This window comes from Bubalus kerabau, chromosome 5 (genome assembly GCF_029407905.1).
Source record: "Bubalus kerabau isolate K-KA32 ecotype Philippines breed swamp buffalo chromosome 5, PCC_UOA_SB_1v2, whole genome shotgun sequence".
Classification (NCBI taxonomy): Eukaryota; Metazoa; Chordata; class Mammalia; order Artiodactyla; family Bovidae; genus Bubalus; species Bubalus kerabau.
Genome location: NC_073628.1, coordinates 131,991,055 through 132,063,143, shown reverse-complemented (window position 1 = coordinate 132,063,143; position 72,089 = coordinate 131,991,055). Strand labels below are relative to the sequence as shown.

The 72,089-nt window shown below is 42.6% G+C and overlaps 1 long non-coding RNA gene across 1 annotated transcript; it reads right to left on the bottom strand.

Moving 5' to 3' along the window:
- Positions 1 to 23,951: 23,951 nt before the first annotated feature.
- Positions 23,952 to 59,050, bottom strand: LOC129653444 (uncharacterized). The gene is made up of 3 exons (XR_008715132.1): positions 59,005 to 59,050; positions 58,657 to 58,815; positions 23,952 to 24,111 (listed from the first exon to the last, which is right to left on the bottom strand). It is a non-coding gene; the product is annotated as an uncharacterized LOC129653444 (long non-coding RNA).
- Between the last annotated feature and the right edge of the window lie 13,039 nt (positions 59,051 to 72,089).

Here is a 72,089-nt window from a genome sequence, read left to right as displayed (position 1 = left end):
ACAGGAATATAATACCAGCAGACTTTTAACTAAAAACTTCCTTAACTGGGTGAAGGAAACAGATGTTCAAGTCTAGGATCTGTCTCCTTTGGCCAGGGACAGAAGTGCCAAATTACATACTTACTTATTTATTTGGCTGTGTCCGGACTTTGTTGAAGCACATGGTCTTTCCTAGCTGTGGCTTGAGTGCTTGGTTGCTCAGTGGCATGTGGGATCTTAATTTCCTGACCAGGGATCGAAACTGTGTCCCCTGCACTGCAAGGTTTAACCACTGGAGAACCATGGAAGTCCTTGCTATCATTATTACTAATAAAAATCTAAGCTAAAGAGAGAGAAAAGAGAAATCTGAAGGTAGCACTTAAAGAGAAAGAAAGCAAAAGGAGAAGCCTCATTCAATAAAGAGCAGTTGCAGTGAGAACAGATGAGAAAATTATCTGGACAGACAGGAGATTCTAGTGAAAGAATGTGAGCTGAGTCATTACCTTAAATTGTAGGGTTGTTTCTGATGAGAACCAAGTTTCACGCAGTGGACCTCAAAGTCACTTTGCCTAAGAATCGCGTGGGAAGACTGTTAAAATGCATGATCCCAGGACCTTTTCTCTGAAAATGTTATTCCATTTTAAACCAACAGAACTAGTTGGTTTTGGAATCTATTTTCATCAAGCCTCCTAGACCGTCCTGGTGCAGACAGTCCCCGGACCACACTCTGAGAAGTCTGGGCTAGACCACGCCTCTGGTCAGTTGACCTGGGGCAGAAGAGCAGGTGATTGGAGATGAGAAGACCAAGGATGTGAGCTGATTCACTCGAATGGTTGCTGACCTCACTCAGGATAGAGACCAGACACGGTGGAGAAAGGCCAGTGAGCCGGAGGGCAGAGTCATCGCGGGATGGTGGAGGGGTGCAGTGAGGGGTGGGGAGCAAAGGGTTCTTGGGGCCAGAGAGGAGCTGGGGGGAGGGCAGGGGTTCACCTGATGCCCAAGCCTTACAGGAGCAGGAAAGTTTCAAGAAGGTGAGAAAGCCAGGGGCTGGTGTCGGCCTTCAAAAGCAAGTTAGTCACTAAGGGAACGCATAAAGGAATATTCCTAACATAACAGAATCAAAGGCTGCCATTGAAGAAGGCCGCTGGGAAAGTCATGTACCGGGAAGAAACTGGTTTTGGTTGAAGAGTAGGATATGGGCTTCCCTGATGGCTCAGATGGTAAAGAATCTGACTGCAATGCAGGAAGCCTGGGGTTGATCCCTGGGTGGGGAAGATCCCCTGGAGAAGGGAATGGCAACCCACTCCAGTATTCTTGCCTAGAGAATCCCACAGACAGAGGAGCTTAGTGGGTTGCAAAGAGTCGGACAGGACTGAAGCGACTTAGTAAGCATGCACATAAACATATAACTCAATCATTTTTGCTGTAGAGAAGAAATTAACACAACATTGTACATCAACTATACTTCAGTAAAAAAAAAACAAAAACAAAAACAGTCTAAAAGAGAGAGAGAGAACTACAGTGCATGGAGTTGAATGAGCATTTTAGGAGAAACAGCTGAAACAGAGAGGCTGACTATGTCAGAAGGGAAATGGATGCAATAATCCAGATGAACAAAGGACATGGTGGAATTAAGAGAGCAGCTGGAGGAATCAGCTGTGAGTTGGAGGAGGGAAGCCTCTTCCTCTAAGACCAGCAGGTGGGTGGGACTCGATGCTCAGAAGTTTTTCAGTGGAGGAGCATCAAGTTCAGGCACTGAAGCACCCCGACCTCTGTCTTGTCTGTGATTTAGGAAGCATGTCCACATTCAGGGCTTGAGAAAGAAAAGCTGTGGGGGAGGAAGGGGACTGTTTCTGCAGGACAACTGGAGAGTTTGGACATGCAGACAAGTTGCTGGATGGCAATCTTACATTTTAAAAGACCATCATCCCCAATTTAATTTTCTCTCCTATTAATGTCATTAGGACTGTCAGTGAATAAAACAGAACCTAGACATCAGCTCAGGCAGTGGAAACTTGGGATAAAATTATGCTAAAGCGTGGAGATATTTTTATTCACTTATCAACTAGCACAGGGGTTATTTTAGGGAGAAATCTTTGTTGGGAAAATTGATTTTTAAAATTCCCCTGGGATTTGGAGACCTGGCATGTCCTCCATGTGGGTGGAACTGCTCTACTGCATACAAGGAGAGGAGCATTCCTTTGTTTCCTGTAAAGGGAGGAAGAAAACGAGGGGACAAAAAGTGCAAGAAGACAGCAAGCTAAGGAAAGACTGCATTCTTTTTTGTGTGAAATTTCTCAACTTTTTAAATGATTGGTTCAGCAGGTTTGGTTTGGTTTTCAGGTATGCTCATGAAGGGCTGTGTTTCCAAGCTGGGCTGATGCATGCTGAATCTAGCCGGGCTGTGAACCAAGGATCCCAGAGCCGCCCAGGGCTGGAAGGTTCCGGGACTGCTCTGCAGGCTCACATGAGCTTCTCTCGAAGGGCACATTGGCCGGCAAACACATGCACATTTCTGGTCATCCTCTTACATTAATTAAAGTAATAGCAGAAAAGAGAAGTCATATGGGTAAAATAAAATGTAAACCAGATTTCATTTGCCATGGCACATAACCATTTCGCTCACAGAAGTTATTATTGGGACTCGACCCTACTGGCATGATGTCTCTATAATGTTCAGCTCTGTGTTTTTTCTTTCAAACCTATGTGGCTCTTTCTGTCAGGGACTGGCTGTACGCTGTCCAACAAGAGAACATTGGTTGTAATCGTTGAACATTCATCTACTGTACCAGGCATTCCTTTCAGATGTGTGTCGCTTCGAGGCTACATACGACAAAACAGTAAATATATTGGTGTCAGAATGGGAGAGTTACGATCATCATTCCAGGAACAATTTCATTCATTTGAGAAAAATAGTGCTGCCCCACTGGCGCCATTTCCACCTTTAGACTCCGGGAGGCCTAGGATATTATCGTGCAGATTCGCTCTAGTGTAATTTCATCCTCCTTACAAGCTGTGAGGAAGCAGGGAAGGGTGTTGGCTTTATTGTTTCAGAGACAGGGCAGGTGCCATGACCAGGGCCACATTCAGTCATTCAGAATTTCTCAACCCAGGTATTCTGCAAATAGGAGTGTGCTGAGAAATCTGGATTTCCGCAGCCTTCAGGCATCAGGAAATACTACAACTCAGCTCTTCATTTTACACACACGCACACACAAGCAGAGAACAGCTGCTGCTATGTACCAAAAATTACCATTTGTCACTGTGCTTTGACGGGCTTCCCAGGGGGCTCAGTGGCAAAAAAAAAAAAAAATTTTTTTTTAATCCACCTGCCAATGCAGGACTCATAGGAGGCGCAAGTTCAGTCCCTAAATCAGGAAGGTCCCCTGGGGGAAGAAATGGCAACCCACTCCAGTACTCTTGCCTGGAGAATCCCATGGACAGAGGAGCCTGGTGGGCTACAGAGCCGGACACATCTGAGTGACTGAGCACACGTGCACACACACTGTGCTTTGACAGGAAAATGTGAAAGGGAGTTAGAGTCTGACTCTGAGGGTAGAAGTGTCCAAACAACTGCACTGCCTCCTCAAGAAAACCGTGGGCTTTTTTTCTGATAAATGCATTTATCAGGAAAGGACTTGAACTTTACCCACATGTCTTTTCTTCGTTGAATGCCTCTCCTGTTTATTCAGCTAGTTAGCTGTACAGTGTGCCAGACACTTTCTGGGCCAAGATACTTCAGATCTCAGTGGGCACTGGTGGGGAAAATACCAATCAATTTGTTTCCAAGTCCATTAGCATCTATTTAGTCAAAAAAGAGGCTCACTTATAATGCCTGACCTGGCTCTAAACCTTGCAAGTCACACGTGGCAGATGGTGCCTATAGAACACATGTCCATGTCCTTCCAAAATGCACATGCTGAAAACTTGATGTCCAGTGAGATGGCAGGAATAGGGCCTTTTCAGAGGAATAGGCACTTTCGGAGAGAGTGGTAGGGGTGGAGTCTTTGGACAACGATTAGGTCATGAGGGCAGAGCCCTTATCAAAGAAGTCTAAGGAAGGTCCTCTGTCCACGTAAGGCTACAGACAAAAGATGAACAGCCAGGAAACAGGCCTTCACAAGACACTGAATCTGCCAGCATCTTGATTTCGGACTTCTCAGCCTCCACAACTATGAGAAATACACTTCTGTTGACCACAAGCTCCCCAGTCTATGGTGCTTTGTTAGCAGCCTGAAATTAGTGAACACGGATTCCTCCATGCCAGTGTATCAGACCTCGCCATTGTCTCTGTCACTTCTCTTATCCAGTGTGCTTAGCTCAGTTATGTGCGACTCTCTGCCACCCTATGGACTGTAGCCCTCCAGGCTCCTCTGTCCATGGAATTTTCCAGGCAAGAATACCGGAGGGGGTCGCTATTTCCTCCTCCAGGGGATCTTCCTGACCCAGGGATCAAACCTCCTGCATTGGCAGGTGGATTCTTTACCAGGAGTGCCACCTGGGGAGCGCCTCTCTTACCCAGAGGTGAGTCTATTTCCCTACACTCTTGAATCTGGGCTCTATTTGTGACTTGCTAAGACCAATAGAATTTGACCCATGTGGTGCTGCCAAATTCCGGAGCCCAGGTCTTCAAGGGCCTTATCATGTCCAGCCTGAGTCTCTAGGAGTGCTCCCCTAGGCCACCACAGCATGGAGAATTCCAGGACAGGGAATGACTTGCAAGAAGGGTCCCAACTGTGCCAGCTGAGAACAGAAAACAGATGGAACCAAGCGAAGGAGCCCAGCGGAGACCAGCTAACCCGCAGAGCTGTAGAAACCATTGTCAGCGCTCGAAGTCACTGTTTGCGGGGGGAGAGGGCAGAGGGGTGTTTGTTACACAGCAGTAGATAACCGAGAACTCCAGGGAGATGCCTGGGTATGTGCAGAGCTGCCAGTTATTTTCTCAGTCATGCACTTGGAAGACATAAATAAGTCAATGACATTTTGAGATTCTTTCTACCTCTCCTTGGGTTCTTAGATTTACTAACCTTTTCTGAGACCCACTTTCAGAGGTGCAAGTATTTTACTTTCGGCAACAGTTTACTTATGCATTCTTTTTCCAAATGAGAAAAATATATAGATGATTTAGAATTGTGCTAGTTGGTAATGAAAAGCTATCGGGAAAATGCACACAATTTCTGAGGCAGTGGAATGAACTCCTCCCACTGTTTTTTCTGTTTTTACGTCGCCTCGTCTCTTCTTCCAGGAGAAAGGGTGCAAATAATGATGCATTCACTTTCCTTTAGATACACTTGAGCTCATTTTAGAATCATTTTACTTTGCATGTCTTTAATGCAGAAGAATATTTAAAGAATAGTTTTCAAGAACAGAATAAGATAAAGCAAGTTTTTAGGGGAAATCTTTTACTTCTAAGTGTATAGCTGAAGGCAGCCTTATTCCTGGGTTTTGTTAAGTTTCATAGGTTTAATTGCCTGGAGCAGGTCTTCTAAAGTTAAGTTTACTAAAATATGGGCCTTTGGGACCATATTTTCTGGAAACAAATGCTTTTCAAACATCTCATTTTATAATTTAGTTGTATCCGGGCTCTGCAGAATGTGAATATTTTAAGAATTAAGCCATTGATCTGAAAATAAACTGATATCAAATATACAGTTCCTGCAAGTCCCCCAAATTAAGGTAATTTTTTGCACATTTAAATGTTACGACCATTCCTAACTTCCCCCAACCCCCACCTCATGAGCCTTTTAGCTCTTAAAACCGTCTGGAAACCAAACTGTACTTTAAAAATTATTTTTATGGAGGAAAAATGAAAACACATTTCACTTTTCTTTCTGTGAGATGGGGTACCTTCACATGGCTCCCGTGGTTTGCCAGAGGCCAGGAATGGACTGGTCACACACCAGGTGCCGACAGCCAGACAACCTTTGTTTTCTAACCCAGAACTCCTCTTCAAAATGATCCAAACGCCTGCTCCAACGGCAGCTCCGGTTCAACTCTGCTCTCGCCAACAGCCTCGGCTGCACTTTTTTTACTTTATTCCCACACGGGTTTCATTTTAACTCTTTCCGAGCAAGCCCAGACCTGTTTCTCTCATCAAGAACAGGGTGGGAGCAGGGGTGGCGGGTCCTTGTCAGAATAAATTACAATTTTTGGCAAGCATCTGTGTCTCTTACCCACTTAGGAACTAGAATATTGCCTTGTAAAGCAGTGCAGGCTTCTATTATGACTTAATTATGAGGCCAAAATAAGGACACTGTTTTATAGGCGCTTTTAAAGTATATTCATAAGATTTCCATCTTGGAACGAATCAAGAGAGATGAAATTTTTCCTAGCCACCCGTGGGCTGGCTCTGATGACAGCGGCTTAGCAGACTGGTCTGGGACGCCAGTCTCGAGGTCCTGGGGGAAGCTACACCTTACGCTGTCGTTGTCCACTTTCTCCTCCCGTGAATGAAAGGTTCGCGCAGCTCGCGCCTGAGCCAGGAAATCGCAGTTCCCTTTCTTACGACACCACTGCATCTGAGTCCCTGGAGAGGGCTTCTTGATGATTAATCCCTGATGCTGGAGGAACTACACGGCTGCCCAGCCAGGCGAGGCCCTTCTCGAACTCCCTCCAAATCTTTCTCTCACGACACACAGGTAGGCTCTCTCTCACCTGCTCCCGGGGTCACCTGGAATCTCTGGCCCCTACCACAGTATCTTCCCCGAGTGGAATGTCTCTCGCCGGCTCCCGGCACTGTGCTATATTGCGCTGGAAAATGGAGCAGACTGTATAGTCCCGAAGAAATGACATTTGGGCGAGAACAAGGGCTGCCTGACACGTGTCTGCGGGTCAAGACAGGATCCTCCACTCCATCTCAGATCTCAGCAATGATTTCTTCAGGATCAATCATCTTCTGGGAGAACTGGCTGATGCCAGCAGAACTCAAGCGGGAAGGATATGAACTGGAAAATGTATTTCATATTTTAAAACAGTAAATCTTGATTGGCCTGCCAATAGGTGTTGAGTACATTTTGTACCCCTTAAAGACGTTTATTGAGGAGATGGAACATCTAAGTGGCTTGGTGTGAATATGGGGTTCCTGGATGAGGGCTGGATCAATGGAACGTGGGTGGTCTCCATTGCTAAGTTGTGTTTGACCCCTTGCGACCCCATGGACTATAGCCCGCCAGGCTCCTCTGTCCAAGGGGTTTCCCAGGCAAGAAGACTGGAGTGGGTTGCCGTTTCCTCTTCCAGGAGATCTTCCTGAACCAGGGATCGAACCTGGGTCTCATCCATTGCAGGTGGATTCTTTACTGTCTGAGCCCCCGGGGCAGCCCTCCATAGAATGAGCCTCTTTAATCAGCTGCTCCATCTTTCAGGCCCTGCCACCAGGAGGCCTAATCAGTCCAGACCAGATCCTGCCCAGGACTTTACCCCAGCTGCCTTCCCGAGTCCAGGATCACACCAGGAGCTAACTCGTGTTTGTGCTCCAAACAAGATGATGTCTCATCATCTGCCGCAGAGAGCAATAGTGGGCTTTCTGCACATATATTTGCCCTGGCTCTCAAGTTATTTGGAACTGGTTGGGAGGGGCAAGGTGAACTTAAAACTGACCCTCAGGTAAGAATTTTACATTTCATTTGTAATTAACCCTGTTCTTTTATCAGAGTGCTGATATCAAAGTCTCTTGGCTATTTCTATACACACATCTTTCTACATATATGTATACATTGTATGTAATCGTGTAAACACACAGCAAAATGTCTGGAGAATGCTCATCAGTTGGGGTTAGAACAGCAGTCAAGACAGACTAGCTTTTTGGGAAGTAGGCTCAGAAACTTGTAGTAACCTACGATGGAAAAGAACCTAAAAATCTGAAAATCTTTGCTATATACCTGGAACTAACACAACATTGCAAAATTGTAAATCAGCCATATTTCAATAAAAATATTTTTTAAAAAGAGTATCCTGGAACCTCATGGTCAGAAACAAGGACCATATTGTTTTAAAGAAGCCTGTCTAGAGCTTCAGACGGAAAGCCAGCTCTTCCAAATGACCCGTTGGCACACTGGCAAGCACGGCAGGGTTTCACTCCAGTGGGGGCCCTGGAGGCGACAACTCACAGACCTCAGCGGATGTCAGCGCAGGGGCAGCGGGCGGGGTGGGCGGTGGGGCGTGCACGGTTGTGGCACTTTGGTTTTACAAGATGAGAAGTTCTGGGGATGGTGGTGATGGTTCCACAAGGCGCTGGATATACCCGAGGCTGTAGAGGGTATGTGATGTGTGTTCATTTCTCTTCATACAGATTCTTAAAATGAAAAAGTAAACAAAGAACTCTGCCTATTCTGTTTGAGACCCACTCAGAATGCCCGAGAGCCTGGTTTTCTAAGGTAATTTAGCCAGAACATATTGTATTTGGCCCTCTACACCTTAGCGCCAAGCACGGACTCTGGTTGACAATGAGAAACATCATCATTGGTCTGGGGTGCCGGCTGAGAGGTTCTCCAATGTCACTGACCGGACTCAGTCCCCCCAGACCACGCTGGCTGGCCGCGTGAGAAATAACAGAGCCAGATGGGAACTCAGCTCCTCGACCTCCACGTTCTGCGTTGCCTCTTCCACAATTGCATTTTGTTTTTCCATTCACCCAGCATTTATGCCATTCTTTGGAAACCAAGGTTAGGCTTGCCTTCTCTCTTCTGAAAAAAATGTAATTCCATTTTTGTTTGTGTGTGCCAGAACCCAAGACCACTTAGAAATTCTTCCTTTTCAGCTCTCATTATTTACAGAGTAACGGCACTTTGCAATAAGTGACGTACAGAGCGGATGTTTCCATGTGGCAACCATATAAGACCCAAAGTCACAGAAGCAAAAAGCTCCAGGCCACAGTGAGGAAAGCAAGGTTGTATCTAATTTTGCATCTGTTTCTCCATCTCTCTCTGATGCTGGGCAATTTAACTTCTCTGCATCCCTTTTTGTAATCTGTACACTGTGGAGGTGGTTATCATAAAAAAGATACGATTTTCCGCTCACATATCAATGCCATAGACTTCTGGCTGACAAATGGCATTGCACCAAAATGCCTAAAGCAAAACCTCTTTAACTATGGGAGAAATGGACAAAAGTGTAATTTTAACAGAAAAGCTACCCCTCATGGAGTGGGAGCTGGTTAACTGCAGTGGGGACAGGGGTTGATTTCAGATGTTCTCCAGGATTCTTCCCATCAGGGGAGCTGTCTCTCTGATTATGAGGTCAGTGTTGCTCTGTCTGCACGTAACAAGCCCATCCACCTTGGCGTGTCTGGTGCCACAGAAAGTGCAAGGCGGAACTCCCAGACTCTGCTTGATTCAACACTCCTCTTAGACAACGCCATGCCCTGAGCAGCAGCATCTGGGACTTCAGATGGTTTTACAGATTTGATTGCTGATGAGTAGAGTTCAAGGTTTTGAAGCACTGAACATATTTTTTTCTGATCTTTCCAGAGGTGTTGTTTGTATGCTTGACTTAGCCTAAACACATCATGGGTGTTTTCTTTATTAGCTTTCTTTTAGTATTTATTTCCTTGCCATTTTCAGTGCTTTAGACTGCCTCCTACTTCCTGGCATCACTGAGCTTAAAGCTAGATTGAAAGTTATAGCAGAAGTTAAAACAGTTTGGAAATGTGGTTAAGCGGTGCTGTGTGACTGCTTTGAGCCAAAGTGCTAAAATTGCCAGTGAATCAGAAAGTAGAAGACAGAGCATTTGCCCAAAGCATAATTTCACCAACATGAATAATTTTTCGGAGCTTAGGAGGCTGTTAAACCTTTTCTTTGTACATATTTCTAAGCTCTGCTGAGATCTCGCACTGAATTCACAGATGTTTATAATATCTTGATGAGTCAAGCAATGTTCAGTTTTAGCATCAAACTGTAAGGCCCCTCCAGCTCAGATTTTTTTAAATTTTATTATCTTTACTAACAGGTCTGGCAGGCAGCTTTAAGGCCATAATGTGGAACAGGGTCAGACAGATGTTTGAACTAGTGGCTTATGACCTAAGTCTCAAGATTTAGGCATGTGCTAAATATAATTACCCAAAGAATACATTCACAATTTTTTATTTAAGTTTTTATTTAAACAAACAGTGACTGAGTCACCGGTCTCCACCAGTGCCTGCCAATGTGGATCCCTGGACTCAAGTGGAAAAGTCTTAAACAGGCTCCACGTTTGTGCTGCTAGTTTAGTTTATAGTTTTATACTGTAAAATTTCTTATTTCATCTCTCATGGACTAGTGCCACTGTCCTTAGACTCAAAAATCCTAGGGACAACCAGCAGATGATGCGGTCAGGATTACTTCAATGTGGTCAGGAAACTCAAGGCTTTTCTGCCGTTCTGAGTCTCAGTACCTCCTTTGAAGATGAAGAATCAGGACCAAGCCTTCCCCTTCTCCACCTGAGGATACAAAGAGACCCCAGCCCCCTTTGTAATTCGGAGGACCACTCTTTGGATGGTCCCCCACATCTCAGAGAGAAAAGAGAGAGATGGTCTTTTGCCTGTGTCATCCTGAGACATTCAGGTGGTTACCCTAGAAAAGATACCAGAGAGTGTCTTCAACCAGAAAGGACAGAGGCTAGAAAACAGAAATTGTACAGTGACACCATATCCTTGGTTACAATGACAAGAGCTGCAATTAGTAGTTAATGTGATTTCCAAATGGGCATTTTCAGAATCCTTTTGTTTCTTGAAGTTTTGTGGGGACCATTGGAACACCTTACTTATAAAACTTATATGCAGAGTACATCATGTGAAATGCTGGGCTGGATGAAGCACAAGTTGGAATCAAGATTACCCGGAGAAATACTAATGACCTCAGATATGCAGTTGACACCACCCTACTGACAGAAAGTGAATAGGGACTAAAGAGCCTCTTGATGAATGCGAAAGAGGAGAGTGAAAAATCTGGTTCAAAATTCAACATTTAAAACACAAATCCATCACTTTGTCTATCACTTCATGGCAAATAGGTGGGGAAACAATGGAAACAGTGAAAGACTTTATTTTCTTGGGCTCCAAAACCATTGCAGATGGTGACTGCAGCCATGAAATTAAAAGACACTTGCTCTTTGGAAGAAAAGCTATGACCAAACTAAACAGCATATTAAAAAGCAGAGACATTACTTTGCCGGCAAAGGTCGTCTAGTCAAAGCTGTGGTTTTTCCAGTAGTCATGTAGAGATGTGAGAGTTTGACCATAAAGAAAGCTGAGTGCCAAAGAATTGATGCTTTTGAACTGTGGTGCTGGAGAAGACTCTTAAGAGCCCCTTGCACAGCATGGAGATCCAACCAGTCCATCCTAAAGGAAATTGGCCCTGAATATTCATTGGAAGGATTGATGCTGAAGCTGAAGCTCCAATACTTTGGCCACCTGATGCGAAGAACTGATTCATTGGAAAAGACCCTGATGCTGGGAAAGATAGAAGGAGGAAAAGAAGGGGATGACAGAGGATGAGATGGTTGGATGGCATCACCAACTCGATGGACATGAGTTTGAATAAACTCTGGTAGTTGGTGATGGACAGGGAAGCCTGGCTTGCTGCAGTCCATGGGGTCGCAAAGAGTTGGACATGACTGAGCGACTGAATAGAACTGACTGGAACAGAAGTTATACCTAGTACCCGTCTGACTATTTTTTTAAAAAAACTCCATCTTTTAAAGCCCTTTACAGAACTTTAAAAAAGGAAAGAATACAACAAAGCACTTCCCTGGTGGCTCAGTGGTAGAGAATCAGCCTGCTGGTGCAGAGACAGGGGTTCGATCCCTGATCCGGGAAGATCCCCTGCGCTGAGGGAGAGCTAAGCCCGTGAGCCACAACTACTGAGCCCATGCTCTAGAGTCTGGGGACAGCAACTACCGAGCCCACGTGCCTCACCTACTGAAGCCATGTTCCGCCACGAGAGAAGCCCCTGCAATGAGAAACCCACACACTGTAGCTAGAGAGTACCCCGAGTAACAACGGAGACATAGCGTTGCCAAATAAAAAGATAAATAAATTTTTTTTTAAAAAAAGGACGAATACAACAAAAAGCTGGTGAGTGGTCTTGAAATCATGAAATCATATCTTTATTGGAACCCTGCTTAGTTTTCCTGGCATTTAGGGCTGAGCAGGTTGAGGGAATTCAGGACAAATAACCGGGGCTGCAAGAGGATCTGAACCTCAATTAAACATTGGGGGAGAAGTGAATTTTTTTTTTCAGATCCTGAACTCATTTCAGCAGCCCTGGCTCAATCTCTAAGGTTACACTTCCATGCTACAAAGAGAAAACATGCCAGAGTGTTCTCATATAATTACAACCACATCTGCAGCTTCCATTGGTCCCTATCGCATTGCCATGGGTTATAGTTAAACATTTCATGCCATGAAGGCTCACTGTCAATTTTTCAGCCAGTAAACAGAAGAAAATACAAAAACGCCACAATCCATTCCTTCCTTGCATAGCTTGTGATCTAAATACAGGCCCTGATAGCTTTTGTCCAAAATAATCAGGACAGAAATAGTCTGAGTCCAATTAGAGTTGCTCAGCAGATTTAATACACAATTAAAATATATTCTACATGTGTCTCCATTTTTATTATCTTTGTTTTATTAATTTTTTAAATAAATCAGTGGAAGAAAGTTCTTGAGTAATTTTTTTCTGTTGTTACAGGGAGGCCTGGAGTGCTGCAGTTCATGGAGCCGCAAAGAGTTGGACACAACTTCGTGACCGAATAATTTTTTTCTGAAGGCAGGATATAGGTCAATTTAGGTAAAATCATGGCACAGGTCGGGGCTTCCCAGGTGGAAGTGAAGTGAAGTGAAAGTCACTCAGTTGTGTCCGACTCTTTGTGAATTTTCCAGGTCAGAATACTGGAGTGGGTAGCCTTTCCCGTCTCCAGGGGATCTTCCTAACCCAGGAATTGAACCCAGTTCTCCCACATTGCAGGTGGATTCTTTACCAGCTGAGCCACCAGGGAAGCCCAAGAATGGTGGAGTGGGTAGCCTATGCCTTCTCCAGAGGATCTTCCCGACCCAGGAATCAAACTAGGGTCTCCTGCATTGCAGGCAGATTCTCTACCAACTGAGCCACCAGGGACGCCTCAGATGGCGCTAGTAGTAAAGAGCCCGCCTGCCAGTGCAGGAGACATAAGAGACGTGGGTAGACCCCTGGGTCGGGAAGATCCCCTGGAGAAGGACGTGGCAACCCACTCCAGTATTCTGGCCCGGAAAATTCCAGGGACAGAGGAGCCTGGTGGGCTACAGTCCATGGGGTCACAAAGAGTCAGACATGACTGAGCAAATAACACACGCGCACGCGTGCACACACACACACACACACACACAATAATATGAAGGGAAATAATTTAGAAATGCTGTGTGATGACTAATAGCAATAAATATACTTGGCCTTATCCTAACTTATCAAATCCTCATTCTCCTATCATTTTATTTGAAATAAGAGCTAATAGAGTATTATTAGCTGCTTGTCCATATCAACAATGAACTGTTAAGTTACAAATTAGACCTGCTTAAGCCTCAACCTTTAAACTCACATAATCTGATTTCTGTGGTCAGTAAAGATGAATAATTCATCTTATATGCCTCAAATATAAAACATTAGTTAACATATCACCTGCTCTTCTGATTATGCATTCTTCTAGGACTACCAGTAATTTTGATTTACTGGCAGGAACCATATGTTTTGTTTTCGTGACATTTAGCAGGCACATGCCATTAATCAGGCTTTTGTTTTCCCCAAATCTGAAAATTCATTCCCAAAGAGTTTCATAGAAACTCTTAATGACTGAAAATCATGGTTCTGCTGCTACATAAGGTTCAGAATAATAAATACTATACTTAGGGGGATTAATTATTAAATCCAGCTAGGAATCATAGCCTTTCTAAGGCAAATAATAATAATCATTACACATAACACTGTGTAACATCTATGATGGGTACCAAAGTTGGCAGTGTTAATGCATGTCAGAATTGTAAAGGAGATTCTACACATCGTAAGAAAATAACTCTGAGAATTTCTCCAAGAGAAGTAACTGCTGGTCTATGAGCATTACATAAGCATGGAATGTTTACAGCTGGGAATCTGTGTATCCTTCATGGTCTATCCTAAATGACTGCATAGAAAGTCAGAAGAGTTAAATGGCTCTTCCAACCCTAAAATGGATTCTACCGCCTTGTAGGTGGGCATCGAAAGGATGGGATGAGATAATACAGTAATACAGCCTTGGGGGTTAGATGATGTTGAGCTTAAATTCTGGCTCAAGGTACAGCTACCTATGAGCTTTGTGATCTTGGGCCAATTACTTTCTCGTCTTCTTATTGACATAACGAGGGAAATACTACCTATTTTAGGTTTACAACTAGGAAAAGCCTCACAGGAGGTGATATTTTTTGCCGAGACCTGCGTAATATAAAGGGTCGGCATTTCTAAGAGGTACACAAAATCTCAAGCTCATAAAGGAAAAATAAATAATTTCTTCATACACGCTGGGAAACCATTACCTGTTTTGCAAGGAAAATAACAGACCCAGAGATAAATTCTTTAATTCAGAGCTTGCATAAACTAGTAAGAAAGAGAGCAACCAAATGAATTTAAAATGGGGTATAAAAAAGCCATTTAGGAAAAAATAACTATGGTCAGTGAGCAGAAGTAAAAAATGTCCAACTTCTCTCTTAATATCAAATATTAGCAATTAAAAATCTAGGGGATATGATTTTTCACTATTCAGAAATTTAAAAGCATAACAAACAAGTGCTGTCCAGTTCTAGAGGTGTGTGCTCAGTTGCTCAGTTGTTCAGTTGTACTCTTTGCAACCCCCTGGACTGTAGACCGCCAGGCTCCTCTGTCCATGAGATTTTTCAGGCAAGAATCCTGGAGCAGGTTGTCATTTCCTCCTCTAGAGGCTCGCCCCAACCCAGGGTTGGAACCTGTGTCTCCTGCGTCTCCTGCATTGCAGGAGGATTCTTTATCCCCGAGCACCTGGGAAGCCCCCATGACTATAGCAGGGGTCAGCAAATGACCAGCCCGGTGTAAATCTGGACTTCTGCCTGTTTTTTAAATTGTTTCACTGGAACACGGTCTTCCCTGGTGGCTCAGACACGAAAGAATCCGCCTGCAATACGGGAGACACGGGCTCAATCACTGGGTCGGGAAGATCCCCTGGAGAAGGGCATGGGTACCCACTCCAGTATTCTTGCCTGGAGAATCCCAAGGACTGAGGAGCGAGGCAGGCCACAGTCCATGAGGGTCACGAAAAGTTGGACACAACCAAAGCGACCTAGCATGCACGCACACATGGCTGTTTCTGCGCTGCGAATGCAGAGGTGACTAGTCGCAACACAAACCGTAGGACCACAAACTTAAAATACTCACTAGCCTGGCTCTCTACAGAAAAAAAAGAACTTCTCACATACAGGAAAGCTACTCAATTTTATAGTATTAATTGATAAACAACTTCCTTAATGAATTTTCTCAATTTTTAAAGATGATTTTTCCCTTTCCTTGGGTTTTCTAGGTTAAAAAATCACATCACATGCAAGCAATGATGCTATTGCCTCCTCTTTCCTTTATTTAATGTTTCCATTCTTTCTCTGTTCTAACTGCATTGGACTGAATTTCCAGAGAACCGCCAATTAATTCTGGTGGTAGCAGGCATCCTGGCTTTAATAGAGATTTCTTCTAATACTTCATTAAAAATTGTTACTTTGGATTTTAGCTTGAGATAGGTAAACATTTTTACCATGGCAAGGAAACATCAATCCATTCTTATTTTAAGAAGTTTTTATACCAATCGAGCTTGGCCATTCACCTTTATCAAGGAAACTTTCAATACTTATGATCTTAAAAATCTTAACCCATTCCTATAGTACACTGGGGCTTCCCTGGTGGTTCACAGTAAAGAATCTGCTTGCAATACCAGAGACCTGGGTTCCATTCCTGGGTTGGGAAGATCCCCTAAAGAAGAGCATGGCAACCCACTCTAGTATCCGCGCTTGGGAAATCCATGGAGAAAGGAGCTTTGTGGGCTGCAGTCCATGGGGTTGCAAAGAGTCACACACGACTGAAGTGACCGAGCACTCATGCACGCACGCATGCAGAGCACATTAATAAATGCCCTCCTGTGGTGGCCCTGGAGACCACCCATCCACATCTTCGGGTCCGGCTGAAGGCAGCAGCCTCTCTGTGGCCACTCTTGCCCAGTCATACACAAATCTGGTGACTGAACAGGGCAAGGCATCAGCTCCTTGAGATTTATAAGCCCCACCCCCAGCCTTCTCCTTCCTGCATTTATTAGGGATGTTGATCCCTAATAAATATTTTACATCCCCAAGCCCCGTCTCTGCACAGGCAGCCAGAGACCCCAGCTGCTCATCGCAGGGAGTTCTTGAAGGGCTCCCTCTGAAGTCGTTGTCCCCTCACCTGCAGTCCACATCACTGTGTCTCTGGATTCTTCTCTGTTCTCCTGCACACTGTGCTCAGCCCCACACACTGCTTCCTGCTCTTCTACACCGAGTTGTGTCCTGCAGTCTCCCGCCCGAAGATCTTGCACTCGTGCCCCCCTCTGTCTGGACCGCTCTCATCCAGCCATTCCTGGACTCCAGCCTTCAGCTCATTCAGGGCGAGGCTCAGCTGCCTCCCCATCTTCTGACCACTGGATATCCGGTGGTTCACGCCTGCCCCTCCCTCCTCAACCCGGCTCATCATTCATTCTCTTTCAGTTCAGTTCAGTTGCTCAGTTATGTCCGACTCTTTGAGACCCCGTGGACCACAGCACGCCAGGCCTCCCCGTCCATCACCAACTCCTGGAGTCCACCCAAACTCATGTCGATTGAGTCGGTGATGCCATCCAACCATCTCATTCTCTGTCGTCCGCTTCTCCTCCTGCCCTCAGTCTTTCCCAGCATCAGGGTCTTTTCCAATGAGTCAGCTCTTCGCATCAGGTGGCCATAGTATTGGAGTTTCAGCTTCAACATCATTCTCTTTACTCTTTTCTTTCTTCAGAGTGGATCACAAGCTGACATGAGCATTCTGACTGATTGACTGATTGCTCCTCTCCCCAGCTTTTACGAAAGGAGGACTTTGCTATTTGATTCACTGAAACAGTCCCTGGGACAGGGTAAGTGCTCAATACGCAGTATCTGTGGAAGGCATAAGCAATTCCCTAAAAATAAAATTCGCTTATACTACTGGGTCAGTGACATCTGACACAAATTGCTATAAAAATTGAATGTAAAAGAGTGTTGCAAACAATCCTTTTTTGCTCTTGACATAGAATAGCATACTCATTTGGAGGTATTTTCTTCATTTATTTGACTGACTTTAATTTTCAGAGACCTAAAATTGAGGGGTTAAATTTTTCTACAATTATCCTTTTCCTACAACTAATGAGGAGCTAGTAAACTCCAAAGTCTTCAAGTATGATTGTAAAGCTTGAGAATAGAAATAATTCTCTTGTCATATAAATAGTTATATTTTAAAATTAATTTCAATTAAATCAATAGAATATGATGACATTCTTTCAGAAAAAAACTAAAGATTAATGATAAGCCCAAAGTGCGCTTTGACTTTTACCTCCAGGATCAGTCCCCTTTCTCTCACCCAGGCAATAAACATGGTTAGCAGTTTAGTATAGATTCATCTAGACCTCTTCCTGTGCACCACTTGCATATATAGTTAAATGATATTTATTTATGTGTACTGGTTCATTTCATAATACACTCATTTCATAAGTGTATTAACTCATTTAATCCTTACAGAAGCCATACCCAGGAGGCATTATTTATTAAATAATAATAAAATCTTCTATATCCTATAGGATTATTTTTAAATTAATTAGCATATTTTTATTGGAGTATAGTTGCTTTCCAATGTTGTGTTAGTTTCTGTTATATGACAATATATATAACCCCTTCCCTCTCAAGCCTCCCCCCTCCCCCCAACCCCTCGAGGCCATCACGGAGCACCCAGCTGCGCTCCTCGTGCCCTGCAGCAGCTTGCCACCAGCTGTTTTACACATGGAAGTACACACATGGCAATCCCACTCTCCCAGTTCACTCCCAAACCCCCCACCTCATGTTCACAGCTCCCTTCTCCATGTCTCCCCTCTATTCCTGCCCTGCAATCTGCAACATTTTTCTAGATTATATCATTTGATGCAGGAATTGCACTGCTGAACATATACCCTGAGAAAATCATAATTCAGAAAGACACAGGCACCCCAACATTCACTGAAGCACTATTTCCAACAGCCAGGACGTGGAGGCACCTACATATCCATCACCAGATGCACTGGTAAAGAGGATGTGGTCCATATATACAATGGACTATTACTCGGCCGTTAAAAGGAACAAAACTGAGTCATTTGAAGAGATGTGGATGGTCATGGGGTTATTTTAATGATTAAGAATTCATGTGAGTGAGAACACTTAGCAGTGTGCTTGACACAGTGTAAACGCTTCTTAAGTGTAAGGGGTGATTAGCCACCAGGGAAGCCCCTATTCTACGTTACATATTTTTAATACGAAGGCACTCATCGTCACTGATGTGGTGCCCATATTGAATTCTTGAGATGAAAAGGGTTTTAGGGAATTATCGTATGTCACAGAAACTCTTCAGCTTCTAGTAGTTCCACTGTTAGTGTCTTATAGTTGTTATTTTAAAATATAATCATTTAATCTCACTATACTTAAAAATAGCTTTGTGGTTTCAATGTAAATCATCCTTATTAAATACAGTAAAATGTTGCTAACATTTCATGAACCTTTATTACAGGATTACTTATTGGAAATAACTAAATATCTAACAATAAGGAAACTGGTAAATAGATTGTGATGTATCCATGCCATGAAATATCTTGTCACTATCTCAGGGGTAGTCACAATCATTTTTAATGAAAAGGGAAAAGGCTGAACTACCATGCAGTTTAAAAACACTCTGTAATGACTTTGTATTTAAAAGAAGAACAAGAAACGTGCTCCATTTGTAGACAGTGATGAGCATAGAAGCCACGAACCTTGTTCTCTGGGGAAAAGAAATGATCAGAATCAAAAGTGTACATACAAGATTCAACTTTGTAAAAAGAACGTTACGGACTAAGAGAGAAAAAGAAATAACCCCACATGCCAGCCGTGGTGATCACCTCCTGAAAAAAAATGACAGATGATTTTAAATTTCTTTACCGTACACTTGTTCTTATAATCAGAAAAAATACTCTTTTAAAATATTTTCATTGGTTTCCTAGTGACCCCTAACTCAACCGTACATAATATAATTTGAATCTCCGGAACTTTACGCTAGTGGGACTCATGGACTTCAGAAGAGGTGTTCAGTAAGGCAAATGCCACGTTGCTGAATATAAATTATCACTTGGGTAAGAAATCTACAACTTGATATTTATACACTGTACAATTAGAAGCATTTAATAGTGACTATGTATCCAAAATTATTTTTTAAACAAGCCTCATAACTAACTATATTTCATGTTTATACTCTGAATTTTCTTAAATAGAAGTCTGCTGCTTTATTCCAAGTAGCCTCTGTACATTAGACACACTGATAGACTGAAGAGAAGTAAAAAGGTAAACAGGTGCGCCACTCAGTTCTAAGCCTGCTGTCTCTTCGTTAAAGAGAGATCACCCTCATGTGAGCTGGCTCCTCAGGTAATTAGTCCGTGGAGGTTACCTGTGAGACACCTTTCTCCTCCCAGCACTCCTTGGCTTTTTCCTTCTGCAAAAGGGTCAAGATCTCCCTACCCCTCTTCTTCAGAAGTGCTTATGGCTCCAGATGAAGTGAGAAATGTAGTTAACAGAAAATATATGTAATAGAAAAGAGTGTGCAAGGATGCGTAAACACAGACTATGGTCACTGAAAATGTCAGTGTGAAATCCTGGTGCTTACCAAACGTCCCTCCCTCCCAGAGGCTCCTGTGAAAGGACGCAATTCCCCTTTGCCCCACCTTCCCCCCACCACGAGTCCTGGCCTAACCTGCTGTTTCTAGGCTGTCTGAGCATGTGTCCCCTAAGGCTTATTATCCCCCATGTAGAAAGCAGTTGCCATGGGCTTGTGTGTGCTGTCGTGTCAGACTCTCTGTGACCCCATGGACTGTAGTCCACCAGGCTCCTCTGTCCATGGGATTTTTTTCATGCAAGAATACTGGAGTGGATTGCCATAACAGTTAAGGGACATTACAGGGGGAAAAAAGAAGAAAAGGAAAGAGAGAAAGAAAACCCCCAATCCTCCTGTAGGGACAGTCAAGTTTTGTCAAAGCCTTTTCCCACCTCATCGCTTCTCTTCAAGATCACCAAGGAAAGAAAAGAATTTTTCTGAAAGTTGGGGCAAGTTTCAAAACCTGGCTAGGTCTCCCTCTAGTGACAAAGTCAATCCATTTCTTCTGAGATACATTCTTTTTGCTTTCAAGTTTAGTTACTCCATAAATGGCCAGAGGAAAATATCTCCTGGGGTGGGAAACCTAGAGTAAATTCATTATAAAACGCTATGCTATGGAATGCATATGGACAGTGTTAACGGGAATCCTCATTACATAGAAAATTGATATCACAATTTTAACTTTGGAGCATAAGTCATAATAAATCAAAAACATAACTGAAAGGATCTCCGAATCACTGGCAGGCAGTTATGTGGGTGAAGTCATAAATTCCATAACAGCAAAACTCTAAAGTTAGTTCTCCCCATCCCATTGCAGTATTGTTACGCCTATCATATTTTTTTCTTTGCATCATTTACCTGTGACAGTTAAAGAAACTGAGGCTCAAAACGGTTGACGTGTTCTCGACAACGTAGCCTTGTGTCTGCTTAGTGTCCGTCTCTTTGCATGTCTGACTCTCTGCGACCCCATGGGCTGTGGCCCGCCAGGCTCCTCTGTCCATGGGATTTCCCCAGGCAAGAGTACTGGAGGGGGCTGCCATTCCCTTCTCCAGGGGATCTTCCTGACCCAGGGATTGAACCCAGGTCTCCTGCACTGCAGGCGGATTCTTTACCACCTAGCCACCAGGGCAGCCCCAGGAAAAGGCAAGTCTGGGGTTTGGATTTGGCCTCATTTCCCAGTCTCTGGGCCCCACACTGCGGTGTGCTAACCTGACACTCCCCCTCCCTGCTCCCTGGCCTCCCGCCGTAACCGTCCTGGGTCCAGCTTCCAAGCTTTCATGGTTCTGTGCGTTTTTCTATTCTAATAATTCCTGTTCATCCTTTAAGCTCATCTCCATCTCTGCTTCTTGGAGCCCATGTTCCCTCAGCCCTTAGGCTCTCCTTCTCTAGAGCACCAGACTACCAGAGAGCTCCCGTCACGCTTCTAATCAAGTCAAAAAGCACCTTGCGGGATGTCGCCTGCCTGCACCCCGCCCCCCACACCCCTCAACTTAAGTTCCGTGCAGAGAAGGACCATGCACAGAACAGGTGATCGTAGATGTTGGCTGAATGAAAGAATGAGCGAGTGAGTGAATCAGAAAACCTCACTCAGACAAGCTATGTTTCTAACGTCAGTTTTTCTGTTGCTTCTGTCCAGCCTGAAACTCTGACCCTTGTTGCTGACTCTGATCTGATGCCTCTGACACTGATTTCTGACAACAGTCTTGCTCGAGCATTAACATTTTTGGACCTGGGTTGTATCCTGGGTATCATACCTGTAGCTCTTACCTCTTACCTGGAAGATAACAAACTCTTGCCCAGATTATAGTCAGTGCCACTAATGGCGGAAAAAGGATTAGAGGGGCCCAAGTCTCTGGGGGTGCTCCCTAGATTCAACTCTACAAAAGAGATATAAGAAAACACATTTACTTTGTAACCCACCTCCTGAGAAATCCATCTGTTCTACAGACCCAGAGAAATGCAACTGGAGGGAAGAGAGCTCTCTTGAAATCTTTCAAGCGTGGCTTGCTTGCTCTCTCTTTTTTTGTTTTAATTTTTGGCCACCCTTGCAATATGTAGGATCTTAGTTTCCCAACCAGGGATCAAACCTGTATCTCCTGCATTGGAAGTACAGAGTCTTAACCACTGGACCACCAGAGAAATCCTCTCAAGCATGGTTTTCTTAACACCTGGTGGGTTACTCGACCTTCAGCCAGATAAAATTTTCTACTAAGAAGTAATATTCAACTGTTTCCTTATTTGGAGGAAAAGAGCACAGGGTGAGTCTCATCTTTCCTCCAACTTTATTTTAAAACAATTTTATAAATATTTAAAAGCTATGAAACACTAGTATTTATTAAACATAACACAGGTTGTTATTGTGGATTCTATTAATATTAGCACATGCATCATTGGAAAAGATGCCCTGTATTTAACTGATGGAAAATACCTTGCAAATCAAAGCTTACCTTATGCATTTTACTAACTACCTCGTAGCCATAGGCTGCGATTTGCAAAGATGCTTAGAATACGTGGCTTTATTAGTTCAGTGACCCAGAAAGAGTGTATATGGATAAAGCATAGACAAGAGAACATTTGTGATGGTGATTAATTATACAGTGTGGCATCGCAGAGCATGTAAATGAAAAGCTGAATAACATATCCTATTATTAACATTCCTCTGTGAAGTGAGGGGTGTGGAGAACGCAGAACAATGGTGTGTGGGGAAGTTGGGTCAGGCAAGTGATAAATCAGTTGTGGAGAAATAGGGAAGGCATTACCATAAGCATTAAGCGACCATTCTCACGCGATGAATGCAGAATAACAATACCGTCTTTGTAATTATAATGATGTTCCTTATAAATTATAGATCAATTCAGAAAAACAGCACTTTTATATTTTAAAATAAATGTGGACGGTAGACCCACAGGTTTTTTTCAGGTTACAACAATAATGGAAAGGGTCTATAGTAAGCGTCAATGAAATCTTAAATTCTAAAACAGAGCTCTATTTACATTAATTCAAGGTAGGAATTATTCCTACCTGTTCCTAACGACAAAGAATCCTTGTGTTCAATTTCCTTTCCCTGCACATGATAACTCACTTGCTCCTTCATCTCTGAACGTCAGCTCGGGAGCCCTGCCAATGACGCTATATGGAGAATAAAACATCTAGGACTTGGAGAAGCGCCTCCGATTTCTTGGGAGGGAACTGGATAGGCTGGGTGATGGTTTTGCCTGTAGTCTTGCCGTTTTCAGGGTTTTTATCTCTCCTCCTAGATTCTGGGTGCTTAGTTGCTCAGTTGTGTCCGACTCTTTGCAACCCTGTGGACTGCAGCCCGCCAGGCTCCTCTGTCCATGGGGATTCTCCAGGTAAGAATACTGGAGTGGGTTGTCATGCCCTCCTCCAGAGCATCTTCCCAATCCAGGGATCGAATCCAGGTCTCCCGCATTGCAGGTGGATTCTTTACCACTCTAACCTCCTTCAAAACTGGATCTTATCCGTATTTGTATTTCCTATAATTCTGCTGACAATATGTACATGGTAAACATTTGGGAATTGAATGATTGCTTTTAGAGGCACACTGGTCTGTGATACAGAACAAAAACGAGTTGGAAGAATCTTGGGAAAAAGCAAACCCGGTCTCCAGGATGAATATCAGTGCCCTCTCTGTAGTTCTAAAAACATACAGCTTCCTGAGCACAAGAGCAGACCAACTGACCACACCTCTCTGGAGAAAGGCTCCCTGCCTTGAATGTGGATCCCAGAAGGTTTCGACTGCAGACAAGAACAAGAACCATTGGTTGGGTACCAGATCTCTCTTTACCTAGCCTGGTACAGTAAATAACACCTCATTGCTTAAAGTGTATACCTACCATTTATATGTATATTATATGTATGTTAACATATACTGTTGTTCAGTCACTCAGTCATGTCTGACTCTTTGTGACACCATGGACTACGTAACAGCAGGCTTCCCTGTCCTTCACTATCTCCCAGAGTTTGTTCAAATTCATGTCCATTGACTCAGAGGTGCCATCCAACCATCTCGTTCTATATACATATGTATTTTTTACATTAATGTCTCATCTGAGCAAAATATATGAACAGACTTTATTCAGCAAATGTGATTTCAACAAATTGTTCCATTCATAGGAAACTGACCTGGCAGCTCTCCTCAGATCAGATTTGCTTTCTCTGAAGCAGGACCCTCGCCAGGAGGGGTCCTCTGGAAGGTTCTGCCCGCTCACACCCAGACCTGAAATGAAGGGAATGGCAAATGAATGGCACCTAATAGGTGAAGAAGGGCCAGTGCTTGAACCTTGGACTCTAGGACACACCCAAGCAAAGAGCAGAATTTTCCTCTACTCCAAAGCACCTCTAATTTGTTCACAAATAGAAAAAGGGAAGGAAAAGAGTTCCCTTCAAAACAAAGTTTGAAAATTCAAATTTTTTCATGTTACAATGATTACAGAAAAGCTTGCCAGCTTACGGACTTTGTGTTTCCAAGGCAGAATAGCATAGGTACAACTTCCAGAGCTGAACACCGCCAAGAATTCTTTTTTTTAGTCCTGCAAAATCATGCCACAATGAAGATGTCAAATGTAGCTCACCCGTCATGAATGCTGGAAAAGCTCAGGTGCTAACAGACTTATTTTCTCCAAAGGGTTGGGACAAGGCTGTCATGTATGGTTGTTCAAGTTTCACACTGCACAAGGGCACTTATCTAATGTGAACTAGTTACATCATAGACTCCTTATTTCTATGATTATAGTTTTGTTGACTCTAGGGTGGACAGTGGATAGTTTCTGTATTTATGATGACAATTCTTTGGCAGATGGCAGTGAAGTATCTTGTTCCAATATGGGTAAACGCATGCCATTTTACTTTGACTTATAAAACTGGAATTAATAATAAAAAAACTAGTTGATCTAACAACATCTAAAATTCCCTGTGCTTCTAAACAAAGTGCACCTCTTTGATTTTTAGGCTGATCTATTGGTTGGCAAACATCTCAACTTTTTAAAAAAATCTCTTGTTGAAGTATGAGTACACTGGGTGAATTGAATTCTTCAAATTGCAGTTTATATCATCCGTCTGCTGTTTACAATGTTAGAATAGTATTTATGAGTTCTCAATTTACATATCCACTTAAATCTGTCATTATACTCCAAACCATATAATAATAATAGTCACCAATAACTCACAAAGTATTATTTGGATATAAATTGATCATATTACATATAATCTAATAATTACAGAAGTTGCTATTTGTTATTACAGAAAAGCCACTCATACAAAATTTAACTGCTTATATGTAATTATCTTAAAATATTACAAATTTTTAAATAAAATAATAACCATTACATTATTTTTCTCCAGATACCAGAAAAACTATGTTTTTTGAATTTAAGATCAGAAAACAGAATACAAAAAGCCATCAGAGAAGTAAAATTTTGAAATATTTGGAATATTGAATACATATGGCAAAAATACTAGATTCAAATCTACAAAAAAGGAAAAGTCTGTAATTACTACTTTGAACAAAATGTAGCATAGACATATGCTGTCTACAGAAAGAAGATAGGGATTTCACTTCTGCGTCCATGTCAACCAAAACCTATGATTTAAAATAAAACAAATTTTTAAAGCAAAAATCTTATTAAACAAAATGCATTTTCTGCTAACTAGGTACAGGCCATACAATTTGGCTATTATATAATACTAAAGGTTCAAATAAAAAATTGAACCTCTATAAAATGATGCTACAAGTAGAATATTTGGGAAAACTACACACAAAAAATATCAAAGTGGTTATAAATAACCCTATCTTCTAATTACTTTCAGTTCAGTTCAGTTCAGTCACTTAATCATGTCCAACTCTTTGTGACTCCATGGACTGCAGCAAGCCAGGCTTCCGTATCCATCACCAACTCCCGGTGTTCACTCAAACTCATGTCCATTGAGTTGGTGACGCCATCCAACCATCTCATCCTCTGTCATCCCCTTCTCCTCCTGCCTTCAATCTTTCCCAGCATCAGGGTCTTTTCAAATGAGTTAGTTCTTCACATCAGGTGGCCAAAGTATTAGAGTTTCAGCTCCATTATCAGTGCTTCCAATGAATATTCAGGACTGATTTCCTTTAGAATGGACTGGTTGGATCTCCTTGCAGTCCAAGGGACTCTTAAGAGTCTTCTCCAATACCAAAGTTTAAAAGCATCAATTCTTCAGTGCTCAGCTTTCTTTATAGCCCAACTCTCACATCCATACATGACTCATGGAAAAACCATAGCCTTGACTAGAAGGACCTTTGTTGGCAAAGTAATGTCTCTGCTTTTTAATATGCTGTCTAGGTTGGTCATAACTTTCCTTCCAAGGAGTAAGTGTCTTTTAATTTCATGGCCGCAGTCACCATCTGCACCTAATTACTTTAGTTTATCTCAAAAGATTCTGTATTACATTTATGTTTAAAAAAATTCTTTGGGACTACAAAAAAATAATTTGAAGAACAAGAATGGGTGCAGTGGTGGAGGATTCTGAAGTGGTGTCTGATCTAAATAATAGGTGATTATTTGTGCTGCATGTGGTTAATGAGGGGAACTTCACACTGTCCAACTCATAATACACACAGTTCCATTTTGGGGAAGACAATCATGGTGTTCAGAGAACCACCCAGGAGACTATATAAGGCTAATAATGGGAATGGTCTATATCTGGCAGAAACCAAAGCAATGATTGAAGGCTTCCCAGGTGGCTCAGTGGTTAAAAAAAAAACAAAATCCTCCTGCCAGTACAAGAGACATGGTTTCGATCACTGGGTCAGGAAGATCCCCTGGAAAAGGAAATGGCAACCCACTCCAATATTCTTTCCTGGGAAATCCCATGGACAAGGAGCCTGGTGTGCTATAGTCCATGGGGTTGCAAAGAGTCAGACATGACTTAGCGACTAAACACTAATAACAATAGCAATGACTGATAATAATATAGTAGAATATTTACATAGAATACAAATATCAACATTGAGTAGTATACCTCCTGGGAAGTAAAATATAAAACCAAATTATTAAAATTATAGTAGATGCAATGATCACAATTATTTTGTGTGACACAAAGTAATTTGAATTATTTCTCAATTCTTACAGCTCCAATGTTCATGGAAGCCATGTAGACTTTAAAAAATCATTGTTAGATTTTTGCAGATGTTTAAAATACAAATATTTAGTCCCATATACATAGGGATCCAAAAGAATTATATACATTTTCAGAAGAATACTTTTGAAAATTTCATCTAGATAAAATTATTTTGAAAAGCCCAGCATGCACACTAGTGTCCCAACTATGCATAGATAACAAAATGGAGTGTAAACACAGGTCCTCAGAAAAGGGTATTTAGGCACTGTTTGTTACTTGTGAGTGCACATTATGTAAGTCTGATAATGAAAGCCTCAGGTAGCTTCTTTGTTGATACCACCACATTTTATATTATCCAAGAGATATCTGACTATTTTTCAGCTTCAGTGAAACATTAAAGGGTAAACACAACTTGAAATGTTTATCGACGATGCCATGAGATAACCAAGCTGATACTACCGCAACACCAAAACCAGCTGGCAGTGAGACACTCTACTTTTAGAAACTATGATGTTTTCAGTGAAGGTATCTGTTCTGGAAAACAAGTCAAAGTTGCACTTTCAAGTATTTCCTTTCTAAGTTTATTGCTCAGAATTAACCAGGCGTCATGCAAGCATCAAATTCAATGCATCTGATTTTCTTGAAGGCATCAAGGGGTTAATACATTTGTGAAGAAAAGTCAAACAATGATACTTATAAAAAATTGATAATAAACAAATTGCAGCCTCTTGACACTGATACCAACTTATCCAATCTGAATATGAGAGGAAGAGAGTAAAAAGACCATTTTTGACACTGAACTCCTTGATCAAGTGGGTCTATATTTCAAAATTGTCTCAAAATCCATTTTTTTCTATATTGGATATAGAAATATCACCATCATAAGAAAGATATGTCATACTGAAGAAAATCATGGCTTGAATCATTGTAACTACATAAACATTTTCCCTTAAAATCAATTAATGGCTCAGTACAGCCTTGACATTGAAAAAAAGGACCTTAAATTGTTTACCCACTTCAGATGCCACTGGAGAATATTGCTTTTTAAGGTTAAGAAATATTAAAAACTATCTCAATGCCTACAACATCTTAAGAAAAAAAAGATATTGGAGCAAACAGCATAAGAATTTTATTTCCCAAAGAGCAAAATGTATAAAGGTTTTAAAATTTTCATATTATAGTAACTTTGGGTTTCTATTTGTTGTGATTAAATATTCTAAATTTTTCTTATTTTATGTTCAATAATTTCATTTCATTTACTTGAACAGAATAGTACATCTGTTCTAGTTCCTATTATGGAGAAATAATGTACCCACCATAAAAAGCTTTTCTAAGAGAAAGTGTGTGTGCATGCTAAGTCGCTTCAGTCCTGTCTGAAGGACTGAAGGGGTCTTTGCGACCCCATGGATGTAGTCCACCAGGCTCCTCTGTCCATGGGATTCTCCAGGCAAGAATACTGGAGTGGGTTGCCATGCCCTCCTCCAGGGGGTCTTCCTGACCCAGGGATAGAACCTGCTTCTCCTGCAACTCCTGCATTGCAGGCTGATTCTTTTCCTGCTGAGTCACCAGCAGGAAAGCCCAAGAGAAAGTGCACTTCATTCAAATTTATACAAAATCGCCTTAAGAATCAGTGGCCGCCCTGGAGTTGGGAAGATGGGTGCATGCAGGCTCAAGGTCACATCTTCTCCTTACATGATCCCCAATGGCAAGCAGGACAGTCCTCTCTGTATTTTAGTGAAAGACCCAGAAGAGCTCTCCTTCTTCCAACCCGGCTCACATGCTCCTCTCTGAACCACTGGCCAGTGGGGCGAGATATCTGCTTTCCCAGATCCAACCCACAAGTCCAGGCTCAGGGCAGGACTGGGGCGCGGGGGTCCAGGTGAAACAGAGACAGTCCTAGTCAGGCTACAGTGCTGGGGGAGCGGGAGCTGAGGGTGCTGACCCCGAGAGGGAGAAGGAGAATCACCCAGCCAGCTGAATCTCAACCACCCCCATCCGCCAGCACTGCTTACCACTTTCTGATTGAAGTCTGGCCTGAAAAATCGCTAACACAGGCTGAGAACAGCCAGCAATAAACACTTTGTCAGCTCTCCTCCGGAGAAATGGCCAACGTGGTACAGATCAACATGAGACAGGAGGCAGGAAAGAATGCAGAACGAAATCATAAATGCAGAAAGTCTCCAATTAACCAGGGAGAGGAACAAGTCTCACAACTATTGGTTGGCCAACAAGTTCATTCAGGTTTTTCCATAAGATGTTCATGGAAAACCCAAATAAACTTTTTGGCCAATTCAATATATCAGGCTAATTGCTTTGCCTGATTCACTTAAAAAGACTGAAAATTTACCCTAGAGTCCCATTGTCTTTTGCCTGCATGTTGTTTAAAATCTGTAGCATACCACTTAAATAATTAGTGAGCATTTTATCACCCATCTTATATGTGGTTTCAGTCATTTTTAATGAAAACTCTTTGTCATATTGATAAAGGTTTCACTTTTTAAGTTGATACGCCTGAACTTGGCAGATTCCACCAGGCATTACAGTCATATTACGGTGTCCTAACAAGGTAGTCAGAGCTCTTACAGAACAGTTCCTAAATAACATTCCTTCTTTCCTGGGTGTTCCCCATTCCTCAGGGAGAACCAGTGCTCCATGTTCTGTTGCTGTTCTGTCCCCAGCTCCCACTCAACAGCTGATAGAAGTTCTATCCTTGAAAATATTCTTTTGAATCTAGATTTTCAATTATATAGTAGGTTCAGAGAGAGAGGAGGAAAAGAAAATGAACTATGACGAAGCTTTCAGTCCTGGTTTTACCATTAACTCATGAAATCTCATTGGTGGCACCACCTTTTCTGTGCCTTTGGGGTGTATCCAAGTTTTCAAAAAGACCAGTAGTATGATTCAGCAAATGTTTCTAAACTGCCCTGTATCAAATATGCAACATTCAAAATGCACTTTCTCTGCTAATAACTGGAATAACAAGCTTGGGCAAATTGTATTTCTCCTTTGGGTCTCAGTGGAACCATAAAATGTGGACTTTAAGTAGATAATCTCTAGGACTTGCTGATCCTTACAAAGCATAGTATTTTAGGGGTCAAAAGAAACAGACAATGGATGTGTAAATTATTTGAAAAGCAGAAAATCCTTCGGAACTCTGCTTCAGGGTTGATACCGGAACACTGGAGGAGCTTATATACCATCATTTGGGGCTGTCCGTTTCTTCCCAACCCAGGGATTGAACCCAGGTCTCTTGTATTGCAGGCAGATTCTTTACCATCTGATCCACTAGGGAAGCCCTTTTAATAAGCATATCTTATCAAGAGCCCATTGACATTTAGACCGAATAGGGAGTGCCCAGTTGGAAGTGGTCCAAAGAAAGATCAGTCAAGCTAAAATCAGCGCTTTGAGATAATCAGGATTAAACTGGAGATTGTAGTCCCCTCTAGAGTCACCTTTCAGACTACATGCCTCCCTTGACTTCTGCAGGGTATTGGTTCTAGGAGCTCAAACAAACACCATAGTTTACGGACACCCAAGTCCCTTATTTGCAAAGCAGAAATAGAGTCACAGATGTAGAGAACAAACTTAAAGTTACCAAGAGGTCTGGGGGGCTGGGAAGAACTGGGAGATTGGGACTGACAAGTATACACCCCTAAGTATAAAATAGATAACTAATGAGAACCGACTCTACAGCACACTGCAGAAGGGAGCTCCCCTCAGTGTTCTTCGGTGGCCTAAATGGGAAGGAAATCCACAAAGGAGGGGATATGTGTATACATATAGCTGATTCATCTGCTGTACAGCAGAAACTAATACAAGATTGTAAAGCAACTGTATGCCAATAAACATTAATGAAATTGATTAATTAGTTACTTTTTTAAGTGGCTTAGAACAATGAATACACTTGGCCTTCAGTATCCACAAGTTTCACACCCATGGATTCAACCAATCATGGGTTGAAATTTTAAAATTTCCATTGGTTGAATCTTCAGATGTGAAAGCTGAAGATGTGGTAGCTGACTCTATTTTGTTACCATTATTAGTATGAAGTTTCCCGAGACAGGAGGACCTACCATAATAAGACTGCCGCTCCCTTATAAGGCCAGGAATCAATCTGAACTAGTTCAAGCTAGTAGCTTAGTGTTAGTTGCTCAGTCGTGTCCAACTCTTTGCGACCCCAGGACTGTAGCCCATCAGGCTCCTCTGTCCATGGGATTCTCCAGGCAAGAATACTAGAGTGGGTTGCCATTTCCTTCTCCAAGTAGCTTATAATCAGGCCAATTTATTTATTTTTCAAATTCAGAGTTTGGTTTGAAAACACTTTGAAAGAATGAGGCAAGGTTACTGACACTGAAAATAAGAACACATAAAAAAACAATTTTTACACTTGTATGTATCCTCAGAACTCTAGAGGGAAATTATCATTCATGGAAAGCATCTTCTTTCTGACAGGTAATAATGATAGCTAATGAGACTGACATTTACACTGTTCAACAAAAAGCGTATTTTTCTAAACATGATGTATAATTAACACAACTTGCACACAAATCACACACACACAAAGCATCACATTATCAAGACTTAAGGATGAATAATGTGCTCCAAACGATTGTGTTCAATGTGCCTTGAGCCCTGTGAGTAATTTTAAGGCTGTTTAAAGGTTTCTTCTTTAGTCTTCTAAGAAAAGATAAATCAGATCACATTGATGAAAACTATCAGGTCTTTCATCTTGGAAGGAAGGAAGGAAGAAAAAGAAGGCAGGCGGATAAATATTGTAAAGTAATTAACCTCCAATTAAAATAAATAAATTTATATTTTAAAAAAAAAGAAAAAGAAGGCAGGAAGAAGGCATATGGATAAAATAAAGGGTCTCATGAGATTTTGAATAAAAGCCATTAAGAAATGTATGCTACATTCCTGTAGAGTATAAATAATATAGAGTATAAATAGCACCTCATGTATGTTTGGGTCCCTTTTGGTTTTCTTTGTAGAAGCTGTATTTTTTGTCATTACATGGTGTTTGTTCCCTTTACTTCTATAAGAGTAACATTTATTTGTTTGTTTTACAAGTATGGTTGGATCCTTTTTATGTTGGCAGCAGAGAGAAGTAACACTCGAGTAATCATGGACTTCTACATACAGCGAAGGTTAAGCCTCTCACAAGTCCATGTGGAATTATAAACACCAAGTGTGACTGTACATGTAAATACAGTAAAATGGTTCATTCTTTCTTTTGCTTTGAACTTTATTATTTTATAACTTTAGCAGAGTTTTTAGCAAAGACTTTAAAATAGACACTGATGCAGGGGAATAATAACATGCTGAGAAAATAAAAAGGAACCACGATTTACACTGTTGAACACGTTAGGGAAGGTTCTAGTCAAAACCGTGACTGGTGATGGGTTCTGTGTACTTTTTCCTTCCCGCCTCACTGAGCTCCCAGGCTCCTCCTATCAGGGGTCGCCTTTGCCTTCAGCACAGCCTTTGCTGCAGATTATCAACCCCAAACCCATCACAGTTCTCCCTCCCACGTCTCATGTTCTCAGAACATTTGGATCAGCATAGCCCACATTTCAAGTTAATATGTGTTTGTTAGAACAGAGCCGGCCAAGAGGGCCTGTTTCTCTTTGCCCAACATTTTTTCCTCTTTTCCTTTAAGTCTGCCTTGAAGCTCACCAGATTTTGAAATAAAATTATACCCTGGAAACGTCCCTGTAGTGTCATTTGTGTTCAAGAACCAGGACTCGGACGGAGGGCTCCATCAGCTGATCCATCGACCTCCAGATGTTGATGAGGTCGAGTCCCATGAGTCAGGTCAGGTGTGGGCATCGCTCCTCACACCCGGGACACTCACGTCTGTGTCTGTGTCGCTCTCTTGTCCAGTCACATCATCTTTGCTCAATGCATAATCGGCCAAACGCATACCTATCAACATGTACACATGCAGCTGCTGAAGTGTAACTCTCAGTTTACATCTCCTTATGAAGCCTCTCCCTCTTTGGCTGCAAAGAATATAATCAATCTGATTTCAGTGTTGACCATCTGGTGATGTGCATGTGTAGAGTCTTCTCTTGTGTTGTTGGAAGAGGGTGTTTGCTATGACCAGTGTGTTCTCTTGGCAAAACTCTACTAGCCTTTCTCCTGCTTCATTCGGTACTTCAAGGCCAAATTTGCTTGTTACTCCAGGTATTTCTTGACTTCCTACTTTTGCATTCCAGTCCCCTATAATGAAAAGGACATCGTTTTTTGGGTGTTAGTTCTACAAGGTCTTGTAGGTCTTCATAGCACCATTCAACTTCAGCTTCTTCAGCATTACTGGTCAGGGCATAGACTTGGATTACTGTGATATAGAATGGTTTGCCTTGGAAATGAACAGAGATAATTCTGTCATTTTTGAGATTGTATCCAACAACTGCATTTCAGACTCTTCTTGACTATGATGGCTGCTCCATTTCTTCTAAGGGATTCTTGCCCACAATAGGAGATATAATGGTTATCTGAGTTAAAGTCACCCATTCTAGTCCATTTTAGTTCTGATTCCTAAAATGTCAGTGTTCACTCTTGCCATCTCCTGTTTGACCACCTCCAATTTGCCTTCACTCATGGACCCAACATTCCAGGTTCCTATGAAGTATTGCTATTCACAGCATCGGACTTTACTTCCATCACCAGTCACATTCACAACTGGGTGTTGTTTTTGCTTTGGCTCCATCTCTTCATTCTTTCTGGACTTATTTCTGCACTAATCTCCAGTAGCATACTGGGCACCTAATGACTTGGGGAGTTTACTTCAACAGTACATGAACTGTGAACTTCCAGATATTCAAGCTGGATTTAGAAAAGGCAGATGAGCCACAGATCAAATTGCCAACATCCATTCACTTCAGTTCAGTTCAGTCTCTCAGTCGTGTCCAACTCTTTGTGACCCCATGAATTGCAGCACGCTAGGCCTCCCTGTCCATCACCAACTCCTGGAGTTTACTCAAACACAAGTCCATCGAGTCAGTGATGCCATCCAGCCATCTCATCCTCTGTCATCCCCTTCTCCTCCTGCCCCCAATCCCTCCCAGCATCAGAGTCTTTTCCAATGAGTCAACTCTTCGCATGAGGTGGCCAAAGTACTGGAGTTTCAGCTTTAGCATCATTCCTTCCAAAGAACACCCAGGACTGATATCCTTTAGGATGGACTGGTTGGATCTGCTTGCAGTCCAAGGGACTCTCAAGAGTCTTCTCCAACACCACAGTTCAAAACCATCAATTCTTCGGCGCTCAGCTTTCTTCACAGTCCAACTCTCACATCCATACATGACTACTGGAAAAACCATAGTCTTGACTCGGTGGACTTTGGTTGGCAAAGTAATGTCTCTGCTTTTGAATATGCTATCTAGGTTGGTCACAACTTTCCTTCCAAGGAGTAAGTGTCTTTTAATTTCATGGCTGCAGTCACCATCTGCAGTGATTTTGGAGACCCCCAAAAATAAATTCTGACACTGTTTCCACTGTTTCCCCATCTATTTCCCATGAAGTAATGGGACCAGATGCCATGATCTTCGTTTTCTGAATGTTGAGCTTTAAGCCAACTTTTTCTACTCTCCTCTTTCACTTTCATCAAGAGGCTTTTTAGTTTCTCTTCACTTTCTGCCATAAGGGTGGTGTCATCTGCATATCTGAGGCTATTGCTATTTCTCCCGGCAATCTTGATTCCAGCTTGTGCTTCTTCCAGCCCAGCGTTTCTCATGATGTACACTGCACAGAAGTTAAATAAGCAGGGTGACAATATACAGCCTTGACGTACTCCTTTTCCTATTTGGAACCAGCCTGTTGTTCCATGTTCAGTTCTAACTGTTGCTTCCTGACCTGCATATAGGTTTCTCAAGAGGCAGGTCAGGTGGTCTGGTATTCCTATCTCTTTCAGAATTTTCCACAGTTTATTGTGATCCACACAGTCAAAGGCTTTGGCATAGTCAATAAAGCAGAAGTAGATGTTTTTTCTGGAACTCTCCTACTTTTTCGATGATCCAGCGGATGTTGGCAACTTGATCTCTGGTTCCTCTGCTTTTTCTAAAACCAGCTTGAACATCTGGAAGTTCATGGTTCACATATGGTTAAAGCCTGGCTTGGAGAATTTTGAACATTACTTTACTAGAGTGTGAGATGAGTGCAATTGTGTGGTAGTCTGAGCATTCTTTGGCATTGCCTCTCTTTGGGATTGGACTGAAAACTGACCTTTTCCAGTCCTGTGGCCACTACTGAGTTTTCCAAATTTGCTGGCATATTGAGTGCAGCACTTTCACAGCATCATCTTTCAGGATTTGAAATAGCTCAACTTGAATTCCATCACCTCCACTAGCTTTGTTCGTAGGGATGCTTTCTAAAGCCCACTTGATTTCACATTCCAGGATGTCTGGCTCTAGGTCAGTGATCACACTATCGTGATTATCTGGGTCGTGAATATCTTTTTCGTACAGTTCTTCTGTGTATTCTTGCCACTCTTCTTAATATCTTCTGCTTCTGTAAGGTCCATACCATTTCTGTACTTTATCAAGACCATCTTTGCATGAAATATCCCCTTGGTATCTCTAATTTTCTTGAAGAGATCTCTAGTCTTTCCCATTCTGTTGTTTTCCTCTATTTCTTTGTATTAATGCTGAGGAAGGCTTTCTTATCTCTCCTTGCTATTCTTTGGAACTCTGCATTCAAATGGGAATATCTTTCCTTTTCTCCTTTGCTTTTTGCCTCTCTACTTTTCACAGCTATTTGTAAGGCCTCCTCAGACAGCCATTTTGCTTTTTTGCATTTCTTTTTCTTGGGGATGGTCTTGATCCCTGTCTCCTGTACAGTCACGAACCTCTGTCCATAGTTCATCAGGCACTCTATCAGATCTAGGCCCTTAAATCTATTTCTCACTTCCACTGTATAATCATAAGGGATTTGATTTAGGTCATACCTGAATGGTCTAGTCAAAAAAGCAAAAGAGTTTCAGAAAAATATCTCCTTCTGCTTTATTGACTAAGCCAAAGCTTTTGACTGTGTGGACCACAACAAACTCTGGAAAATTCTTAAAGAGATAGGAATACCAGACCACCTGACTTGCCTTGAGAAATCTGTATGCAGGTCAGGAATCAACAGTTAGAATCGGACATGGAACAACAGACTGGTTCCAAATAGGAAAAGGAGTTCGTCAAGGCTGTATATTGTCACCCTGCTTATTTAACTTATATGCAGAGTACATCATGAGAAACGCTGGGCTGGATGAAGTACAATCTGGAATCAAGACTGCCAGGAGAAATATCAATAACCTCAGATATGGAGATGACACCACCCTTATGGCAGAAAGCAAAGAAGAACTAAAGAGGCTCTTGATGAAAGTGAAAGAGGAGAGTGAAAAAGTTCGCTTAAAACTCAACGTTCAAAAAACGAAGGTCATGGCATCTGGTCCTATCACTTCATGACAAATAGATGGGGAAACAGTGGAAACAGAGACAGACTTTATTTTGGGGGCCTCCAAAATCACTGCAGATGGTGAGTGCAGCCATGTAATTAAAAGACACTTGCTCCTTGGAAGAAAAGCTAGGACCAACCTAGAGAGCATAGTAAAGAGTAGAGACATTACTTTACCAACAAAGATTCATTTAGTCAAAGCTATGGTTTTTCCAGTAGTCATGTATGGATGTGAGAATTGGACTATAAAGAAAGCTGAGCACCGAAAAATTGATGCTTTTGAACTGTGGTGTTGGAGAAGACTCTTGAGAGCCCCTTGGACTGCAAGGAGATCCAACCAGTCCATCCTAAAGGAAATCAGTCTTGAATATTCATTGGAAGCACTGATGCTGAAGCTGAAACTCCAATACTTTGGCACCTGATGCAAAGAACTGACTGATTTGAAAAGATCCTGTTGCTGGGAAAGACTGAAGGCGGGAGGAGAAGGGGACGACAGAGGATGAGATGGTTGGATGGCAGCACCCACTCAATGGACATGAGTCTGAGTAAACTCCGGGAGTTGGCTATAGATGGGGAAGCATGGTGTGCTGCAGTCCATGGGGTCGCGAAGAGTTAGACACGACTGAGCGACTGAACTGAATGAAGCCTTATGACCTGCCCAGGTGCCATTGGTGGTAAAGAACCTGACTACCAATGCAGGAGACATACGAGACTCGATCCCTAAGTCAGGAAGATCAACTGGAGGAGGAAATGACAACCCTCTCCAGTATTCTTGCCTGGAGAATCCCATGGACAGAGGAGCCTGGTGGCCTACAGTCCATAGAGTCACAAAGAGTCGGACACGAGTGAGCGACTAACCAACAATAACAACAACAATCACATATAATCTTGGTGAAGGAAGAAAATGTCTAATAAAAAAGATATAAATCAAGAAAGCTTCCAGAGTGGAAGATCTGGTATCTTACAAAGAAATGGATACCAGACTTCTCTTCAGCAGCTGTGAATGGTAGAACACTATGAAATAATTTCCTCTCCCCATTTGAGATGATATTATTAGAAACTATCAACTGTAAGAGAAGAAGTAGAAAAAGATATAAAGATATTTGGCGATTTGCAAAGCAGACTAAAAGAAAACCATAGTCCATGCAGCCATATGAAAAAGTGCATGCAGATAATCTAGGAAAACATAAGAGAGCACCTACTAAGCATGAGTGAGATACAGGAAAGAGAGCAGCAAGAGAAGCTGATAAAATAATATTTCTATACGCCTGAAATAGCAGAGGATTGATAATACAAAATTGCATTTTTTTTCTTTACCTGTCCACTCACATCAGTCTTTTCTCCAGTGTATAATATTCAGGTCGCAATGTAAATATACTTCAAATGATATTAAGAAGACGCCCATAGAAAAACAAACAAATGTGGAAGATGTACAATAGAGAATACCTATTACAAACTTTGTTAATGTAAAAATAATAACTACTGATAGCAAAATAGAAGATGGGGAAGAGGAAAAGAATGTGGTATTAAATAATAAATATTGTCTGAAAGTTGATGTACCAAGAAGTATCAGATTTCAGTTTAGTAAAGTTTACTTTGTGTAAAATGGCAATTATAATTATAAAAGACCTAAAGAGCAGAAATTGTTCAAAAGGAGTTCCTTTAGGTATGGGATTAACGGTAGGAGAAGGGAGATTTTAGAGAAGGTAGATTTTAGATTTTTCATTTTAGATCTTATTGTTTAGAGATGTTATTGTTTTTAGCCATTTGCCAGCAAAAATACCACAATGGTAACTCCTGAGCCCTCTATTGAAAATGGTTATTTTTTAAAAGCTCAGTCTTCCCTTGATTTTCGTCATTGTGCACTTGTAAAAATACTGTCTTAGGTATAAAACTTTGTTTTTATTTGTAAAATTGGATTGGATACCAGCTTTGGTAACTATGTACAGAACTGTGACCTATCTGTATGTCCAGTGGGACAGTTAAAAGTCACGCATGACGTGGGGTCATTTTTAGGGTGAGAGGTTCTCCCAGGAGGGATGTCTGGCCTCCCTGGAAATGCCCAGAGGGTGCTGCTGGTGTCTCTCTGTGATAACCCAAAACTTCCCCCGGCCCCAGATTTCCAAAATGTCTTCCACAGGGTTCATATCACCAACTTGGAGAACCACTCCTTAGAGGAGAATAAAGGGAACCAATATTTTTCCAAGAATAAGATTAAGAGTATGCCTATCTTTCATCACCTTATCTGTATAATATCTTGTGAGGAAAGTGTTATTTTACATATTTATAACATGAGAAAAAGTAAGGCACTACATAAAGGATATCTAAAAAATTTACTCTTTTTTTCAGTCATTTGACAAACGGGCCAGGAATCATTCTAGGTTCCCCAGATACAGTTAGAAAAAGGGAGATGGGGATTTCCCTGGTGGTCCAGCGGCTGAGACTCTGTGCTTTCACTGCGAGGGGAGCAAGTTCAGCCCTGGTTGGGGAACTGAGGTCCCACAAGCTGCCTGGTGCAGACAGAACAGAAAGAAAGATGAAGTCTCATTCTTGGAACCCACATGCACGCTGGGAAGACTGACACCAAACAAGTCAGTAATAAATAATGTGAAGCTGGAAAGTGATAAACTCTTGTCAGTAGCCACACTCGGATACTCCTCGTTCTGAAAGGCAGCAGGTGCCGCTTCTTGGAACAAGGGGGAAACATCTTCTGTGTTTCTTTTAATACTTACTTAATTGTAGGTCATATGTTTTAAGTGCCTTGAAATACTCAAAAAATATCTCATTCTAAATAATAACAGAATTTTCATAATTAGGGGTGGATACACTCCGAAGAATAGATGCTTTTGAACTGTGGTGCTGGAGAAGACTCTTGAGAGCCCCTTGGACTGCAAGGAGATCCAACCAGTCCATCCTAAAGGAGATCAGTCCTGAGTGTTCATTAGAAGGACTGATGCTGAAGCTGAAACTCCAATAATTTGGCTACCTCATGCGAAGTGTTGACTCATTGGAAAATACCCTGGGTGGGATTGGGGGCAGGAGGAGAAGGGGATGACAGAGGATGAGATGGTTGGATGGCATCACCAACTCGATGGACATGAGTTTGAGTAAACTCCAGGAGTTGGTGATGGACAGGGAGGCCTGGTGTGCTGTGATTCATGGGGTCGCAAACAGTCGGACACGACTGAGCGACTGAACTGAACTGACTGACACATAAATCTATATACATAGTTTATATATATTAGATGGATGTATTTCAGAAGAAAATATATATATTAGATGGCTATATTGCAGGAAAGGAAATAAACGTAAAGAAGAAGAAGAGCAGAGCTTTTAAATGTCCTGTGCCTGCCTGCATGCTAAGTCACTTCAGTCGTGTCCGACTCTTTGTGACCCCATGGACTGTAGCCCGCCAGGCCCCTCTGTCCACGGGATTCTCCAGGCAAGAATGCTGGAGTGGGTTGCCATGTCCTCCTCCAGGGGATCTTCCCAACCCAGGGATGGAACCTGGGTCTCTCTCTTACATCTCCTGCAGTGACAAGTGGGGTCTTTACCACTAGCGTTACCTGAGAAGCCCTAAATGTTTTATACTGTCCTATAAAAAAGTTTATGAGCATAGTCAGAGGTGAGTTCCATGCACAACCCTGCAAATCCCTGAGCACTTTTGAAATAGGAGGAGAAAAATACCACAAACGTTAAAAGGTGTCACTGAGGCTACTGTAACAGGAGAGTTCTCCTTGAGTTATTCTCGCTGAGCCAATTAAGCACCTACAGAGCAGGGACTGAGGGCCAGGGCTGCCCACAAGCCACCCTGGGAGACACATCCCACCAGTCTCCGCCAGAGGAGGAAGCTACGTGACGCCCAGGGAGACGAAGAGGCGGCCAATCTAACTGGGAAAGCAAGAGCCACTTCCACCGATGTGCTAAAAAGTAATGCTTTTAGTGCTTCGTTTACTTTTATTTTCAGATTCTCCCCCCAGGGTAGTAAATCATTCTCCTTTATTTGTGGCACAAAAGATTGAAAAAAGAAAAACCTATCTTAGTCATGCTCTGGGGTTAATGTTACCTTTTCCCTCTATTTTAGGTTAAGAAAAACGTCAGACATTAACTTGTAGTAATTAAAATACAAAACCGTAAATAGGAAGTTGGTTTTCGAAGGAAAATTATATATTGCCGTTAAAGCTTATTTCCAAAAAAACACAAAACTGTATTATGCCTTTCAGTGGAACCACAGAGTATGATCCATTTCAAAGAAACAAACAACATTTGAATGATCCACATACTCAAAAATCACCCTGTGTTCATTAAAAAACAAAACAAAACAAAACTTTAACCTTTTGATTTTATAATCATCTTGAACTTAACTCCTTTTCAAGGTCTTGCATAGCCCACAGGCAAATGCAAAAAAAATCTGATGGATGGGTGGCAGGGATTTTTCCTTCCAAAGAAATGGTGGATCCAGAAAACACCCCACTTTCCAGTCAAATGTTACTAGTCTTGATATCGTATGTCTTTTGTGTAGGCTTGTTTTCTTTCTTTTCAGAGCTTTCATATAAACTGAATTTTCCAGATATGTTATTATCATAATATATACTAAAGAAAAAGTGTATTACAGTCTTATTTCCAACTTTATAAAGATGTGATTTCTGCTTTGGTACACCATGCACCATCCGTGGGTGCCCCTGCTAGACAGATGTGAACAGGACACCCAGCTCAGCAGGACACCTCTCTGCCGCGTGTGGTGATGCTGCCCACGAGTGCCAGGGCCGGCTTCCTCCTTCTGTCTTCCTGGGGAGTTGCAACACTGCAGTACACGTGTACCCAGTCATGTATATCTCTAAATACCGATTTGTTTTTTATACATTGTTTTCTTTATGGGCTTCCCTGGTGGCTCAGCAGTAAAGAATCTGCCTGCAACACAGGGGATGCAGGTGAGATCCCTGGGTCAAGAAGATCCCCTGGAGGAGGAAATGGCAACCCACTCCAGCATTTCTTGCCTGGAAAATTCCACGGGCAGAGGAGCCTAGTGGGCTACAGTCCATGGGGTCGCAAAGAGTCAGATACGACTGAGTGTGCACGCACCACGCCGCAGAGTTAACTGAACATCACATAAGCACATACATGAATTATGTCCATTTTTAAAAAGCTGGTAAGAGACGTGAATTCAATGCAGTCAGAGATTAGGTTTTATACACATATATGTATATATATCTTCTTTATTTCTTTATTCACCTGTTGATGGACCCTTAGTTTGCTCCCATCTCTCGGCTCTTGTAAATAATGCTGCTATGAACATAGTGAGGACAGTATCTTTTGAATTCATGTTTTCATTTCCTTTGGGAACTATCCATAATTGGGATTGCTGGATTGTATGATCATTCTATTTTTAATTTTTTTTGAGGAAATCTCAATCCTTTTTTCCATAGTGGTTGTTCCAGCTTACAATCCCACCAACAGTGCATGAGGGTTCCCTTTTCTCCACATTCTCACCAACTCTTACTTTTTCTTGCCTCTCTGATAATAGCCATCCTGACAGGTGTGAGGTGATATCTCATTGTGGTTTTGATTTGCATTTTCCTGATGATTAGTGATGTTGAGCCTCATTTTTTAGTATGTTGGCCATCTGTATGTCTTCTTTGGGAAAACGTCTCTTCAGATCCTTTGCCTTTTTAAAATATTGAGTTTTTTATGTATTTTGGATATTAACTTGTTAGCTATATCATTCACAAATATCTTCTCCATTCAACAGGTTGCCTTTTCATTTTGTTGATAGTTTTATTCACTGTTCAAAAGTTTTTTAATTTGGTTAGGTACATCTGTTTAATTTTCCTTCTGTTGGTCCTTGTCTGAGGAACAGATAAAAAACTATTGCTAAGATCAATGTCAAAGAAAGTACTGCCTATGTTTTCTTACAGATGTTTTATGGTTACAGGTTGTACAGTTAAGTCTTTAATCCATTTTGAATTTATTTTTGTATATGGTATGAGAAAGAAGCTCAGTTTCTTTTTGCTGTTTTCCATGTAAGCTATCCAGTTTTCCCAGCACCACTTATCAAAGAGACTATCTTTCCCCCTACTGTATATTCTTGGCTCTTTTGTTGTAGATTAATTGATTGGATAAATATGGATTCATTTTTGGACTCTATTCTGATCCGTTGATCTATGATCTATCTATGCCAGTACCATACTACTTAGATTACTGTAGCTTTGTAGTATAGCTTGCAATCAGGGAGCATGAAACCTCCAGCTTGTTCTTTATTAATATTCCTTTCACTTTTCAAGATCTTTTGTGATTCCATACAATCTTAGGTTATTATTTCTAGTTCTGTGAAAAACGCCATTGGTATTTCAATAGCATGTCTGTGAGCTTTTTAATTATCTGCTCAGAGCCCATTATTAAAGACAACAAAGTCATAATATGAGACTTATTAAACAAGACAGAGGTATAAAGAGATTTCTCTTGTGACCACAAATTCCACCCAGATCCCACTCAGCCATCTGTAAACAAATACTGCTGATTATAAAAGAATCAGGTAGGAGGACACAGATGGCTAAGGAGAAACCATCCTTATGATCAGAAAAGGAACGTGGACTCCCAGTCCTGCTGACTCTGAGTCTGTATCATTGCTACATTAGAAAGAACAGCCACTGCTGCTTAGTCCCTTCAGTCGTGTCCGACTCTGTGCGACCCCATAGACTGCAGCCCACCAGGCTCCACTGTCCCTGGGATTCTCCAGGTAAGAACACTGGAGTGGGTTGCCATTTCCTTCTCCAATGCGTGAAAGTGAAAAGTGAAAGGGAAGTCGCTCAGTCGCGACCCCATGGACTGCAGTCCACCAGGCTCCTCCATCCATGGGATTTTCCAGGCAAGAGTACTGGAGTGGGGTGCCAGTGCCTTCTCCCAAGAACAGCCACTAATTTATAATAATTGGTACCTTTTCCTAAATAACTTGTAATATTCTGTTGTATATAACCCCCTTATGTTTTAATGGAACTCTATCACCAGAATAATTATTATTTTATTTAAAATATTTACATGTATCTATTTGCACCCTATACTTTTTGATCTCAGGAGAGAAAAAAGCAGGCTTTTAAAATATCCATTGAGTTTTGCTAATTTTTTGGCCCTTCAGAAATACTGTTTTATTTTAATTCCCTCTGCTCATCCTGACATTCAGTGCACACTTTCAATTAGAAACACAAAACCTCTAATTGGTAGATAATGCCTGATGCATTTATGGGTCCCATTGAGACATGGGCAAGCCCTAGAACTGCATACTCTATCTGTACAAATAGAGGTCTAACACTGAGGACTTTAATCATGGTCTGGGCCTTGTTTCTTCGTTCTCTTACAGCATCACAGAGAGTCAGACACGACTGAGTGACTTTCAGTGTTACTTTCACTTTTCACAAAACAAAAAACAGACTCACAGACCTAGAGATCAGTCTTGGGGTTGCCAAGGGAGAGGGGGTTTGGGGAAGGAGAGAGTGAGAGTTTGGGATTAGCAAATGTAAACTATTATATTTAGGATGGCTAAACAAGGTCCGAAGATCATGGCATCCGGTCCCATCACTTCATGGGAAATAGATGGGGAAACAGTGGAAACAGTGTCAGACTTTATTTTGGGGGGCTCCAAAATCACTGCAGATGGTGACTGCAGCCATGAAATTAAAAGACGCTTACTCCTTGGAAGGAAAGTTATGACCAACCTAGATAGCATATTCAAAAGCAGAGACTTTACTTTGCCAACCAAAGTCCACCTAGTCAAGGCTATGGTTTTTCCTGTGGTCATGTATGGATGTGAGAGTTGGACTGTGAAGAAGGCTGAGCGCCGAAGAATTGATGCTTTTGAACTGTGGTGTTGGAGAAGACTCTTGAGGGTCCCTTGGACTGCAAGGAGATCCAACCAGTCCATTCTGAAGGAGATCAGCCCTGGGATTTCTTTGGAAGGAATGATGCTAAAGCTGAAACTCCAGTACTTTGGCCACCTCATGCAAAGAGTTGACTCATTGGAAAAGACTCTGATACTAGGAGGGATTGGGGGCAGGAAGAGAAGGGGACGATAGAGGATGAGATGGCTGGATGGCATCACTGACTCGATGGACGTGAGTCTGAGTGAACTCTGGGGGTTGGTGATGGACAGGGAGGCCTGGCGCACTGTGATTCATGGGGTCGCAAAGAGTCAGACACGACTGAGCGACTGATCTGATCTGAAACAAGGTCCTACTGTACAAGCACAGAGAACTATATTCAATACCGTGATAAACCATAATGGAAAAGGAAAAAAAAGATGTCAGTATATGGATTAGAAAGGGACACAACTCAGTCCACAGCACTCTGGCGCAGTGTGTCAAACTGTAGGTGTTAACTAAACACAGCTTACTGTACGTCAACTGCTGCTGCTGCTAAGTCGCTTCAGTCGTGTCCGACTCTGTGCGGCCCCATAAACAGCAGCCCACCAGGCTCCTCTGTCCCTGGGATTCTCCAGGCAAGAACCCTGGAGTGGGTTGCCATTTCCTTCTCCAATGCATGCATGCATGCTAAGTTGCTTGAGTCGTGTCTGACTGTGCGACCCTATGGACAGCAGCCCACCAGGCTCCTCTGTCCACAGGATTCTCTAGGCAAGAATGCTGGAGTGGATTGCCATTTCCTTCTCCATATACAAACATAAATACTCATATATATAGTCATGTTCGACTTCACTTTTAACCCTTGACTCCTCCCCTAGTTTGGATTAAGAAGGAACTCCCTCCTACTTGGCGTGAGATCACCCCAGTTATCCTCAACTCCATTTAAATGATCTGGGAATTCACTTTTTTTCCCACCACTACTCACGGCTCCACCATCATCATCTGCCTCATGGGGGCTGATGTTATAATGCCCTTAATCTATTGAAAGACCCACATGAATTATCCTAATCCGAGAACTTATCCAGGTCAGATCTACATTGGAAAGGACTTTGGGACATTAGGCACAAGCCAAGACCACCTGAGGAACGTGGGGATGTATGGTCTCCCTGGTCACCCCGGTTGAGGCCAGTTGTCACCAAAGTTTCAGGCCGCCTTTCATCTCCTAAGCCACAGTCCTCACCAGGATCTAGGGAGATCCTCGGTGTGATGTGCAAGGGCCTCCCACCCACTTCCAGCTCCTAAAATGCTCTCACTGTGCCTCTGGCTTTACCAGCCCGCCATGGGGAAAATCCCAGATGTGGTCTCCTCTTCTCCCAATGTTTCCTTCATTTTCTTGTTTCTTCCTAAGGACACAGCTTGCCCTGTAGCCTTCTCGAGTGGTGCTGGGTTTTCTCCCACAGTCCTTCTACCACTGGGCCAAGAGTTGGTTTCCTCACAGTTTCTTATGAGTCCTCCCAGAACTTTCTCCTTTTCTCCCATAAAGAACTTCCCAGCTTTGAATCTCACATCACCAGACTCCCCCATCCTCTTCCTTCCTTGTGTCAGGCTCCCTGATGCTGTGTAATCGCTCTCATTTCTTATTGATTTTAGCTCCTGGCTCATTGCTACATTCTCACACAACTCATGCCTTCATTGTTGGAGATTTAAATCCACATAGAGGATCAGCTTCTTGAACTTTTCTCCTTCCACCACCTCATGCTCCACGCCACCTCCGTCATGACCAATGATGCAATGCTGAACTGTCATATGATCCAACAATCCCACTTCTGGGCTTATATCCGAAGGGATGAATCTGGATGTATACCTGCACTCCTATGCTCACTGCAGCATTGTTCACGATAGCCTCGCTGTGGAAAACAGCTAAATGTCCATCAGCAGATGAACAGATAAAGAAGATGTGGAATGTGTATACAATGAAATATTGTTCAGCCATGAGAAAGAAGGAAATCCTGTCATTTGCAACAACATGGAGGGACCTTGAAGATATGATGCTGAGTGAAATAAGTCAGAGAAGGGCAAGTATTGCAAAGTCCCACTCATGTAAAATCTAAAAGTCAAACTCATAGAAACAGAGAGTAGGAAAGTGGCTTCCAGGGGCTTTGAGGGTTTGGGGGGACAATAGGGAGAGGCTGGTTAAAGGGTATAAACTTTCCACTGTAAGTGAGTAAGGTCTGAGTGAAAGTGAAAGTTATGTCCTACCCTTTGTGACCGCATAGACTATACATGGAATTCTCCAGGCCAGAATACTGGAGTGGGTAGCCTTTCCCTTCTCCAGGGGATCTTCCCAACCCGGGGATCAAACCCAGGTCTCCTGCATTGCAGGCGGATTCTTTACCAGCTTGGGCCACCACGGAAGCCCAAGAATACTGGAGTGGGTAGCCTATCCCTTCTTCAGTGGATCTTCCCAACCCAGGAATTGAACCGGGGTCTCTAGCATTGCAGGGGGATTCTTTACCAGCTGAGCTACCAGAAATGAAGATCTGATGTAAAACATGGCAACTATATTTAATAACATGATATTACATAACTGAAATTTGCTGAGAATTTAAATATTACACACCCCAAAAGATAAACATGTGAGGTGATGGGTGTGTTCATTAACTAGATGATAGGAATCTTTTACAGTGTATATCAAATCCCCACAAGTAGACTTTAAATATCTTATAATTTTATTGGTCAGTTATTTTACAATAAAGCTGACCACCCCACCCCATGCCCAGCCAAAAAAAAGAAGAGGCTAGAATACTCCTCTTGGTGGGAGGGGAAGCCTGGATAGAAGGAGGAATAGAAAATCAGGGCCACTTTTTGCAATCAGCCTACTGTCTCCCTCTACAGCTCCAATTTTCCAGCCTTCTACAGCACCACCTACAATGCCATTGAGCCCACCTTTCCAGGGTAACTTCACCTTCTCGTGTCCTCACTCCCCTCCCATCTAGCCTTCACCCAGTGGTCAATCATCATTTACTTTGCATTCACGCTCAACTCCATGCTGGTTTCTTCAGTTAGATGATGGCTTGTCCAAATCACAGCTCTAGTGATAGAAGGTTCTATCCACCTCCCTGTGAACCCCACACCTATGGCTCTGTTGATGAAGTGACGGGAGAGCAACCACGCAAGGACTCTGAATTTTATGTCTTTGAAGACCATGAAGCTATTGAAGGTCCATATGCTGCTGGCGTCACGCACACATCCCTAATGCATTCACTTTGATCTCCCAGATAATTATCTCATAATTAGTTCTAACTCCAACACCGGCTCTCTTATGCCCACTCTCAGCTGGTGACTTGCTGTTTCAGAGAAGTAACAACGGAAGCAGTGAGAATTTCCTTACCCCGCCACCGCCGCCACCTCCCAGCATCTTTGTTTCCTTGTATTTCCACTTGCCTGGGAGCCATGCTGCCTGCTTCCACCCTGGACTCCATTCCTTCTCTCTCCTCTCCCATGTCATGCATGTGTCCTTCTATATTAGGTCATTCTCATCATCAGTAAAGATCTTTGGAAAAAACTTCAAAGAATCCCACTTCTCTCCCCAGTGAGCCCACTGTGTCTCCTCTCCTGTTTGTAGCAATTTCTCAAAGGTTGATTGGGTGTCCCCATCTCTGCAGGCCTGTCCTTTTCTCTTCTTTAATCACTCCATCTTACTTCACGTCTAAGAGCTTTGGGTGCAGTCAACACTTCCTCCCTGAAAGCTTCTGTTTGCTTGTCTGTCTGAACACCACTCTTCCTTCCCATCACACCCAGGGCACCTTCTCAGTCTTACTTGCCGGTTCATCTGCAATCTTTCAACCTCACAGGATGCCCCAGGGCTCAGTCATTGCATCACAGTTTTTCACTCACAGGCTTGGGAAACTCATCGGTCTCCTACTTGTCAGCACCATATACATGCTCATGAGCGCCAAATTCATCTTTTTTGTGCTTGGCCAGAAATGTATTTATCAGGTGCACTGTCTAGAGTGCTTGATTTTTCTTTGCATGATGACAAACACTATTCAAATTTGGAGAAAACACATGATCATGAATCGTTCTGATGGCTACATGAGCACATTTCCTGGTGTTAATAATATTCTTGTCCAGTGATGTCACAAAGACCATCTCTGCTACTGTGCACTTGATGAAAATTCTGTGGACTTGGTAACTAGGATGCCCAAAGAAAGGGAATAACTGTGACCCCAAATCGATATCTTTAGCCTGCATTTCTCCCTTAGACTTCCTTTTAGAACTATAAGAGGCCTTTCAAATTTAACACGCCCAGAACCAGTTCCTGGTCTCCTCCAAACCAGCCCTCCCACAGTACTTCCCACCTCAGTTAATGGCAATTCTGTCCTTGAAGTTTCTCCAGCCACAAATCTGGAAATCATCCTAGACTCCCCCCTTTCACTCACATCCCACATGTGATCCATCAGCAAGTCCTCCAGGGTCTACCTTCAAAATATACTCCAATTCCAATTTTTCTCATCAGCCTGATCCCAGCCACCATCATCTTCTGCCTGGATTATTTCTTAAAAAACTCCCAACGGACCTTCCTGCTTCTGTCTTTGCCCCCACTACAGACCACTCTCAACCCAGCAGCCAAAATGATCATCCTGTAACATAAGTCATTTCATGTCACTGCTCGGCTCAAAAGGTCTAATGTCTCTCTGCCTCACTTGAAGCAGAAGGACAGGTCCTTACAATGGCCTACAGCCCTCATAAGATCTACTGCCTCTTGGGTCCCATCCCTTAATCCTCTCTTTTTGCTTATTCTGCGCCATCTACACCGACCTTCTTACTGTTCCTCAAATACAACAAGCACATCCATGTTGTGACAGAGTGAAAAATAGCCTCAGAGATATTTGGGTCTTTGGAACCTATGGATGTGACCTTATATGGCAAAGTCATGACCCATGTGATTAAGGATTTGGAGATGAGAAGATGACCCTGGGAAAGCCAGGTGAGCCTCAAAGGCAATCACGTGCCATCACGTGGAGTCTTTTAAGAGGGAGACTGGGCCAACACACAGACAAAGAGAGGCAATTGGAGGAGGAGCGGGGGAGATTCAAAGATGCTGGGCTCAGGATGAGGGTGATGCAGCTGAAGCAGAGAAGGCCAACTGCGCCCCACCCCCGAAGCTGGAAGAAGCAAGAAAGCTTCTCCTCTGAAGCCTCTGGAGGAAGCACGACCCTGCCCACCCTTGGATTTCAGCCCATCGATACTGATGTTGGATGCCACGCCTCCAGAATAATTAGAATACATATCTGTTGTCTTAAACCAACCAGTCTGTGGTCCTTTGTTATCACAGCCATGGAAACCAGTAGGCTGTTCTCTGGACCTTCTCACTGGATGCATCTTCTGCCTAGGATGGCCTTCCACCAAGCATCGGCTCTGCTAGCTCCCACCTCCTCTGTCTTCACTCAAATATTTATAATCTCAGGGAGGCAATCTGCACCCTACTCAAAATCCATATAGTACACTCACACACATACACATACATTCTGGACTCACCATCTCCCTGAACTTTTTTCATATCCTTATTTCATTGGGAAAGACCCTGATGCTGGGAAAGATTGAGGGCAGGAGAAGGGGATGACAGAGGATGAGATGGCTGGATGGATCACCGACTCAATGGACATGAGTTTGAGTGAACTCTGGTAGATAGTGAAGGACAAGGAAGCCTGGTGTGCTGCAGTCCATGGGGTCAAAAAGAGCACGACTAAGTGACTAAACAACAAATTTTCATACATTCTATGTATTTATTTTTAGCATGTCTTCCTGTCCCCAAAATGTCAGCACTGGGAGAACAAGAATGTTTTTCTATTGTATTCTCTGCATATCATGAGCACATAGAACAGTGTGTGACACAGAGGAAGTGCTTGACAACTATTTATTGAGTGAACCTGAGGAACGTTATTTCACACCAACTGAGGAGAAAAACAGGTCTCCCATGGTCCTCAAAATCACATTCCGACTCTGAGACCTCAATCATCCCTTGTTCTAATGACACATGCAAATCTGGACTCACAGATAGCTTGGTTTAAAAGTGAAAGTCACTCAGTTGTATCTGACTCTTTGTGACCCCATGGACTATACAGCCCATGGAATTCTCCAGGCCAGAATGCTGGAGTGGGTAGCCTTTCCCTTCTCCAGGGGATCTTCCCAACCTAGGGGTCAAACCCAGGTCTCCCTCATTGCAGGAAGATTCTTTACCAGCTGAGCCACAAGAGAAGCCCAAGAAGACTAGAGTGGGTAACCTATCCCTTCTCCAGCAGATCTTCCCGACCCAGGAATCGAACTGGGGTCTCCTGCACTGCAGGCAGATTCTTCAGCAACTGAGCTAAGTTTGGTTTAAGACTCCATGAAGAGACTTTCCTGGTGGTCCAGTGGCTCAGACTCCATGCTCCCTGTGCAGGAGGTTTGGGTTCAATCCCTGATCAGGGAGCTAGATCCCACACACAGCAACTAAGTTTGCATGCCGCAACTACAGATCCCACCTGCTGCAAAAAGATTGAAGATCCCGTGTGCACAACTAAGACTCGACACAGCTAAATAAATAAACGCAAATGTATTTTTAGAAGACGCCCCAAGGAAGTTCAGATAAAGACAGAGAGCCTATGAAGCAGACAGCACGAGGCAGCCTGGGGTGTTCCCTGACTAAGTCGTGCTGGGCTTCTCTCGAGCCCCACCTCCAGGGACAGCGTTAGGAAGTCAGAATTTTCTAGAAGAGCCCTTACGTAATGCTGATGATTAGCATTCATTTTTCCCTGCCCACAGATTTTAAAATGTATGGAAGAATGTTATATTTTTTGTGATTAGCTGCAAATGTTTCTCAGCACAGCACATTATACATGCACTGTTTTTCTGCTCCCTGAAACAATCACAGCAGCTGCTTGCCCCATGTGTCCCTAGGTAGGATCATTCTCTGCGCCATCAGACCTTAGGCTACCCATGGAGACGTGTCAACACTCAACATCACCGAAGTGGGAGACTCCCTTCCTGCCCTGAAAACACCTCCAGCTTGCTCCCAAGCTCTCTCAAGACTGATTACACTGGTGCATCATGCTTAAGGAGAGCGCCACTTTCTGTGGTGAGGGGAAAGCCTGCTCTAAACAGCAGCTGAGTTTTCTGATTTACATTCATCACTTTTTAACACATGAGAATAAATTCAAAATTATAAAATGACCCATTCTGCATAAACTAACTCTGACCCATGACTCTGTCAGCCCAGCTTTTGGCCTTCACTTTAGCTCTCTCACCAACAGGAAGAGTGTGGGGTCTTCCTTCCATTTTCCAAGTGATCATTGTCTTCATGGAGAATGGAAGAGATTATTCCTGGGTCATGAGGTTCATGGCATCCAGTCCCTTCATGGCAAACAGAAGAGGAAAAATGGAAACAGTGACAGATTTTCTTTTCTTGGGCTCCAAAATCACTGTGGACAGTGACTGCAGACATGAAATTAAAAGACACTTGCTCCTTGGAGGGAAAGCTGTGACAAAGTTAGACAGCATATTAAAAGACAGAGACATCACTTTTCTGACAAAGGTCCACATAGTCAAAGCTGTGGTTTTTCCAGTAGTCATGTACAGATGTGAAAGTTGGACCATAAAGAAGGCTGAGGGCCAAAGAATTGATGCTTTTGAATTCTGGTGCTGGAGAAGACTCCTGGGAGTCCCTTGGGCAGCAAGGAGATCAAACCAGTCAATCCTGAGGGAAATCACCTTGAATATTCATTGGAAGGACTGATGCTGAAGATGAAGCTTCAATACTTTGGCCACCTGATACAAAGAGCTGACTCATTGGAAAAGACCCTGATGGTGGGAAAGATTGAAGGCAGGAGGGAAAGGGGACAACAGAGGATGAGATGGTTGGATGGTATCACAGACTCAGTGGACATGAATTTAAACAAACTCCAGGAGATGGTGAGGAACGGGTAGCTTGGTGTATGTGCTTCCGTCCACAGGGTGGCAAAGAGTCAGTCATGACTTAGTGACTGAACAACAACAGCAACTAATATTTATTGAAGGCTTACAGTGCACCAAGTATAACAGCTAATGTTTGCAATATGTAATTTAATCCTGTGTGATAGGCATTACTATTATTACTAGTATTATCTCCATTTTACTGCGGAAGAAACTACGGCATAGACAGATTAAATCTTGAGCCTGAGCTCACACTGCCCAGAAGTGACAGATCCAGGGTTCTGCTCCAGGCCTGTTTGACTCCAAGACTATCAATCACTTGACTGAATTTCCTCGCTGTGATGTACATTCAATCAAGGATGTTGTAGCTTTCAAGCCATTTCTCTTAAAGAGATGTTGTCCTGAAAATGGAGAAGAGGGCTAATTCTTCATTATTCAACTTGGGTTGCACTTCAAGAGAAATGCCAAGTGTCTGGGAACACAGAGAGGAAAGGGGGCTTTAAAGGAAAAACAGACCACAGCCATAAAGAGTCAGATGGCCAACATCTGGCTGGCTTGTGGTCGGGCTGCATGGGCTGCCGTGTGAATTACAAAGGTATGACAAATTTTCTACTCTGCTCTAATTTGGCTCAGCCAGCCTGCCTTCAGCATTTTTGGCAACCCTTCCTGCACTTGAACTAAGATGCCCTTCATGACGCAGTGTGTGGCTAAGGATTATCAGGTAGGCTTTCTGTTTTGTTTCCCAACTCACTTTGTTTATGTCCTGCAGGGGAGGGGCCTCCTAACGTCTGATGGCTCTTTACATCATATCCGCTGCTGGCTGCATGGAATGCCACTTTGTGGAAATCTCTGCAGCTATGCGGGGATTTATGTTTTGAGTCTGGTTCTGTGAGATACCTACACCTCACCTAGCTTGCCTGTCTGGGATTTGCTGAAGGCTTACAGACTCTTCGTGAGGTTTTCATCTGTTTGTTTTGTTTTCAGATTTTTTTCAGGTGGAGCACTTCTAAAGTCTTTATGGAATTTGTTACACTATTGCTTCTGTCTCCTGTTTTGGTTTTTTGGCCCTAAGGTATGTGGGATCTCAGGTCCCCACCCAGGGATGGAACCCACACCCGCTGCATCGGAAGGCAAAGTCTTAACCACTGGACCACCAGGGGAGTCCTTCCGTGAGGTTATGGATCCACGTTGCCTGCTCTGCACTGACACCCCTTCAACTCACAAGCGGGACAGACTCTTACCAGCAATTTAAGATGTCACAGCAGGTTTTAAAGGGTTGGCCAGAAAATTCGTTTGGGTTTTTCACCAGGTGACACAGTGGTAAAAAATCTGCCTGCCAATGAAGGAGACTCAGATTCAATCCTCAGATCAGAAAGATCCGCTGGAAGAGGAAATGGCAACCCCCTCCAGTATTCTCACCTGGGAAATCCTGGGGACAGAGAGGAGCCTCGAGGGCTACAGTCCGTGGGGTCACAAAGAGTGAGACCCAACTAGGTGACTGAGCAGAAGCAGCATAAAACGTGAAGCGTGGGGTTTTTTAATTATTACTCTTGTTTTTAATTTCTACTTAAGAAATAGTTCACGTGGCCATGTGGCACGAAACAAAACTGCAGAGACACTAATGATGAATCACATGGTAAGGCCATGCAATGTACTGAGCGCATGTGTTATCACGTGTAACACATGTGAGGCAACCCTGTAAGTGAGGTGGTCTTGCTACCCACGTGTTACAGATGTGAGAAGTGAGCACAGAGAGGGAAGCTAACTCCCTCGGGGCCACATAACTACGAAGAGGGACAGACAGCTTGATGGTCTGAGTCTGTCTTACGTGAAAATCACCAAGTATAACCACTGTGTTATGTAGACAATGAAAGAGATCACTTCGGACTACACTGGATCAGCAGCGGGTTAATGCTTTGAGAATCTGGACAAACGCAATAAGGGAAAACAGGGAGAAAAGTTATAAGCAGCACATTCCTTCCTAGATGAATAAAAAATAACGTTGACGAAGGCAACATACAAAGAAACAGGAGACACAGCTCTAATCCCAACACCACCAAACAAAGCTTCTACCGACGTGAACTGGGAAAACTGGTTCAGTTCCGACAGACCGGTGATTAAATGAGTTCAATCCTCCTCCACACTTAGGACGATGATTCAGCTTGCAGCTACAGTGACTGTTCTGTTTACAAAGATGCGACCCCAAATCCATTCTATGTGAACAGTCAGCTAGACTCTCTTCAGATGTCCTCCAGATCCTCCACTTCCTGTTGTTGTTCAGTCAGTTGAGTTCAGTCACTCAGTCGTATCCGACTCTTGTGACCCCATGGATTGCAGCACGCCATGCTTCTCTGTCCATCACCAACTTCGGGAGCTTGCTCAAACTCATGTCCATGGAGTGGGTGATGCCATCCAGCCATCTCATCCTCTGTCATCCCCTTCTCCTCCCGCCTTCAATCTTTCCCAGCATCAGGGTCTTTTCCAATGAGTCAGCTCTTCGCATTGGGTGGTCAAAGTATTGGAGCTTCTGCTTCAGTGTCAGTCCTTTCAGTAAATATTCAGGGTTGATTTCCTTTAGGATGGACTGGTTTGATCTCCTTGCAGTCCGAGGAACTTGTAAGAGTCTTCTCCAACACCATAGTTCAAAAGCATCGATTCTTGGGCACTCAGACTTCTTTATGGTCCAACTCTCACATCCATACATAACTACTGGAAAAACCATATCTTGAACTATATAGACCTTTGTTGGCAAAGTGATGTCTCTGCTTTTCAATATGCTGTCTAGGTTTGTCATAGCTTTTCTTCCAAGGAGCAAGCGTCTTTTAATTTCATGCCTGCAGTCACCAATGGCACACTTCCTAAATGCATTTATAACATTATTTCAGTGTTCATCCTTAGGACTCTCTTCTGAACAGCTCACTCTGAGCCCCTATCACAGCTGAACATTTTGTCTTATATGCACTTTGCTTTCAGAGATAGTTCACAGCTTCCTTGTCAAAAGGATCCTGTATTTTCTCTCAAGAAAAGAAACTCTGGAGCAAAAGGAAATGGAATATAAGGTTTTGTCATCCCTCAGTCTCTAAGCCCCTCCTCCCCTGCATTTGAGCGTCATTATTCACCAAGCACCAGCCTCCACCATAGCCAGCATCTGGGTATTTAACGACGGGAGTAGGCTGGAAAGGTGGAGATGAGGGCGTGATACAGCTGTTCTCAGTCCAGCCTTGCCCTGGAGCTCTAGAAGCCTCTTCAGGTACCTCCACAATCAACCTATTCCTGAATTGTTTTTCAGCAAAGAAGTACAGAAGAGAGCTGGGGAAACAGGGAGAGGATGAAAAAACCAGCTGGAATCTGACCTGGGAATCCATCAGAAAACATCAGGGTTTCCTCAGGCTGAGAAGAAGACAAACGTGAACTGTAGGGGTGTCTGACTGTTGAGATACAGGTTTATAGAAGCAATGAGATCCTTCCCTAAAGAGGACAGAAATTTTCAGTAAAGTGAAGACTTAAGAGGTGGAGCAAAGAAGTTATAGGCAGTTTTCACTCTTAATGTTATTCTAATACCTTAGCACAGAAAAAGAATGTGATTGTCCAGGTAATGTGGGGGGAAAAATCTGGTATCAAATGTTTCAAGGGACTTTATTTTTAATTAAAAAAAAAATGGTAATGAGAAGAAAGTGAGTAAAATCAACTTACTCAATGATTTTTATTAAAAAGAACAAATGACCCTAAATCTCCAACACCCATGAAATCTTTCTAAGATCTAAAGGATCTTTCTTGAATGCTGTATTTCTAATGTAGGTGTTCACTTCATTTTACCTGCCCATTTGTGGCTATTAATAAATTACATGAATAAGAACTTTATCTAGTGATAATAATGCTTTATTAAGCAAAATCAACCTACAATATCTCTTCTTACATTAAACAGAGATGCAGCAGAAAATTCTATGATGACCAGTGTATGGATGCAGTCTTTTTTCTAGTTGGTTTTAACACAATACTTGGAATTATTTATACAATAAAATAGACATCTGACCCTTAGTCAAGAATTTAATTCCATATTATAATGGGGAAAATTCAGGACTGACCTTCATTATTTAAATTTAGGTACTAGTATCTAAAACCATATTCCACTGTAAATTTTTTTTTAATGTTTATCAATAATTCAAGATGCACATGTATCAACCTTTTAAAGTCAAAAGTATATTTAGTGCATGCACAAATATACAAAAATATTGGATAGATATATTTCTATATGTTCATATATATGTGTAGGTAAATTATATATACTTGTATGTACTTGTATGTATGTGTGTGTGTATATATATATATACATCAAGCTAATAAAGTATGAGTTTTTTTAGGATAGTGGAATTATTCTTGTAAATTTATTTTCTTCTCTGTGCCTTATGCTAACTTCCCAAAATGAACACATATTACTTTTAAAATAAGAAAAAGGCTATTTTTAAAACATTTTAAATTATGCTTTACCTCTCATCACTAAGCTATCTTGATATTTGTTACTTAAATTATATTTTACTTACTTAAATAGCTGTGTAAACACTGGTGAAGGTAAATGACATCTGCTGTCAGAATATCTAAATATCAGATACAGTTAGTAAACAGAGAAAACGTATCTCTGACAATTCATAACATGAAACAATGCAAAGGAAGTGACAGTTTGGGGATATCCAAAAACTGCTTAACTCTCTTGGTAGGGAATTACTGTTAATAGCGAGGCTGACTAAGATGTCTGTAAACAGTGAGGCTTAAAAAAATAAATAATAGCCAAAATGATACACTGGCATTTAAAAACTATTTTTCCTATAAAAATAGGGCTCGGATGACCTTTGAGGATCTTTCTCAATGCGAATATTCTGAGCATATGCATTTACATTCAAATTCAGTTTTGCAGGCTGAATGTTTTTCTAAGAAAGCAAGTTCTGAAAATATACAATCGAATGCCATTCATTCATCTTTGCTATTTATAGTCTAACTTCTGAAATAAATGTAATTGGTGCTTTTTAGCGTTTAAGAAATAATCTGTCAGGAAAAGATTTTGTCAAAATGCACTAGAAAACAAAATGAAGGTATGACATTCTATCACTTTATTTTTAAAAAGTCCAGGAAGCTAAACAAAATGACCCAAGGAATTTAGTGGCTTCCTATGAAGATTACTGTCCCTCAGCCTAAGACAACCAATACGGAAGCTCAAGACGAAATAAAGAAAAATGACAAGTATTTGAAACTGCAAGGATACAGCAAGAGATAGAAAATAAAAGAAAATATCACTTTATCTGACATAGAATTAAAATGAGTTTTGTCATTCAAGAGATTTCCCTGGTGGCTCAGATGGTAAAAGAATCTGCATGCAATACAGAAGACCTAGGTTTGATCCCTGGGTCAGGAAGCTCCCCTGGAGAAGGGAATGGCCACCCACTCCAGTATTCTTGCCTGGAGAATCCTATGGACAAAGCTGACTGACGGGTTACAGTCCCTGTGGTCACAAAGATTCAGACACAACTGAGCAACTAACACTTTTGTTATTCAAGGGACTGTCTAAACCGTAAAGCTAAATCAGTTATGCTGTTTTATAAAAGCAAAGTCCATGGGAATATGTTACAAACTGAGTTTTGGGAAATTGTCATATTAAATGTACTAGGACAACTGAGAATTTGATGTTAAACTTGTCTTATTTTTCTAAAGAATCTCAATTTTTTTCGAATGACCAGTTTTCCAAGTGCTGGGTTTCACATAGGAGCGTCCCATCACGCGGCATTATTGTAGATCTAAAAGCTCATATAAAGTCAGGTAACAATTGGCTCCTAAAGAAGCAGGATGGTTTGTGATAGCTTTTTTCACTTTTGGGATTTAGCTTTCTTAGAGGACTTCTATGGTCTTCCAGAATAGCCCCTTAATTCTACATTATTAAAGAAACCCCTGTTCAGAACCAGTATGACGTTGGGCGTTTTAACTGTTTGAGTTTGAAACTAATTCTCATCTCTATTATTTCCATGAAAAGTAAGAAGAAGAAAAAACAGCGGACAGAGATGCTTACAATAAGCAGATTATCTCCCCCCACCGCCCCCCACCCCCGGTTGGATTTGTCATGCGGAATGCTTTTGCCTCCCTACAAACACAAAAAGGAAAGACCAGACGTTTGGAAGTTTTCTGTACACACATGTCCATGTGAAACGAGATTCTGCCAGGTCTCCTCACTTCAAAGGGAGGATTATTTCAGATAGGTCCATGTGTTACCTTTTCTAAAATGTCACAACCGTAATATTTCCAAAGGCGCCCCGACCATGCAGGAGGCATGCTTTAAACTTCCTAACATCTGCGTGAGCTGAGCTGATATTATTTTCCTTTGACAGAAAACTGAGGCTCCATGTGATGTCTGTGCTGCTAGAAGGTGACTAAACTAGCTTTACCTGCCTCCAGAAGTCATGCTCCTTCTTAAAATGTGGTCTTCAGACTCTGGATAAAAATCTCCTGATTTTTCTTTTTCTTTCTACTAATTATGCAGAGTTGGCATTTGGTCACTTCTTTTTTTGGAGTCTAGTTGCTTTGCCATGTTGTGTTCGTTTCTGCTATACAACAAAGTGAATCAGCCTCATGTAAATGCAAATCCCCTCCCTCCCAGCTCCTTCCCCATCCCAGCCCTCTAGGTCATCACAGAGCACCAGAAAGCTCCGGAGTTTTCTTAAAAGTGTGGACTCCTGCTCTCCTTCTCACCCCCTCCCCCATCCTGACCTTGACCCCTCCCGACATACACTTACATGACGGGTCTTGGTTGAGGCTCTGGAATTTTTTTCATAAGCTCCTGTCAACTGAAAGAAAACGCACAACCTAAAAGTTGAGGATTATGTTTTATCTGGCAGACAAAACTGAGGACTTAAGCCCGAGACGCAGCATCTCAGATAGCTCTGAGAGGATGCTGCAGTGAGGCAGAGAGGAGAGCCAGCCTACGTAGGAGTTTTTGCGATGAAAGCCAGGTGGTTGGAACTGCAAAGGATTGCTATTAATTAAGGAAAGCCACACATCTCAAATTAAAGAATTTAGTGCTTTTCTATAAACGGGAAGATGCGAGAGTCTGGGCTCAGTGAAGCCATGCCTTTGATGTGCACCTCAGCCCTCTGGGGCCAGTGCCACACGCTTTCTCATCCCGAGTCTTCTGAGGGTGCACTTGGAGGGTTGGGGGGTGTGGCCGAAGTGGCTGCTGCCTTGATGACTGACATCCGGTCCCATTCTGAGTTCCCTCAGGGCTCTCCATAGGGGCAACTGTAATATGATGGCTTGATGGCTGCCGTGGTTTTTGTTGACCAGTATGGCAGGCAATGGGGCTGCCCAGGTGACACTAGAGATAAAGAGCCTGCCTGCCAATGCAGGAGATGTAAGAGACCCTGGTTTGATCCCTGGGTTGGGAAGATCCCCTAGAGGAGGGCATGGCCACCCACTCCAGTGTTCTTGCCTGGAGAAGCCCATGGACGGAGGGGCCTGACGGGCTATGGTTCTTAGTGTCACAAAGAGTCAGACACAACGAAGCATCTCAGCACACACACATGGCAGGCAATACGCTTTTGCACTGATGCTCCATATACGATTCTTCTGAACCTCCAGTTGGAGAATGACACCTTGACGCACACCTTCTCCCTTGGTCTCTCGCTCTGAGGAACAAATACATTTTGCTCTCTCCTCCTCTCTTTACACCCAGGGTGGCTCACAGACATCTCTCTCCCTTCGCCTTCTAGGCAGTGCAGGTGAGAGAGTTCCATTTCTGAGCAGATATGAACATTGTTCCAGAACAAAAAGCCATGGAAGTCCATTGCCCTTGTGGACAGCACCACCCTGAAATAGGTGGCATTGACCCAGCACCAAAAGCTCAATGATTAAAAAAAAAAAATGAGAAAAAAAATGGAATGCCCCCTAAGAATATTTCAAAGAAACTGCCTTTTAAGTTTCCTTTCTTCTCCGATCTCCACCCAACCTCCCTGCTGTTGGCAGACAGCAGGGGGCAGGACTCACACAAAGGTGATGCTGTGCTCAGATGCTCTGTTGATCTCAGAGGGGTGACTGGCTTTTTTTTTTTTTTTTTTTTTGCTATGGGGCTCACTTCCTGGCTCTTGGTGGACTTAAAAGGCATCCACTTTGCAAGGAAAAGATTTTTAAATGTTGAGTTCATAGCATGATAATAGCCCCGGAGGCTTTGTCGTGGGGGAGAGAGAGAACAGGTAGAAGTGCCAACGGCAGCAACAGGAAAACGTGAGCTGATAACACAGTAAATTGTAACCACGATGCTGAGGAAGACGCAGTAAGGAATGTCCTGGAGGTAGGAATGGGAGTCTGAGGTTGGTTAAAAAAAAAATAAAAGTAGGCTTCTGCTGATGGAAAGAAGGCTGCTAGGCCGTCCAAGCAAGGGAAAGCCAGCAGAGGCAGAGGTGTGGGGTGGAAAGAGAGGTGTGCAGGGCAGAGAGGGCGGGAAGGAAAGAGACTCCGCTGTAAAGAGCAATACTCAAGGTCAGATCAGTCAGCAGCCTTAGGGAAGCCCTCTCCTAGATGGCCGTTCAGAGCAAGACCCTGGACCAGTTTGTGTGGAAAATCTACCTGTGAGGCCCCAGACATCCGGGATCACAGCGGGAAGCCACCCATAAAATCCTGGAAGAGGCACCGCTCTTCTCCCATGCACGATTCCTGATAAATCCCAGGGGCTTGGACACCAGGATTCAGATCCAGTTTTTGGTTAAGGCCTTGCAGTTGACCGTGAACCGTGATAGACTGGTTGGTGAGCTCCCACGAAATCCTCAGTCCTGAACAATGTCACCGAGCCCGCCCTCAGCTCAGTTCACCTGGCTCCCCTAGTACCCTAAACTTCTGGCACTGTTGAAATTTCTAGAGGAAGCCCTTTAGCCAGCTTTTCGTACATGCTTCAGAAAAATCTTCAAATGTCCTCTCTACAGCATAACCCATAGGATCTTCCTTGTGTTGGCATCGTAAGGGTAAATGGATCGCTTCCTCTCACCACAGCTGTTATCACTAACAAAGTATTCGGCCTGTACTTGTAATGAAACCAAGTCCATTTAACTCTTTGAAACTTATTTCCAGCCTTTAGGGAAAAAAAATCCTATCCAGCTGGTAACATATGATGCTTTCAACAGAAATCCAATATCATTATTTTTGGAAGTTTTTTTTTTTTTCCTATTTATTTATTTAGCTGCATCAGGTCTTAGTTGCAACATGCAGGATCTTCCCTTGCAGCCAACGGGCTCTCTAGTTGTGGCAGGCGGGCCCGTTGTTTTGTGTGGAATCTTAGATCCCTGACTAGGGATTGAACTATGTCCCCTGCGTTGCAAAGTGGATTATTAAGCACTGGGCCACCAGTGAAGGCCCCCAGTATCACTATTAGCTGGTGGGCAGCCATACTTTTCACCTGAAGGCGACCAACTGGGAAGCTTTTATAATCAGGTTCATCTGCAACCCATCTGAGTCAAGCCTACATCGCCTGCCCCAAACCATTCACTGTCTTTTTACAGAATTGGTGGTTTCTCACCTCTCAGTGACCAGACGATTTCATCTGCATCTTACTCATTACCTACAGTGTCACTTTTATGCTCTTCACCCAGGTGAGAACTTTTTGTCTTTCTGTCAAATAACCTATTCAGTATACAAGTTTGAAAGGAAAGCTTTCCCCGGTGCTCGTGAAAGTGCCTGTGGACATGATGAGAGCTGTGGAGCAGGGTGCTTGGAAGGACAGGGAGATAAGAAGGGGGTGGGCACGGAAGCACATGGACATCCTGGGATGCATTAAAACAAGAGTTAGCAAGCTTCCCACTGAGTTAGAAAACAAACTTACGGTTACCAAAGGGGAAAGATGAAGGGGGGGGGGGGCGGCAGGGATAACTCAGGAGTTTGGGATTGATATAGACACACCTATATTTAAAATGGATAACCAACAAGGACCTACTCCATAGCACAAGATTCTTGCTTAATACTCCACCTAAATGGGAAAAGAATTTGTAAAAGAATAGACGTATGTATATGTAGAATTGAATTGGGGCTTCCCTGGTGGCTCAGAGGGTGAAGAATCCACCTTCAATGCAGGAGACCTGGGTTTGATCCCTGGGTCGGGAAGGTCCCCTGGAGAAGGGAATGGCTACCCACTTTTCTTGCCTGGAGAATCCATGGACAGAGGAGCCTGGCAGGCTACAGTCCATGGGATCACTCGGACATGACTGAGCGACTAACACACACACACACACACACACACACACACACACACACAACTGAATCACCTTCTGTATATTTGAAACTAACACAACATTGTAAACCAACTATGTGTGCCAAGTCACTTCAGTCGTGTCCCACTCTGTGCGACCCTATGCAGCACAACCTGCCAGGCTCCTCTGTCCATGGGATTCTCCAGACAAGAGTACTGGAGCGGGTTGCCTCACCCTCCTCCAGGGGATCTTCTCCACCCAGGAATCAAACCCACATCCCTTAGGTCTCCTGCACTGGCAGACTGGTTCTTTACCGCTGGTGCCACCTGGGAAGCCCAAATCAACTATAGTTTTGGTTTTTTAAAATCTTTATTTTGTATTGGAAAAGCAACTGTAGTCCAATATAAAATAAAGATTTTTAAAAAAGAGTTAGTGAGCTTCCAAAACTGATATGCCTTCTGCACGCAATTCTGCTCATTCTTATAATAGCAGTAGTACAGGCCAATTAGAGTAGCATGAACAGACAGGGGTATATATGATGGACTCGAGCCTGTTGACAACTTCCCTTGAGTTTCTTATATTTCCACATGTCTTGTGAGCTTTTGTTTCAGACTGACATTTCAAGGATGCTTCCCAACAAGCCTCTTTGGAAGGCAGAGATAATGCTTCCCACGGGGGCAAAGGGCAGGCAGATTCAGTCTGCAGTATAGAAGATTCTGGTTCCATAAAGTCCTATTCCAAACCACGGAGTGTGTAGGCGTCATCTGACTTTCTTCACTCAGTGGGAACTGAGGTTCAGGGCACTGGAGCAGGAATGTGGTTGCTGCTGTAAGAAATTCCTTGGTCTCTGACCCAGAATTTTCATGTGAATGGCAGGCTAATTGATCCCCTGCATATAGGGTAAAATTCCAGCTCATTACCAGTTCTTCACATTGAAGAACTCTCCTGACAAGCAGAAGCCCTTTGATGTGATTATTTTTTGTTATTTGCCACATAGAGAGATGGTCTTCTGGTGGGCATCTCAAGTGATGAAGACAAAACTCTAACATTTACAAGGGATTTCTGTGGTCAATACTTACATGAAACTGAAAATTTGGGGCTGGTTCTAGCCTTGATATATAGGACTCAGGATGCTAATTCCATAACAAGAATCTCAGGATTTTTTTTTTTTTTAAGATTTTTTGATGTAGGCCATTTTTAAAGTCTTGTATTGAGTGTTATAATATTGCATCTGTTTTATGTTTTGGGTTTTTGGCCCTGAGGTATGTGGGATCTTAGATTCCTGACCAGGGATCAAACCTACACCCCTTGCATTGGAAGGCAAAGTCTTAGCCACTGGACTGCCAGGGTGGTCCCAAGAACCTCAGTTTTAACCATAAGGCAGAATCTAGTTTCAGCCTCTTCTAGCAAGACATTTCAACTCCTCCTACTTTGTCACTGCAGGGGAGGAAAAATAATTTCCTCTCTACCCTTCTATGTTCTTGACTGAGGCCCTCCCCCCCAATAGAAAATGGATTAGTAGGAGATAAACAGAAGCTTAATAACACATATTGTTGTTGTTGTTCAGTGGCTAAGTCATGTCTGACTCTGCGACCCCATGGACTGCAGCATGCCAGGCTTCCCTGTCCTTCACTATCTCCTGGAGTTCAAACTCATGTCCGTTGAGTCGCTGATACCATCCAACCATCTCATCCTCTGCCACCCTCTTCTCTTTTTGCCTTCAATCTTCTCCTTCTGCCTTCAATCTTCTCCAGCATCAGGGTCTTTTCCAATATATATATAGGTGTGCATGTCATTGTATACCTCTTATACATGTGGGAGAGACCCAGGAAGGATGAGGAGGAACTCTCCCAAATGGCCCAAGCCTTCCCCTTAAATACCATCTCCAGCTAAGTATAAAAGAAGGATGCTGTTTGAGAGGAAGTCCTGGTAGGGGAGGTGTGGCCCAGAAGAGAATAGTAAGCAAGAATGTGGTCATTATGCAAATTTAAGTCAGTGCCTTCTCCAAGGATAAGAGTTCTAGAGTTCTAGTCACCCTCCAGTTCCTGATAGAGAAAAGCGCACTTACGATGGAAACTTCCCTCATAAGTAGAAAAAAGGCTACCTTCTGCTCAGTTCTCAGAGTTTCATCTGTGTCTGCCATTTCTCAAAAACAACCAGCTCACGATCATCCTTACACCAAAGAGGCAGATTTGGGGAGGCAGCTGCTGTTTCTCCTTATACCTTTGCTGTTACAGGATAAATACCAATTTCCCCACTTTCCTTAAAACTAGGAGACGTTCTGGCCAATAAGATATAATGGCTCATCTGCTGGGGAGTTTCAAAAAGCATTTGTTCTTTATTCTTATAAACAGAAGCAAACCTGACCAGCACCCGCTCTTCTACTGCCTTGAACATAGCGCAGATGCTGGGAGCAGTTGGAGAAGTCGTCACTTGACTCTAAGGAAATTCAAGAGACCCTGAGAAATCCTTAACTAATATCTCAGCAATCGGCCACCAGCAACACTGTGTTAATAAAAACAAGAAACTCCCATTTCACTTTCCCTGGAAGACCGCCAGGCTTTCGGGTCCATCACCAACTCCCGGAGCTTGCTCAAGCTCACATCCATTGAGTCCATGATGCCATCCAACCATCTCATCCTCTGTCATCCCCTTCTCCTCCCGTCTGCAATCTTTCCCAGCATCAGAGTTGTTTCCAATGAGTCAGCTCTTCACATCAGGTGGCCAAAGTATTGGAGTTTCAGCTTCAGTATCAGTCCTTCCAATGAATATTCAGGACTCATTTCCTTTAGGATGGACTGGTTGGGTCTCCTTGCAGAGGGACTCTGACTCTCCAACACCATAGTTGGTTAGTTAGCGGTGTTCATTCCACCCCTTCCTTTCCGACAGGCTCCCCATGGCATTCACGGGCCCTGACCCACATCCGGGTTTGTGGGTCATCCACGAGCTGGGCTTGTGGATCCAGGCACGGAGCCCTCTCCTCGTTGACACTGAGTGGGTGTGTGACAGCATCTTTCTTGTCAGGAGACAGGCTGGGAAGTCGGCTGGGGCTTTGAGGAAAGAGTCCTCACTCCTTATAAACAGGCAGCAGGAGATCCTCCCCTTTTTTCCATTGCATGTGATGGCATGTGAGGCTCTCAGGGTGGGCAGGAAAACGAATGGTGAGGAAGACCCTGGACACTCATGCAGTGACTCTGGACCATTTGTTTTGTAAAATAACAAGTAGCCTGCTGTTTTTAGTCAGTCTGAGCTGATGATTTCTGATACTTTGAGCTAAGCTCATCCAACTAAATGAAGTCCTCATCTAATTCCTCAACTAAATGCTGATATCCCAACACTCCAAAATTCCCTCGATACACCTAAACCAGGTGGACTTGGTTCTGGGCTTGATGAGGTAAACTAACCCAGTTAAGAGACTTTTGGGGACTTCTCGGGTGCTCTGGCGGTTAAGACTTCATCTTCCAATGCAGGGAGTACAGGTTCAATCCCTGGATGGGGAACTAAGATCCCACATACTTCGCAGCCAAAAAACCAAAACATAAGACAGAAGCAATATTGTAATAAATTCAATAAAGACCTAAAAATGGTCCATATTAAAAAAACTTTAAGACATTTAGCTTTATTTATTTAGTATTATTTAATTACAGATATTATAACAATAACTGGCATTTGTATAGTACTTGACACAAGTCATTTGATCCTTACATCTTTTGGAAAAAAGCAATGTGGGCATTATTTCTTTCATTTTCAAGGCAGATACGTGAACACTCTGCCTTAAATCCTTTTGTGAATTGAGAAATGATTTATGTAATAAATCTTATTCCACTTGTCAGGCTCCACTTTGCTTTGCAGATAAGTACCTGTTTGCTCTATATTTGCATATCTTAAATTTATAGCACTCACTAAGATAATTTTGAAGGCAGAAAATAATGATTACCTTCAAACATGAGCCAATATAAAACACTCTGGCAAGGTTTCACCCATAGACCGGCAGAGAATTGCAAGCTTTGTTTATATTAAATGCTCCGTCGGCTTGAAAAATGGTGATAGACTTTGTCGGTGCTTAGTCACCATTATGCTTTATGGAAAGAGGTCAAAAAAGAAGAGGAAGTTCAAGACATTATTCTTTGAATCGAGCACAGTACCAGGAGCACAAGTGAGCCCCATCTCATGATTTCACTGACAATAAATTTAAGTGTGGGGCCATTTCACATGAAATGAGCATTTAGGAACGTGTTCTCCATTTTAAATCATCTGTTTATGATGGCTCTTTCCTTTCCTGTTACAGAGAGTCATTGTAAAGGTAAACATTAGTTTTAATGGCCAGATCTTCCTTGACCATTTTTCTTAGTCAAACTCCAATCTGACAAGTGAAGCTTTATAAAAACATATTGTTTTAACATGTCTGCTAAATCACCTTGTTGCTAGGCATTAACTTAAAAGATTGCTTTCAGTGTTACACCAAGTCAAAAACAGATGGAATTCCTGCAAGATGGTGCAGAGAAGCTCTTGGGACATATGCTGATTTTGTTGTCTTAATGAGACCTATTTGGGAATAATTTTTTTTTCAAGTCCTTGCCACAAAGGAGAATCATTATTTTTTTCTATTTACAGAAAATGTGAAAATTCTCAAACCAAAGCAATATTCTCTAGTGTAAAAGTGTTATAAGCATCTAAAAAAATTAATTATTCCAAGTGCATGTTCATACTATCAGAAATCTATTCAATGCATGGATCTTGAAAGTTGTTTTCCTTAGACCAATACTTTTGTGAGCATTTGCAAATACCTTTAATGTAAAAAAAGGAGTAAGAGGGTTGAAGACATGGAAAAAAGAATGCAAATAAGAAAAACACTGCAAAGAACAGTTCAGTTCAGTCGCTCAGTCATGTCCAACTCTTTGCAACTCCATGGAATGTAGCACGCCAGGCCTTCCTGTCCTTCACTATCTCCCAGAGTTCATTCAAACTCATGCCCATTGAGTCAGTGATGCCATCCAACCATCTCTTCCTCTGTCATCCCCTTCTCCTCCCACCTTCAATCTTTCCAGCATCAGGATCTTTTCCAATGAGTCAGTTCTTCACATCAGGTGGCCAAAGTATTGGAGCTTCAGCTTCAGCATCAGTCCTTTCAATGAATAGTCAGGACTCATTTCCTTTAGGGTTGACTGGTTTTATCTCCTTGCAGTCCAAGGGACTCTCAAGAGTCTTTTGCAACACCACAGTTCAAAAGCATCAATTCTTCGGCGCTCAGATTTCTTTATGATCCAACTCTCACATCCATACATGACTATTGAGAAAGCCATAGTTTTGACTAGATGGACCTTTGTTGGCAAAGTAATGTCTCTGCTTTTTAATATGCTGTCTAGGTTTGCCATAGCTTTTCTTCCAAAGAGCAAGCGTCTTTTAATTTCATGCCTGCAGTAACCATCGCAGTGATTTTGGAGCCCAAGAAAAGAAAGTCTGTCACTGTTTCCATTGTTTCCCCATCTATTTGCCATGAAGTGATAGACAAATTGAAGGATTCCTGCAAAGGACAGGAATACAAAGAGTAACAAGTTTCCTCCCCACACTGAGCTACTCTGGAAGCTTCCCTGTCTCCATACTCTTCATAACTCATGATCAAGGCTAAGCGGAGTTGAGACTACAGCTTCTGACTCTACATGTCACTTATTCATCCATCAAATAGTTATTTATTTGCAGTAGGTCCTAGATGTAATACCGTAAGCCAATATGGGCACTGCCCCAACCTCATCAAGCTTACAATTGAGAAACCAAAACCTCTCTATCATACAACCCTAAATGGCATGATCCTACTGTGTCACATTTTACCATAAATTCTATGAGGTTTTTCTGTTGGTTTTGGTTCTGGTTTTCCTCACTGGGCCATAATAACTTCCATCCATATGGTTTTAATGGATGTCCATCCATTTCATTTTCCCTGTTTCCCTTCATTGCCTATTTTCTTCGTTGTTGTTGTTCAATCGCTAAGTCATGTCCTACTCTTTGCAACTGCATGGACCACAGCACACCAGGCTCCTCTGTCCTCCACTATCTCCCAGAGTTGGCTAGAATCCATGTTCATTGAGTCCCATGCTATCTAAGCATCTCATCCTCTGTCACTCCTTTCACCTTTTGCCTTCAATCTTTCCCAGCATCAGGGTCTTTTCCGATTGAGTCAGCTCTTCCCATCAGGTGGCCAAAGTATTGGAGCTTCAGCTTCAGCATCAGTCCTTCCAATGAATATTCAGGACTCATTTCCTTTAGGATGGACTGGTTGGATCTCCTTGCAGTCCAAGGGACTCTCAAGATTCTTCTTCAGAACCACAATTCAAAAGCATCAATTCTCCAGAACTCAGCCTTCTTTATGGTCCAACTCTCACATCTGTACATGACTACTGGAAAAACCGTAACTTTGACTATATGGATTTTGTCGATAAAGTGACATCTCTGCTTTTTAACATACTGTCTAGATTTGTCATAGCTTTGCTTCCAAGCAGTAAATGTCTTTTAATTTCATTTTCTACCCATCCTCAAGACTTCTACATACATCCTTGCTATTTTTCTCTTTGAGACGTTAATTTTCTACCTAGATATTGTTCTGAGAAAGTTACTTACTACTTGATCTTCCAGCCAGTAAACATTAGGGTAAAGATCATGCCCAATAAAGCCACCGAAAAACACAAAGGAGTATTTCAACTTGGGATTCCCTGCCTCCCTAGTTACAACTTTATCCTGTCCTTCATTCTATCTTTAATGTTGAGAAGACCAGCCTGGGGTACCATCTGCTTAAATCCCTCTACCCTGTCCAGAGCATTAATGAAGACAATAAAAAACTATTCTCACGAGAACATAAGCCATTATTAAAAGGAAATCAGAGTATACAGAAATCACTATACAGACACACTTCCTGTGGGTAAAGTATTTTAGATGTAATAAATGTCATGTTTTCACTTCAAGATGGACATTTCATGCAGACTAGACATGAAAGGCACTGGACTATGGTCCCCAATATATGCTGAGTTCAAGGACCATGGCTCTTCACGTGAAAGCTGAAGTTTGTGTAAAGCTGTAACAGTAAGATGTGAGTTGGTGTGTACATGGAGAGATATAGTTACACATATTCATGTTTTTTAATTTTTAAAATTGAAGTGTAGTTGATTTACAATGCTGTGTTAGTTTCAGGTGTACAGCCCAGTGATTCAGTTTTATGTGTGTGTGTGTGTGTGTGTGTGTGTGTGTGTATGCATGCTTGCTAAGTTGTTTCAATCGTGTCTCACTCTTTATGACCCCATGGACTGTAGCCCAACAGGCTCCTCTATCCATCAGATTCTCCATGCAGGAATACTGGAGGGGGTTGCCACGCCCTCCTCCAGGGGATCTTCCCCACCAAGGGATTGAACCCATGTCTCTTGTGTCCCCTGCATTGGCAGCCGGGTTCTTTACTGCTAGCGACACCTGGAAGGCCCATTCCTTTTCAGATTCTTTTCCCTTATGGGCTATTACAAGATAACGAGTATAGTTTCCTGTGGTATACAGTAGGTCCTGGTGGATTTCCATTTTATATATAGTAGTATGTATCTGTTAATCCAAAACTCCTGATTTATTCCTCCCCTTTCCCTTGTGGTAACCAAAACGATCTTCTGCACAGACACAGAACACACGTATTCATCCACGTGTTGCTTGCTGTGTGCCGGGCACTCTGCGAGACACCAGGTGTACAAAGGTGGGTCAGACACAGACCCTCGGAGGGCCTGTCTCTCTGAAGTTTATGGGAGTCCCATTACACAAAGCTTATGTGTGTCTGGCTGCACAACTCTGAACTTCATTTTCTTTGATTACGCTGAATGGATCTTGTTTGGTTATTTTATTAAAGCATGGAGCATTTTCAGTGAGGCATGCTACCAGGCTTCCTACGCGGCGTGTCCACCTGTGGGCTTCCCGGGATGATAAGTCTACATCCCACTTATAACCCATTCAAATGGGACTGTTGCAGTACGGAAGGGAAGACTTGTCATAGACTAGGAAAAAATTCTGATTTCTTGTTACAAAAGGTTGACTTTAGTGTTGATAGGAAACGTTAACAGTGATAGGATAGTACAAACCCCCAGTATTTTCTCAATTTTAACAACTAGAGGGGCTCAGCAAGTACCTGAACTCTGGCACACGGCCTGTCAAACGCCAGCTGTTCAGCTCGTTCACTAACCAGATGAGGGATGACAACCCTGAGCGCCTAACTCGCATTTCTCATAAAACCGATGCTCTGTTAATGCGGGAGCTAATTACTATGCCACTTCCTTGGCTTCAGTGTCTTGAATTCTTCCGCTTGCTTATGCCTGGGGCACGAAGAACAGCACAGGGCTCCCTAGGAGCTGCATGAATGAAATGACCCAGCCGCGATCTGGTGCGATTGTTTGTCATGAAATACACATGAAGGACCCGGGGCCCCACCTGACTAGGCACAACCACTTTTACCTCGGTTTTTCCCATCGTGGCGACATGATCATAAACATATTAACAAGTCCTACAGTGTGATCAACAACAGATGTAGAATTAAAAGTGTTGACAAGTTGCATCAGGTATCTGGGCTTTATGCCTTTTCCACCACATCTAAATCCCACTGCTCCAGAAAACTGCCCAAGCAACTGTTCTCTCTGAAAAGCTGTTCGCTGGGAAAACATCCCCTTTCATTTCATGCTTTGACTGGAGAAATAGACACAGATTCCCTTGAAGCAGCTTTGGGGGAAGAAAATCTACTTTACAATGCCAACTACTTGTCACAGAATAGCTCCTAATTTTGAAATGGGAATCTTTTCACCATAGGCACCTACTGAAAGAAATACCTTAAAAACAAAGTTACTGAAATAAAGTCAGTGGTTTGATTAACAACTATTAAAATATAATGGAAACATTTTATTTTTCAACTGCCATATGAAAAATAGATAGCCAGTGAGAATTTGCTATTTGACTCAGGGAACTCAAACCAGCACTCTGTGACACCCTAGAGGGGTGGGAAGGGGTGGGAGGTAGGAGGAGGTTCAAAAGGGAGGGACATATATATATACCTATGGCTGATTCATGTTGATGTGTGGAAGAAACCAACACAATATTGTAAAGCAATTATCCTTCGAGCAAAAATAAATTCAAAAAAACTTTGCCAAAAATCTGAACATAGATCTTATGCACATAATTCTTCAAAACCTCTATATAAATATTTCCACATGATCTAAGGTCAATGTGAAGTTATGTTCAACAACAAACACAAATAAAACTAGTGTTATATTAAAAAAGACAAAATTACTGAAGTAAAATCAGTGATTTGATTAATAACTACTAAAACAAATTGGGCTTCCCTGTTGGCTCAGACAATAAAGAATCGACCTGTAATGCAGGAGACCTGGGTTCAATCCCTGGGTTGGGAAGATCCCCTGGAAGAGGGCATGGCAACCCACTCTAGTATTCTTACCTGGAGAATCCCCATGAACAGAGGAACCTGGTGGGCTACAGTCCATGGGGTCACAGAGAGTCGGACACAATTGGGCGATTAAGCACAAAACAAAATAAAATGTCTTTTAAATAATTTAAAGGGGAGGCTAGTAAACATCTCATGCTTTTTGTCTTCCAGCCTCTTCCCCTTTGAGGAATTTCCCATC